The sequence below is a fragment of the Bubalus kerabau genome, chromosome 20, assembly GCF_029407905.1.
Source record: "Bubalus kerabau isolate K-KA32 ecotype Philippines breed swamp buffalo chromosome 20, PCC_UOA_SB_1v2, whole genome shotgun sequence".
NCBI classification, from domain to species: Eukaryota; Metazoa; Chordata; class Mammalia; order Artiodactyla; family Bovidae; genus Bubalus; species Bubalus kerabau.
The window spans coordinates 53,410,494-53,471,441 of record NC_073643.1 but is presented as its reverse complement, the minus strand read 5'-3'; the positions used below and the strand labels follow the sequence as shown (position 1 = coordinate 53,471,441).

The window sequence follows — 60,948 nt, the reverse complement described above, 5'->3', positions numbered from 1 at the left end:
TTCAGCGCTCTGCTGACTGTTTATTTCTTCCTACCCACGCTTTCTGCCAAGATAGAACCTGAGGGGCTGTGTTTATCGCCATCTCCTCTCCCCTCCCCGGGGCTTCCAGGCACTGGACAGGGTGCTCACATTTCCCAGGGTTCACAGAGTGCAGCAAGAGTGTGTCAAGTCCGAAATTGGTTGCTCGATCCCAGCTCCGCCCTCTCATTAACTGGCAAGTCTCTCAGCCTCTCTGAACCTTAGTTTCTTGGTCTGCAAAATGGGGCCAATAATACTGACATCAGACAGATGCTGTGAGGATGTGTCACTCAGGGCCGGGCCAGCGGCTGCACACGGTGGGTGCCCAACATCCACGACCTTCCTGTTCTCGCCCCCTCTCATCAGACCATGGTTCTCACTCCCCTGGAGGGTGGTCCAAGTTCCCATTGCTGGGCCCCACCACCGGAGCAGCAGTTCTGATTCTCCCATTCAGATTTCTGATTCAGCAGTTGTGAGATCTGCATTTCTAACAAGTCCCCAGGGGCTGCTGCTCTGGTGTTCCAGAGGGTAGTTGAGAACCACTGTACACAGCCCTCTTCTCCCCTGTGAGGAGGAGGTGGAAGGTCTCTACTCCAAGCCTGGCATACAGGGGAGCTCCTGGATGGACTTGGCAAAAGTGAAACACTTCAAGTATTTATTATGTATAATTGGCATATCAAAAAATCCACCCATTTCAAGTGTGCACATTGATAAGCTTTCGTGAATTTGCAGAATTGTGCAATCATCTCCACAATCCAGTTTTAAAACATTTCCACCACTCCAAAAAATTCCCCCAGGGCCATCTGTGGTCAATCTGTGTCCACTCCAAGGCCAGGCCACCACTAATCTGCTTTCTGTCTCTAAGTTTTGCTTTTTCTAGAAATCTCATATACACAGACTCAACAATTTGTGGTCTTTTGTGTCCGGCTTCTTCCGCTCAGCATAATGTTTTTGAGGGCCATCTACGCTGTCGCATGTGTCAAGAGTTCATTCCTCTTTATTGCCCAGTACTAGTCCACTGTGTGGGCGCAACACAGTTGGTTTATTATCTTGCTTCCCAGGTGGCACAGTGGTAAAGAATCCGCCTGCAAGGCAGGAGACACAGGTTCGATCTCTGGGTCGGGAAGACCGCCTGGAGTAGGAAATGGCCACCCACTGCAGTATTTTTGCTGAGAAAATTCCATGAACAGAGGAGTCTGGAGGGTTACAGTTCATAGGGTCTCAAAGAGTCAGACGCGACTGAGTGATTGAGTGCCATGATGGACACCTGAAGCGTTTTCAGTTTTTGGTATTATGAATAATCCTGTTATGAACTTTCCCATACAAACCCTTTGTGTGGACATGTGCTTCCAAAGGCTGTCCTTAGAGGTAAACCATAATTTACCAAGTCTCTCCTCCTGAGTCCTCAGGGTATCTGCCACCAATACTGTTAGCGATTAAGGGCAAAAGGGAGGGCCAGGCTCTCCCGCCAGCAGCTAAGACCAAACTTGGACTCTTCCTCAGGCTTTGTCTCCCTGTAGCCTCACCTGACCCACTGGTCATCGCTCTCCCCCGCTATTACCCCAAATGTCATGCCTTGATTTAGAACTGGTGATTAAAGGATTTTGCCTTTCAGTTAAATTAAACTGCTCAAAGCAGCCAGCAGGGAAGAGAATGAAAACAGGATTGACCCAGATTTCTTGATAGTCCTGGAGTGTCTCATCCCTCCTGAGCATCACCGGGCCTAGGTGTCCCCACGGATGCAGCAGAATCTGGTCCAAAAGGAGCATCCTGTGTATGTGCACAGTGGTCAGAGCAAACCAAGGTCCCAAACACTGGCCTTCTAATCCCAACACCCCCTGATTCTTGCTGCTATTATAGCTCCCCTGGTTTGGCTGACTTCATATCTGACACAGCAAGATTCTCCTCTCTCTCAGGGGCATCCCAGCTGCTGTACAGGAAAAGTATTTTTCCTCTCCACTCCCGAATCCTTACATCTGCCACACAAGGAGGACACCAAAGCTGTTATCCTGGACACATACACTGTCCCTTGCAAGGGCCCCAAAGGAATCAGTGGAGCAAAGGCTGAATGGCTAAGGCCCTTTGCCCTGAGCCAGTTCCCCTTCTCCCATTCCAGGAAACCTCTCCTGTGTCCAGGTAGTTTCTGGCTCATATCTTGAGCATTTGGGAGAGGAGGTTCTGGCCTCAGAGTTCAAATATCTGGGCTTACATTCCTGTGTGGACTTGTGGCAGCAGCGACCTTGGGCTCTTTCCTACGATGAAGGTGATGTTTTTCATCCCGCCGACTTCCAGGTGCAGATGAGATAAGAGGAAGAGATTGGTTGGGTGCAGCTGCTCTGGCAACCCGTGGGGGATACGTAGGTCCCAGGTCAGAGAGATTCAGAGAGAGGTAAAGACTTCACTTCTGGCACCAGTATGGGTAGAAACAAGGACCCTTTCAGGGAAACGGCCTCTCAGGAAACTGCCAGCCTTGACTTGCTCTCTGGATTTGTCAAGTCAAATGGTGGCCCTGCCAGGAGTTATAGAGATGCATCAGAATGGTGGATTAATAGTTGTGTTTTTATGTAGTAATTAGAGGCTGGGTGACAGGTTGGAAAGTGCCTGTGCATATAGGGCAGATGCTGAAACTGAAGCTCCAATACTTTGGCCACCTGATGCGAAGAGATGACTCATCGGAAAAGACCCTGATGCTGGGAAAGACTGAAGGCAGAAGGAGAAGGGGACAACAGAGGATGAAATGATTGGACGGCATCACCAATTCAATGGACATGAGTTTGAGTAAACTCTGGGAGATAGTGGAGGACAGAGGAGCCTGGTGTTCTACAGTCCGTGGGGTGAACAACAGTAACAGCAATAGTGCAGAATGGATTATAACAAGTAGCTGAGAATGAAGCCGGGAGTGTGAATCCTAGCCCTGCTACCTACTAGGTATGTGACCTTAGGCAAATTACTTAACATCTCTGGGCCTCAGTTTTCTCATCTATATGTGGAAATAATCATCTCACAAGGTTACAGTGAACATTAAGCGAGAGAATGTGTGTGAAATTCTCAGCTCATTGTGTGCTGTGTGCTTGGTCTCTCAGTCGTGTCTGACTCTTGCAACCCCATAGACTGTAGCCTGCCAGGCTCCTCTATCCGTGGGATTCTCCCGGCAAGAATACTGGAGTGGGTTGCCATTTCCTTCTCCAGGGGATCTTCCCACCCAGGGATCGAACCCAGGCCTACCCCATTGCGGGCGGATTCTTTAACAGCTGAGCCACAAGGGAAGCCCAAGAATACTGGAGTGGGTAGCCTGTCCTCCAGCAGATCTTCCTGACCCAGGGATTGAATCAGGGTCTCCTGCATTGCAGGCAGATTCTTTACCAACTGAGCTATCAGGAAAGCCCATAAGCTGACAGTAAATGTATCGTTAGCTGATAGTAAACATGCCAAAAGTGGCACTTTTCTTGTTTATACTTTATTTTATTTTTTAACTTTACAATATTGTATTGGTTTTGCCATATATTGAAATAAATCTGCCACAGGTATACATGTGTTCCCCATCCTGAACCCTCCTCCCTTCTCCCTCCCCATACCATCCCTCTGGGTCATCCCATTGCACCAGCCCCAAGCATCCAGTATCGTGCATCGAACCTGGACTGGCAACTCGTTTCATATATGATATTATACCTATTTCAATGCCATTCTCTCAAATCATCCCACCCTCTCCCTCTCCCACAGAGTCCAAAAGACTGTTCTATACATCAGTGTCTCTTTTGCTGTCTCGTATACAAGGTTATTGTTACCATCTTTCTAAATTCCATATATATGCGTTAGTATACTGTATTGGTGTTTTTCCTTCTGGCTTACTTCACTCTGTATAATAGGCTCCAGTTTCATCCACCTCATTAGAACTGATTCAAATGTATTCTTTTTAATGGCTGAGTAATACTCCATTGTGTATATGTACCACAGCTTTCTTATCCATTCATCTGCTGATGGACATCTAGGTTGCTTCCATGTCCTGGCTATTATAAACAGTGCTGCAATGAATATTGGGGTACACATGTCTCTTTCAGTTCTGGTTTCCTCAGTGTGTATGCCCAGCAGTGGGATTGCTGGATCATAAGGCAGTTCTATTTCCAGTTTTTTAAGGAATCTCTACACTGTTCTCCATAGTGGCTGTACTAGTTTGCATTCCCACCAACAGTGGAAGAGGGTTCCCTTTTCTCCACACCCTCTCCAGCATTTATTGCTTGTAGACTTTTGGATCGCAGCCATTCTGACTGGTGTGAAATGATACCTCATTGTGGTTTTGATTTGCATTTCTCTGATAATGAGTGATGTTGAGCATCTTTTCACGTGTTTGTTAACCACCTGTATGTCTTCTTTGGAGAAATTTCTGTTTAGTTCTTTGGCCCATTTTTTGATTGGGTCACTTATTTTTCTGGAATTGAGCTGTAGGAGTTGCTTGTTTATTTTTGAGATTAGTTGTTTGTCAGTTGCTTCATTTGCTATTATTTTCTCCCATTCTGAAGGCTGTCTTTTCACCTTGCTTATAGTTTCCTTTGTTGTGCAGAAGCTTTTAAGGTTAATTAGGTCCCATTTGTTTATTTTTGCTTTTATTTCCAATATTCTGGGAGGTGGGTCATAGAGGATCCTGCTGTGATGTATGTGAGAGAGTGTTTTGCCTATGTTCTCCTCTAGGAGTTTTATAGTTTCTGGTCTTACGTTGAGATCTTTAATCCATTTTGAGTTTATGTTTGTGTATGGTGTTACAAAGTGCTCTAGTTTCATTCTTTTACAAGTGGTTGACCAGTTTTCCCAGCACCACTTGTTAAAGAGATTATCTTTAATCCATTGTATATTCTTGCCTCCTTTGTCAAAGATAAGGTGTCCATATGTGTGTGGATTTATCTCTGGGCTTTCTATTTTGTTCCATTGATCTATATTTCTGTCTTTGTGCCAGTACCATACTGTCTTGATGACTGTGGCTTTGTAGTAGAGCCTGAAGTCAGGCAGGTTGATTCCTCCAGTTCCATTCTTCTTTCTCAAGATTGCTTTGGCTATTCGAGGTTTTTTGTATTTCCATACAAACTGTGAAATTTTTTGTTCTAGCTCTGTGAAGAATATACTTTGTTTTTAATAAAGCATTTACTGGGACTTCCCTGGTGCTCCAGTAGCTAAGACTCCATACTCCCAATGCAGGGTACACAGGTTTACTCCCTGGTCAGGGAAACTAGATCCCACATGTCACAACTAAAACCCAGCACAGCCGAATAAATAACAGGAAAAACAAATAAGGGGGGAAATTATTATAAATGAAGTATTTTGAAAAAAAAGAAAAAAGCATTTCCTGAGTGCCTACTATCCATTCGATCATCCACTGGTTTGTTCATTCATTTATTTGCTCATCAATGGCACCCCACTCCAGTACTCTTGCCTGGAAAATCCCATGGATGGAGGAGCCGGGTGGGCTGCAGTCCATGGGGTCGCTGAGAGTCGGATACGACTGAGCAACTTCACTTTCACTTTTCACTTTCATGCATTGGAGAAGGAAATGGCAACCCACTCCAGTGTTCTTGCCTGGAGAATCCCAGGGACAGGGGAGCCTGCTGGGCTGCCGTCTATGGGGTCACACAGAGTCAGACGCGACTGAAGCGACTTAGCAGCTTAGCAGCAGTCAATAGAAACCTTCAAGTGTCAACAGTGTGCCGGAATCTGTGAAATGCACTAGAAATAAAAACAGTACAGTGCTGGGACTTCTCTGGTGGTGCAGTACATAGGAATCTACCTGCAAATGCAGGGGATAGGGGTTCGATCCCTGGGCGAAGATTCCACATGCCAAGGAGCAACTGAGCCCATGGGCCACAACTATTGAAGCCCACACTCCCTAGAGCAGCACACCACAACTACTGAAGCCTGGGCACCTAGAGCCCGTGTTCTGCAACAAGAGAAGCCACCACGATGAGAAGCCTGCACACGGCAAGGAAAGGTAGCACCCGCTTGCCGAAACTAGAGAAAGCCCACGCACGGCAAAGAAGACTCAGTGCAATCAAAAAATAAATAAAACTTTAAAAACTAGTACCGTGCTTGACCGTTTTTAAAGCTCTTTTCCATGCACTGCCTTGTTTTACCTTCCTGCTACTTTCAGTCTGATGATAGGAGAACAGAGGCTCTGAGGACGTGGTGATTTGTCCACGATCCCAACTAAACGGTGGCACAACGGCCTCCAATGACTGTTTTCAGACACACAATCCATTTTACTTTACAGGACACTTCACTGCTGGAAGGACAGGGTCATTAATAAATGAGTAAGCCTGGGCCTCTCCCCACCAGTCTCCACAGTCTGTGCTCCCGGGACGCAGGACGCCTCCCCTCATTGTAGTCTTTTCCCCAGGGCCCTACTGGAGTTGCTGGTTCTGATTCATCTCCGTATGCCAGGACGCGCCTGCCCAGAACACAGTACGGCCTCTGCATGATGCCTGTGTCCAGCTGGGTTCTCAGCTGCCAATGATGGGGCAGGGCCCAGGGCCCAGGCGGTGCCCCAGCTATAAAGAGGCTGAGAAAGCTTAGGTCTGGCTTCTACCTGGAGGAGTGGGACTCAGAGTGGGGAATGTTCAGAGGTTCTGGGAAGCCAAAGAGCATGCCATGGGTGCTGTGTCCTGGCCTGAATTTGATTCTGCCTGACTGGGGAGACCGATAAATATTTATCCTAATTAAAGGGTAACTCTACTTTCTGCAGAGCCTCAGTGCCTCTATGGGGGATCAGGGCCAGGATCCAAGACTTCTGTGTTCAGATGGAGTCCTGGCCAAGGAGGCCTTTGAGCTGGTCTTGGACAGAAGGCCTTACTCTGCACAGTCATGGAGACACATGGGCTCCTGGCCCTGCCCCACCCATGTGCAGGGGCAGGACGCACTGGCATCTGGCCACTCCCAGGTGAGGTGGGAGCCTCAATACCTAGAGGCCCGTGCAGCTCTGGCCTGGACGCCAGCATTGGGAGGAGTCATCGAGTGTGACACTGAGCAATCCACTAACAGTGCCCAGCTAAGCTGCTGGTTCTGGGGGGTGATCCTGTCCCCCACCCTAAAAAGTACACAACTCCTCTACCCAGCTCAGTTTCTCCAACACTGTTGAGAATACAGAGAGCCAGAGAAACACAAAGATAATAAGTAAGAGGAATGGTAGCTAAGATAAACACGATATAGTCACATGGCCAGGGTTTCTCTGATGGCTTAGCAGGTAAAGAATCCGCCTGCAATGCAGGAGTTGCAGGTTTGATCCCTGGTTTGGGAAGATCCCCTGGAGAAGGGAATGGCAACCCACTCCAGTATTCTTGCCTGAAAAATCCCATGGACAGAAGAGCTTGGTGGGCTACAGTCCACGGGGTCGCAAAGAGCTGGACACGGCTGAGCGCACAGTCGCACGGCCAAACCCATGAGAGAACAGAGGAGAGGTGATTAATGCTGCCCCGGGGCCTGAGGAGGCTGGGGAGGAGGACTGGGCCCAGTGGTGAGAAGGACTGGCAGAAGTTTGCTATGCAAGGCAGGGGAAGAAAAGGTGTTTCACAGGAGGGAACAGTGGGCTGTAAACAGGCAAATCATTGAGGCGTGCTGGGGGCCGACAGGAGGCAGGAAGCAGGCAGGAAAGGCCAGTAGGGCAAACCGGAACATGAGACCTTGCCACGACCTTCAGACAGAGACCAAGCTGCCCGGGAAGTTGTGGCGTCTTGCATTTGAAAGGAAAATGAACATCCAGGCTGAGAAATAAAGCTGTGTATGTAATGCCCACTGTGTGCCCAATGGTTTACACGCTTTTCCTCCACACCATGCAACATGCACGCTTTACAGGTGTGGACACAACACAGTGCCATGGTTTTTCTACGGTACTAGCCCTGTCTGAGGGGCAGCAGGGCATAAGGAACCCCTACAGAACCATAGCAGTTCCTTGAGGGTGAGGACTCCCTTACATGGAAAGAAGCAACTTGGAGCTTTTTAAAGAGTTCGGGACTTCCCTCGTGGTCCAGTGGCCAAGACTCAAGAACCCAGGGTGGGGGGCCCAGGTTCGATCCCTGTTCAGGGAACTAGATCCCATGTGCCACAAGAAAGACCTGGTGCAGCCAAATCAATCCATAAATATATAAAGAGTTTGCTCTTCTGAACTGAAGATCTGAAACCTGGGCCCCTGCTCTGGGCCACCATAGTGCCATCCAAGGTCACTGAGCCCAACACCTTGAATGGGCCACCTGTCAAGGATCCCCCAGACTGAGGCTTCTCAGCGGCAGCGCCCATGTGCCTAGTGCGTGGTGCTCAGTGACGACTGTTAGATGAAGCTTTCTGCAAACAATTCTTCCAGTTGTCTCCTGGCTGCAGCCAACGCCTCGGGAAGTAACTCCCAGTCTCTCTGGTTCACCAAAGTCACAGGGAGAGGGTGGGGCCCCCCTCCACTTCCATGGTGCCACCCAGGGGTGAGAGTGCTGCTGGAGCCCCCAGGCAGCTGAGTCAGGGTGGGGGAGGGCTTCCTGGAGTAGGAGAGCCAAGAGCCTAGGTTTCCCCACGAGGTGGGGGTGGGGTGCAGGGTGGGGGTGGGGTGGGGGAGGGGGGATGGGTGGGGCTCGGGAGTGAGGAGGCGTCTGGTGGGGGCCACCTGGAGAGGGCTCTGGGGGAGTGGGGATGGAGGTGGCTCCACCTCTCAGGGCTGGGTTTCCCCCATGCTTCTGCTGCCTCAGCAGGCTTGCCCGAGGTGGTGGGTGTTGAGAGAGGGTGGAAGGGGCAAAGGAACCAGCTCTCCCTGAGCCGGGGTATGGATCAGGCCCTCTGGAGCTACGTGCCAGCCTCAGCTGTTATTTGTGGTAACTTCCAGCCCCTCCAGGCCTGTCTGTCGTTGCTGTTCAGTCACTAAGTCGTGTCCGACTCTTGCAGCCCCATGGACTGTAGCCCACCAGGCTCTTCTGTCCGTTGGATTTCCGAGGCAAGAATACAGAGTGGGTTGCCGTTTCCTCCTTCAGGAGATCGTACCAACCCAGGGGTTGAACCCACCTCTCCTGCATTGGCAGGCGGAGTCTTTACCCCTGAGCCACCTGGGAAGCCCCCAGGCCTATTTACTAATCTGCAAAATAGGCTCAATAATGGGGTTTCCTGAGGACTCCATGGAAGGTGATTTTTGCTGCTCTTTGGATTTTGTCTGTTGTTTCCGAGTTCTGTGGAGGTTGAGCGATGAACCCACTGGACCCTCTGTGTCGGATTCACAATAGTCAGATCTGGCATTTTTGAGCACTTACTGGAACTGTCCTAAGTTCCCTATGTGTATTGTCATTTCGTTCTCACACCACCCTGCTATTAGCTGTGTTTTGCAAATAATGAATGTGAGCTTTCCATCCACCCATTCCCTCACCCAGCACTCCTCATCAGATGCCCGGTGGCCTGGGCTCCAGGTCAGCCCACACTCGTCAGCACACCTGGCTTCCCGAGCCAGCCAGATGTCTGGGCAGGCCTTGCAGCTCCCAGACCTGTCGTCGCACCCTCTTTTGGCCCTGCCTGGCCACTTTCCCTACTCACCTGGCTAGCTTGGCAGCTGCCAAGGCTTGTCAAGCTTCCCCCCTCCACAACCCAGTTGTTTGGGTGCCGGCAAATGCCAGGCTGGTGAGCAGCCCCAGCTTCCACCGGCCCAGCTGCCCTTGCCCTCAAGGTGCAGGGTAGGCGTGGGGCAGGTAGTAGGGGAGAGACAGGGTGTCTCCCAGGCTGGGAATTGCTGAGACGGAACTGTAGCTGAATCACAGCATTAACTCACCCAGAACTGTGTGTGTCAGTCGCTTAGTCGTGTCCAACTCTTTGTGACCCCGTGGACTGTAGCCCACCAGGCTTCTCAGTCCTTGGGATTCTCCAAGCAAGAATACTAGAGTGGCTGCCATTCCCTTCTCCAAGGGATCTTCCCAACCGAGGGATTGAACCCGGGTCTACCGCACTGCAGGCAAATTCTTTACCATCTGAGCCACCAGGGAAGTCCAGGACTGGGGCTCAGGAAAACAAACACCTATGCGTGTCGGGGGAGAGACCCAGCATCCCTGGAACATGAGTGGCCAGGAGGTGTCCTCTGCCAAGGTGCGGGCACAATTTACTTCCCTCTTTGAACTTAAGTGTTCCCAACTTCTCCCCTTATTCTGAAACCAGCATGAGTCCAAGGAAGAGAAGGCAAGGGAGAGTTTCCCCAGATATATTAGGAAGTGAAGTCTCATGGGAATGGAGTGGTGTTTCAGTCACCTAGAAGTGGCTTCTGGGCTCAGGGAGCTGAAGCCCAAATCCAGAACTGACAGTCTTAGGAAGGCAGCTTGGACGTGGGAGGACTAAGTAAGGCAACTGAAGCCCAAACATCAACTCCCACCTCTGCTGGTGGTGGCCAAGTAAGCATAAGTGACTCACCTATTGCTGAGCATAAGTGTCCTCATCCCTGAGATGGGAGCAACCCCACTGCCTGACAATCAAGCGAGGGTGACCACAGAGGAGACACCAGCGTCCGCAAAACCAGTCTTCAGCAACCCAGCTCCACGGGAAAAGGGCTACGGGCAAATAGGTTTGGAAAACACTCTCTCCTCTCTGGAAATGTGTCCCACAGGTGAAGGATTTGGAGAAGCCCTGTAATAAGGAAAGTATGTGGAAGTTAATGCCGGGTTTCCCCAACTTGGCCCAGGAAGAAAGCATTCTGTGGAGGTGGCGCTCTGAATGCCCTGTATGCGAACTTCAGGTGGCCATGGCGTTTGGAAAAGGGCAAGTTGTCCACTTTCGTGGGGGAGAGGAGTCAACTAAGAGAAGGGTGGCAGCAGCCTGGAAACCGGGTGGGCCTTCAACATGCTCCTACACTGGTGGGTGGAAGTGGACATGAACACGGCTGCACTGAAGGCAGGGGGGCCAGGCCGATTAAAACGTCCAAGTCTCCGCCGCTTGATCTCTAGGAACAAATCCACTTCAGGAACTTATCCTGCCTAACTGCTTGCACTGAACTGTATGTACAAGAATCTTCACTGAAGCATCATGTGTAAATACTAAAAGGGAAAAAAAAAAAAGTGAACAATCGAGACATCCAGCCCTAGGGGAGCATTTGAGCGATGACTGTCTATGCATACGGCAGCCATGCATATGGCAGCCTGGACCGTTACCATGGATACAGCGCAGCTGTGCACTCCGATGGGCAAGACTTCCCAGATGTGCACTTCCGCAGAAAAAGAACTTTCTCTCCTGTCTCTTTATATATATATATATATACACACACACACACATATAATATATATGTCTGATTTTTTATATTCAAGTAACACTTCAGTGAACATTCTTGTATATATACCTCATGTAAGTATTTACAGAGGAATAAATTCCTAGAAGTGAAATTGCCATATCAAAAAAAAAAAATTAATTCATGTTGATGCTTGGCAGAAACCAACACAATATTGTAAAGCAATTATCCTTCAATTAATAATAAATAAAATTTAATTATAAAAATTTTGATATTTTTATGTTATATATATAGTATATATATATAGATAAATGTAGACATATAGATATGGGTGCATGTATATATGCATATATTTATTAGTGTAATATGTACATATACATACATGTACTATATAGGTAGACACATATATGCAACCTACTTATACAAAGATATATGTGTGTGTATGAATACAAATAGAAATGACACACACCCATATTCATATGTACCCGATATCAATACTATAAGTACATAGAAAAGTATCCAGAAAGGGATATGACAAACTTAACAGAGGCTCTCTCTTCAGAGGGACATGTGTGATTAGGAATAAGGTGGGAAGGGCAATGACACTTAACAGCATTATCATCCTGTTTTTATTTTTTACAGTGAACCAATTTCAACAGTAATGAAATTGTCTTTTTTTTTTTGGCCAAGTCATGCAGCATGGAGGATCTTAGTTTCCCAACGAAGGATTGAATCTGGGCCCCCTGCACTGGAAGAACGGAGTCTTAAACACTGGACCACCAGGGAAGTCCCAGGATGTCCTAAAAAAAACCCCACTAAAACTAGACTGAGGAGGATGGCTTTGCTTTGGCAGCCAACTCAAAGCCTTTGTTTTTTTGTAACCTGAAGCCACGGGTGTTTGTTATGAATATAAGCATCAAATGACAATTGGATCCCAAGATTCATTGCTTTTGGTTTCAATAGAAAAATCACATTTTTTGGTTTGTATTTGAAAAATACCAAAGATCGCAATAATGGGTAACATACCACTTACAAGAATATATTGAAAGAAAGATGTCAGAGCTACCTTCGTTAACCTGAGCAGTCTTCTCTCTAAAAATAACGCTCCTAACAGTCCCAGGGAACAGGGTGGCGCGGATTCTGAGTGGAAGTCTTGTGAGGCTGTGGGGCACTCTCAGAGCCTGTCTGCCATGCGTCCATGGCCCCTGGTCCCGGGGGCACACAGCCTAGAGGGGGCGTGAGAGCCAGCAGTGCCCACCCGCCGTGTCCCCACACTCACATCTGTGTATGGGCCGCTGTGCTTGGCCCCCAGGCCCTGCTGCATTACTGACCTTCTGGGATTCTTTCCCATGCTTTTGAAGTGTATCCTTTAGAAATTCATGTAGTTGGGTTTTCTTGGTGGGGAACTCACTGTTTTTGTTTATCTGTGATTCTCTTCCTTTTGCTCTCATTCTTGCAAGGTGGTTTTGCCAGTTACACATTCTAACTTGACCATCTACAGTTCGTGGACAGCCTCCTCTAGTCTTAAGTCTCCCATTGTTGCTGGTGAACAGCTGTTAAATTGTCCCTGTGTTAAATGCTCTGGCTTTCAATCCAGAATGAGGCCGGGATCCTCCGTCTTTGGTATTCTGCCCACATTATGTGCCCAGCTGTGGCTTTCTTCTCATTTACTCTGTTTAGGATTCATGGGTTTTCTTGATTTTGTGGATTCAAGTTTTTCATCAGGCACTCTTCCTTTAAAAAGTAACTTTCTTCCATTTTCTCTATTCTTTCCTTTGGGGACTCAAATTTGATGTAACAAGACCTTTTCATTATATTCTGTTTCTTCTCTCTTTCTACCTCTTTCCTACTCTCTTCATCAGTATGATAAACATCTGTCTTACTGTTACATTCTAAAGAATTTTCTGGCATATTTCTCCAGTGCATTATCTCTTCAGTTGGGTCTAATCTGTAATTTAACTCATCAACTGAATTTTAAATTTCAATAATTATATTATTCATTTTTACAAGAATAAATGAATTCTCTGGAAAAGAAGGGCATTCCTCAGGGGTGTCAGCAAAGGTGAGAACAGGGGCACAAGAAAGGGAGAGGAGTCCTGGGTTAGAGGGATGAGGGTGCTGTCCAAGCCCATTTTTTGTTATATAAGACCTCTGCTGCCAATTTCATGGCTGCCTAGTATGTGAGAGTATCCAGGGGTGCCAGGCGGGAGGGGACCAGGAAGACCCAGCCTAGGGTGTGTGGATTTGAACCTCCCCATTTTTAACCCAAGATCTCAAAAGACTTCATGATTCTGGTCCATTGGACTGTCAAGTTAATGCAGGTAATCTTGGAAACAGTGGTAACAAGACCTAACTGGAACAAGTTTCTGGCTCTTATGGGCTTCCCTTGCGGCTCAGCTGATAAAGAATCCGCCTGCAATGTGGAAGACCTGGCTTCAACCCCTGGGTTGGGAAGATTCCCTGGAGAAGGGAAAGAAAGGCTACCCACTCCAGTATTCTGGCCTGGAGAATTCCACAGACTGTACAGTCCATGGGGTCAGAAAGAGTCAGACACAACTGAGTGACTTTCACTTTGGCTATTTATAGACCACTCCAAAGTGTGACCCTCCTGGCTTGGCTTTTGTTGAATTTGAAGATCCTGGAGATGCAGCTGATGCTGTCTGAGAGCTAGACAGAAGAACACCGTGGCTGCTAAGGAAGAGCGGAACTCTCGAATGGTGAAAAGAGAAGCAGAAATCATGGCCCACCTCCTTCTTGGGGTTGTTGCCCTCCAGACAATTACGGGAGGAGTCCTTCATCTCCATGCACATCTCCAAGATGGAGATGCTTCTCCCGCAGCCAGAGCAGGTCCCTTTCTAGAGACAGAAGAGAGAGATTACTGTCCCAGGAGAGAAATCACAAGCTGTCTGGTTCTTTCTAGATCTTTCTAGACCTAGCAGGTCTAGGTCAAATGAAAGGGAATAGACCTCTGAAGTCCAGAAAGGCACACAGCTAGTTAGGGGCAGAGCCAGGATTGAAACATAGATCTTCTTATTTTTTTAGGGTCTAGCAGTTGGTCAGGACCACCCAAGAAGGAAGGGATTAGATACTGAAAAGACTGAGATGGATTCCAGTCCGTGTCATCCAAAATAAACTACGAATGAAGTATAGAGAGACCCAACAAAGATCAGTTGTTCTTCCATGACTACTTTTATTTTAAAAAGTATACACTGATAACCCACCTGAATCCTCCTCTTTTTGTTTCCCCTTTTGGTGCCCCTGCTTTGTGGTACATGAAGCACACTTTCAAACTAGGCTACTAGGAATTGCAGCCTGAAAAGGGAGCCACAGCTTTGCCTGCACTGGAGCAGGCAGGACGGTCTTGAATGCAGCTGGAAGCCAGGGAGCGGTGGGGGGCTCCCGGAGACCCGCAGCTCCTCCCAGTCGCTGATTCCGGGAAGAGCGGCTGGAAGGCAGATGCTTGAGGAGGCTAACGTTGGGGCACCGTCGCCACCTGGTGGCGTAGCCTGGTTATTGCCGCGATCGCGCCTACAAGCCCAGAGAAAGGAGAGAACAAAGGAAATGTGGGCGGAGGCGCCAGGCTGGGCGATTTGACTTTGCCGCAAGAATTGCTGAACCACCTTGTGCATCCCTGGAAGGTGCTAGCCTCCGAAGAGCTGATCTCTTGGTTCTCAGAGTGTGCAAACAGAGAGCCCTGGGCCTCACAGGACTTCCAGGCGTCATTACATGGAAATTAGAAAGACCACAGTCTTGAGATCTTAGAATCATCAAGGTAATCCCCATCCCCCATCCCTGCCGCCAGGTCACTGTCACAGGGGCTGAGAACTGCCCGAGATCACCCAGCTCCAGTCGCTGTTCCCGCCTCCGCCTCCGCCCCCGCCCAATGTGGGCAGCCTTTGTTCACCAAGGTCTCAGCGACATTCCGGCCCCAGGCGGCAGAGTTTACCTTATCTCTGTGGCCCTCCCTGGGGGCACTGGGCCTTCGGACCCACGCCCTCTGCCTCCCTCTCCCCGCTGGAGCTGACCTCCCTCCCGCCTCCTGCTCCCCTTCCCTCGGGTCCCCGCCGCCACCGAGACCCCTGTCCTACACCTGTCCTTTCAACTGCCGTTTGCACATCTGGGACAAGTTGCTGTCACCAGTGTGGATATTTCTCCGGGGCAGTCCCCTCGCGTTCACCCCCTGACCACCCAGAATCTGTACAGTCCACTGTCTTAACCCGCCCTGTCCACGTAGGAGGTGCTCAGCACTTCTGTCCCCTCCTCCTACAATGTTTTCTTTCGAAATAACATCATACTTCGAGAAAAGTCGCAAAAATAGTACAAAGAAGTCCCTTACCCGCTTTGGTGGTGATTTAGTCTCTAAGTCATGTCCGACTCTTGGGACCCCATGGACTGTAGCCCATCAGGCTCCTCTGTCCATGAGATTTTCCAGGCAAGAATGCTGGAATGTGTTGACATTTCCTTCGCCAGGGGATATTCCGGACTCAGGAATCGAACCCCGGTCTCCTGCATTGCAGGCGGATTCCTGCATTGCAGGCAGATTCCTGCATTGCAGGCAGATTCTTTACCGACGGAGCTACCACTGAGCTGCGGGAGAAGTCCTATCCCTACTCCCTTTACTGAGAGTCATTTATTTTTAACATTTGCCCCATTTGCTTTCTTATCCTTTGTTTCCATCACACACACGCACTCTTCGAGTTTATTAAACCATTTGAAAGCAAGTTACGTCATAGTCCTTAACCTTCAGTGTCATTTCCTGAAAATAAGGATATCCTTATATAATTATAAAATTCAGGAAATGTAACATTGAGACAATATTTTAGCCTAATCAATAGTGTGTATTTCAGCTTGGATAATTGTCCCCAAAATGTCCTGTCTAGCACTTTTTGTTTCTGTTTTGTCCCAGACCTAATTCAGGTTCACATATTTCATTTACTTGTCATGTCTCGAGTCTCCTTAATCTGAAAAGTTAGCCTCTTATTGTTTGTGACACTGATATTTATGAGGGATACAGGTCAGTAATTTTATTAAATTCCTCAATGCACATACTTCCTTTCCTCCTGTATTTTTTGCTGTAAGTGCCAAAGGTCTTCCCAGGTGAAAGTGAAAGTCACTCAGTCGGTCTCTTTTTGACCCCATGGAATTCTCCAGGTCAGAATACTGGAGTGGGTAGCTGTTCCCTTCTCCAGGGGATCTTCCTGACCCAGGAATTGAACCAGGGTCTCCTGCATTGCAGGCGGATTCTTTACCAGCTGAGCTACCAGGGAAGCCCAAGGTGATGCTAGTGGTAAAGAACCCACCTGCCAGTGCAGGTAGACCTGAGACACGGGTTCGATCCCTGGGTTGGGAAGGTCCCCTGGAGGAGGGCGTGGCAACCCACTCCAGGATTCTTGCCTGGGAAATCCCGTGGACAGAGGAGCCTGGTGGGCTACAGTGCATAGGGTTGCAGAGTCGGACACATGCCAAGGGTCTACCCAGTTCCTCAGTTTAGAAGCGTGGGCCCCTCCCTCCCAGCCTCACCAGGTCCTCACGCCTACTGCCCTTCTCTCCAGTGCCCTTATCTCTCCTCACCAGCCAGCCAGCCTCTGCTCTGCCCTCAGCGACTGCACTGCTTCTCACAAGCTGGTTGTTTAGTGTCGTCCTGCAGCATCAGGAGAGCTTGTTAGAAATGCAGACTTCCTCATGCATTTCTTTGAGAAGTCCTGCTCTCAGACATCCCGGAAACAGAGCCCCCAGCTCCACACTGAAGGAATGTCCCTCTTCATTGCCCCTGACCCTGACCTCATTCTTGCCTCCCTACCTTCAATTGTGTGCTATCACCTTTGTACTATTTAGTCCTTCCTGGAATGCCCTCCTGAGACTTCAAGATGAGGCTTAAAGGTCACCTCTTGTACGCTTCCTGTCACTCCTCTTGGGTGCCATTTCCTCTGAACCTGTCTTTTATTGTAGCTTCTGTTATACCCAAGTGTTACTCCCAAAGGCTCCTGATCTTTAAGTGACTATTCCATTCATTAGTCAGTGAGCTTTCTGAGGGACAGCCTGCATCTTATTCACTTCCTTATCTCCAGGGCCTGGCACAATTCTACTGTCTGTTGAATGAGCACATAATAGAAACAGCTCTTTGAGGGCTTCCCTGGTGGTCCAGTGGTTTAGAATCCACCTTGACAATGCAGGGGACACGGGTTTGATCCCTGGTCCAGGAAGATCCCACGTCTCTAGGTAACTAAGCCCATGCACCGCAGCTGTTGAGCCTAAGTGCCCTAGAGCCCATGCTCCACAAGAGGCCATTGTGACGAGAAGCCCCTATTTTCCACCCTCAAACAGCAAGTACCCAGTGCAGTAAAAAAAAAAACCACCCAGCTCTTCTTCCACGTAAGTCCTCCTTCCCAGTAGACCTGAAGTGGGTATTGGGGTATCCAAATGTTGGGACAGAGGTGGCCACAGGGCACCTCAATGGCCCTTTGTGATCCCGGAGATCAGGCCCTAGAGAGAAGTGGCTTACTTGCAGGTTCCTTTCTGGAGAGGTTGATCCAGTGAGTCGCCACTGACTCATGACCTTCCTGGACAAGTGCCCTCACATGGTCCAGTGAGAGCGGCAGAGTCGTCAAAACCAGAGTTACAGATGAATACACACAAGATGGAGAGACTTAGGTGAAGTTTTAAACATGAAAAACAATTATGTACCCTCTTGCTTAGGAAATAAGTCATGCCGGTGAAGGATAATGGTTAGCTCAAGAAGGATGGGGGAAGACTAGAGGGTTTATAACCAGGCTGGGATAGGCAGGGGACTTCAGCCATGCTGTTTATTCTTAAGCTGTGTGTGGAATATGAGTGTTGAATTATTTTTTATACATTCTTATGTCCTTTGAAAATTCTTACCTGAACCAAGGCATCATGCCTGGCACACAGGTGGCCTTTTTTTTTTTAATGTGTGGTTTTGCCCAAGGTTTTCAGTTAACCAGCCCTCAAACTTGTGGGTGCCCACTGTTTACTACATGTAAACTTTCTCCATGGAGTGCTTTCAGCTCTAACAAGCAAAGTTCAGAGGGTGAAAACAGAATCCCACCCTGTGATGGAAGCTTAAGATGAATGTAGATAAGCCTGGGGTTATATCTTAGCACATGCGCTACAGTTCAGATTTCATTGTATAGGCAATTAAATTCTCAAGGAAGAATAGTTTGAACTGCTGCTGCTAAGTCACTTCAGTTGTGTCCGACTCTGTGCGACCCCATAGACGGCAGCCCACCAGGCTCCCCCGTCTCTGGGATTCTCCAGGCAAGAACACTGGAGTGGGTTGCCATTTCCTTCTCCAATGCATGAAAGTGAAGAGTGAAAGGCAAGTCACTCAGTCGTGTCCGACTCTTCACGACTCCATGGACTGCAGCCTACCAGGCTCCTCCGTCCATGGGATTTTCCAGGCAAGAGTACTGGAGTGGGGTGCCATCGCCTTCTCCAGTTTGAACTAATTATTCATTTTAGCAAGGTGACTGTGACAACAGGCCAGAGAGAAGACCAGCTGGCTTTTGCAATAATACAGAAGTACTGCCTGCTAATTTATTATTATTTTTTAAATTTATTTTTATTTTTGGTTATGCCACATAGCATGCAGGACCTTAGTTCCTTGACCAGGGATTAAACCTGTGTCCCCTGCAGTAGAAATGTGCAGTCCTAACCACTGGACTGTCAAAGAATTCTCTCAAATTAAATTTAAAAAGCAATGTATGGTATGAGGTGAAGAGAAGAGACTGGCTGAGTAGATACTGAAGCTGTGTGATTGGCAGAAAAGTCTACTTAGTCTACTTTTATATGTCTGAAATTTCTCATTAAAAAAGGTAGGCATCTTATAGAAATCATAAATATACACTGACAAGTAAAAAAACCTTAATTACCAGAATGGATAGTTTGTCTTGGGATAGTTTTTCATAAATGAATAAAGGGCTGTCGCTTCATATAAACTGGGTAAAAGATAGGTCCAAGGAAACTAGCAAATGATACAGAAATATATGTTGAAGAGTTCTAATAACATTTCATTGTGAAAGACTGAGAAAAAGCATATCTAAATTAACATTTAATATGCTTTTTTTTTTTTTTTTTTACCAGTTTTTATTTTTTTGGGTAACTTTCTACTTTGTATTGGGGAATAGCAGATTAACAAGGCTGCAATATTTTGGGGTATTTTATATGCTTTTAAATGTGTACAAATAATATAGTTGTAGATATTGTGGATATTTAACTATTTTCGCCATGCAACTTAGCTTGTGGTCTAACTAATCAGAACGTTCAAATCTTCTCATTAGGAATATGTGGTCTTATCTTTGGGAAGGTACTGCAGTATGGGATGGGTTAAACTGACTACAGCCATGTGATTTTACATGTCGTTGAAAATCACCTGTGTGTATATATATATATATATCTCTCTTTAAATGTATGTGTATATATACATACATACATATGAGGGTATGGCAGCCCACCCCAGTATTCTTGCCTGGAGAATCCCATGGACAGAGGAGCCTGTTGGTTAGTCCACAGGGTCACAGAGTTGGACATGACTGAAGTGACAGCATGCACACATACCTATATATATACTCTATAAGAAACAATAGTGTGGTAAGAGTTGAGTGGACAGTAGGGTGGAAGTGTTTAGACATGAAGTATCTCTCTGCATAAGTGAAAGAAAGTGAAGTCGCTCAGTCGTGTCCGACTGTGACCCCATGGACTGTAGCCTGCCAGGCTCCTCTGTCCATGGGATTCTCCAGGCAAGAATACTGGAGTGGATTGCCATTTCCTTCTCCAGGGGATCTTCCCAACCCAGGGATTGAACCCAGGTCTCCTGCACTGCAGGCAGATGCTTTATCCTGAGCCACCAGGGAAGCCTGGGTTAATAAACCATCCGGGAGAGGAAGTGGGGAGACTAGTGCTCACACTGGGGATGTGTTCTCCCTTCCAAATCTTTGAGCACATTAACACTGGACTTTGGTATCACAAATTTCCTTTCTTAACAAATCGTCTAATAATTTTTTTTTTTTAAAGGCTGGGATCAAGCTTCTACTAAAGAGGCAAACCAGAAGGGAATTGTGTCTGAAGACTGAGGGAATGGTCCATTGTTTAGGACTCCACACTTTCTCTGCTGATAGATCCCAAAAATGGTGTGGCTTGAGGTGGGACCATGGGTGAAATATAAAGGAATACAAATTCACTGCTATCCAGGCTCCACTCTATTTTGTAACAGACTTTTGCTCCAGCTGTTATCCACTCTGGCAGTAGCCCCCAGCATCACACATCCAAGTTCTCCTGGTTGCATGTGGGCCCATGACTCACCATCTGCCTGATTTTCTTCTGCAGTATCCTCTCTGGCTCCTTCAGAACACAACTGAAACTCCTATCTCCTTTATACTGGTCCCTCCTCTGGCCTGTTGCTCAATCCTATGAATTAATACATCTTGTCAGGGAATGTCAGTAAGTCCAGGCAGGCTTTTCCTATCCCCATTTCATCTTGCAAATCAATCTGAATCACAAGTTTGCTTTTGGACTCAGGGGAGTAACTGAAGGTCATCTGGTCAACCTTGATGTCAGGCCACATGACAGCTCTTTGGCATCTTGAGAAAATGTCACTGCCTCTAGCCAGTGCTTTTAGCCAGGTGTGGTCCCAGGTCTTTAGAGACTCACAGTTCCCTTTAAATCCACCATGAAGCAGGCAAAGAGCATGGGTTCAAGATTGTTTTTATTTTCAGAGCCTGCAACAGTTGGTTAGCAATGCTAGCTGAGCTGGTATGATCTGAAGGCCATCCCACCTCCCTTTTCAGGCATTCAACCAACAGAATCCCTACAAACAAGATTGGAAACCAATTCAGATGGGTCTCAGTGTGTGTGGGGGTAGAGGCCTTCTGTTCCCCTCCTCCCCATATACTTTTTCTAACAAGATTGTTTTATAGTCGAAAGCAACTCAAACCCATAACATAGCAACCAGTCATCTCCAGTATCACTGATTTCCTCCCCACCCCCAGAACAGGAAGCTGAGGCAAGAGGGGAGACTGACTTTTGAATATAAGAAAAACTTGGCAACACCCCGGTGGAGCAGAGATGGTGAGGAAGCCAGCGCCTAAGGGTAGGGATGAGCAGGCACCAAACAGCCCTGTCCAGAATCAATCCACTCAGCCCCAGCTCCTTGGGAGGTGTTCCTTTGAGATCCCCACTTCTGTGGGGTGAGATGAGGGACAACTGGTGATGACCCATCTCTCCCTGTCCCTCAAATTAAAACATGATAAACTCCAAGTTGTACCTTCAAAACCCACCACGCTGCTGCCTCCTGAGAAACACACTCTGTAGTCATCTCTGCCAGCACTCACTCCTTTCTAATGCCCGGGACTTCCAGCCCTTCTCCCCACCCTTGGGGGGCCCAGCCAACACTGATTCCATACTCCTTGACTCATAAAAGGGCTATTTAAAAAAAAAAAAAAAACAGAAGCTGTCAAAGAGTATCAGAGTAATGAAGGAATACACTCAAAAGTACACTCCCTTCCCTTATCCCACAGAGCCCCCCCATCCCTGCCCCCTGACACTGGGATACCTATTCTATACGTTCCAACACTGACTTGGGGGTATCCCCACGGAAGCTGCCTCCAGTGCTTTCCTGATCGTGACTCTTGCCCAGTGACATCACAGGGAGCTGGGGTGAGGAAGAGCAGGGTCACTCCCCCCCGGAAAGTCTCAGGGGCCTTCGAGGTAGGTCTGGGAGATTTAGCTTATGTCCTGAAGCCAAGCCTGAGTCCGGTGCCTGCTCCCACCAGTGTCTCAGTCCTTGGCTGTAAATAGCAGCAGCCCCAGTACTGCAGTGCCTCCCGGGGGAGACAGACAGAGCCCCTTGTTCTCTGTCCCACAACTCACATCCCTCTTCTTCCCCCTCCTTTATTCTTTTTTTCTTTAAAAATGAAAGGCAGAGGTACTCCCCGGGATGATAAAATCCTACCTAGGATGGCAGTATTCTAACTGAAAGAAGCAATTAAATAAAAGTCTCCAGGAGTTGATTTTTTTTAAAAAAAAGAAAAGAAAGTGATTGGTGAAGTTGAATAAATTAATGATGTGGGCTAGCCCACAAAGACCTGTGCTTCCCGGGCCGTCTTTGGTGTCTGGCCAGCAGCGTCTGGCAGTCTTTTCTCCATCTCTCCCCTCAGGAGACAAGGCCAGTGCCCAGCGAGGCCGCAGGAGGCCCATCCAACCATGGGGGAGGAGGAGGCAGAACGCCTTGACTGCTGCTCGGAACCCCGCTGCGGCACATGACAGCCTTGGCTGAGCGCCCTGCTGAAGAAGGACGTCTTCCAGGGACGGAGAGGCAGCGGGAGGCTCTGGGCTCCAACCTCGGGAGGGTGGGAGGTAGGTTTAAGACGTGGAGGCCTCCGCCTTTCTCTCCAAGTGTCGCGCTGCTGGCCCCTTTGCTCAAGTTTCTCTGCAGCAAAGAGGGGAGTGGGGAGGGCGGGGAGGCTGCCGCCACCTGGCCATGAGGCCCTCAGAGCTTCTTCAGGCGGCTGTACATCTCCCTCTTGCTTTTCTCCCCAGCCCAGGTCCGGCTCTTGGTGCGGAATTTCTTCAGGTCTTCTTTAAAGTCCTCGTGGTGCATGGGCCGGTAGCTGGGGGGCTCGCAGTGAGACTGGCGGGAAGACAGGACAAGATCTGGGCACAGTGGCCTCCCACGCACACTCCTGCTCCCTCCCTGCCGGGAGCCACAAGGCTCTGCTGGGGTAGGGTGGGGGCCGGTTCTAGGCCCCTTCTGTGCTCAGGGCAAACCCCCAGACCCTGGGTAGGAAACAGCCATGACCACCAACTAGGGGGTAGTGAGGGGTGGCCTGTGCCCTCCAGAGAGTCCATCTCACCTGGCATTTCAGGAAGAACTCCTTGTATCCGCCCTTCAGGACATACAGCTCTGGGTAGTGGAGTTTGGGGTACTCGTTACTGAGCCGATCCCTCTCTCTCACGTATCGGCACCTGTAAAGGAGAAGGAGAGCCAGAGTCTGATTAGCTTTGCATGGTCAAAGCGGTGCTTCTTACACATCTCTCCAGCTTGACCTGCACTCCTGCAAACAGAGCCCAGATGTGATTTCCTCTGCCACCCACGACCCTCAGAACCCTGCTCACAGCCAGTTCCAAGGCCTTGTCTTGAAAGGCGGACAATCTCCTCCCCACTTTCCAAGTTAAACAGTGTCTTGATTCCCACCTAGCGTCCTCTCTGCCACCACCACCACTGATTATTTTAAATCTGAAGTGATGCTTTATTGTAGCTATACTTCCACTTATTTTGGTATAAAATTTATCTCTGTAGTAAACTATAATAGGGCCTTGGTCATAAAAGCTTGTGTATTAGCGGGGGCAGGCGGCGCAGTTCTTTTCACCTCTAGTGTGGCAATAACCTGAAAGTAACATAACCCCCTTCTGTGCGAACATGGATTTGACAAGTGTTTGAAAGCATCATGTTAAGTTTTGCCGAGAAGACATCACGCTTTTCTGGTATTTGCATAAGGAGTCACCACACTGTCCCTGAAGGATGCCACCTGAGAACAGCAGCCCCACAAGCAGAGCTAGGGGCAGTGGGGGAACAGAGAGAGCCAGAGTTCAATTCAATATAAAGGCAGGCTGAACAATGGGCCGAGCCCAGCAGTGTCCAGGACTCACTGAGGAGTGGGGGTGATGAAGCAGATGCCCGATCCCTGGGGCATGCTGCAGAGGGAACACCAGAGTAATAGGCTGGACTGGGGAGGCCACAGAGCCCTTCTAAGCCCTTAACAACGACCGTGGTGCAACCATTGGGTCGAACCTAAAACTACACTCCAGGAAGCAGTTCATGAAATCAACTGACTGCTCAACAGGTAAGGATTTAAGAAACATCTGTTACACATGAACGATACTCAGCCCACTCACATGCGAGGGCCGCGCTCAGAAGAGAACTCGCAGTGGAACACCACGATAACACGCTTGCCATCCGTAGGTACGATAGGCTTCTTCAGTAAGAACTCTTCAACCTCCTCTTCCATGTGCAAGTTCACTGCACCCTGTGAAGACACCAGAGGCTTAGGTCTCACGCTGGCACTAATGATTCTTGGAGACTGGTCTTCACATGGGTGCCTCAAGATTCTGTTATGCCTGTGCGCTGTATGAGTGGCATATGTCAATGTAGGGACTTTCATGGCCTTAAGAGAGTGGCAGACCCAAACACTGTCTTTAAATTACCTCTTAGTGTATTTCAACGGGCTTCCCAGGTGGCACTAGAAGTAAAGAACCCACCTGCCAATGCAGGAGACGTAAAAGACATGGGTTCAATCTCTGGGTTGGGAAGGTCCCCTGGAGGAGGGCATGGCAACCCACTCCAGTCTTCTTGCCTGGAGAATTCCATGGACAGAGAAGCCTGGCGAGCTAGGCTCCCCTCATGCAGAGGTCACAGAGTCGGACACAATGAGGCAACTTAACACACACACACAATGTATTTCAACCCAATGGCTTTCTTCCTGGGCAAGTTACACATGAACTGTTCCAACACCCACTTCACCAGACAGCTTAACTCAACTATAAACGTTAAGAGGCATCACTAGGCCTGGCCCATGTTGCCAAAGACTGGCTTCTCCTCACAGGTTCATGCCCAGGCATAGAAGTCAGTGGGTTCCACCTCGAAATCCCCGACGGTGATGGCGTGGGGGACAAAACAGGGCGCGGTTTGCTGTATGATTAGTGCACACCAGGGAGCATTCTTTCAGTGCACCAGGAATCAAATGCCTTTTACACCCACTGCCTCTTTTTACAATTCTCATAAGCAGCATGTGAGCATTATAACAAGCAGCCAAGAATCACCCCCTCCTTTAAAAATAAAAATAAATCACAGATACTGTCTATAGGGCTCCTGCTATGCCTCCCACAGTAGCAGAGCTTACCCACAAGCCCCAAGAATCTATACCTTGATGTGGCCTCCCTCATACTCATATGGGTATCGGCAGTCGATGATGACAAACTCTTTAATGAGGTTGGCAAACTTGCCATTCAAAACAGATGTAATCTGTGGAGAAAGAGCCAAGGAGAGTCACCTCTGGCTGCCAGGAATGACTAGATCCCAGTATCGCATGGGTGGCAGGTCCCCAAAGGATAACTTACAATTTCTGGAGAGATGTATTTTAAATCCTGATGCTTTCCAGCAACAGTATGAAAGAGGTAACCCTTAATAAGAGAAAGAAATACTTAGCAAATCTGAAAGCTTATAAAGGCAACGCTTATAGTGCTTGCCTTCCTGGTAAAAGTCAGCTTATACAAACAAACAAACATGAATCTAATAGAACGTACTGGTTATTTGTGTAAGCACTTCATTAATATCCTAAGACTGAATATTCGTATGGCCCTATGAGGCACATTATCCCCATTTGTAGATGTCAAAACTAGGCCCCTTGCCCAAAGTCAGCCAGCAAGCAAGCCAGACCTGAATCCAGACATCTCAGGTGAATTCCTTTATCACCTGCTTTTGTCGGGAACCCTCATGTCAGCAGCCAGACTGTGCACACCACTTAAAAAGGACACAGCGAGGAATGACTTCACTGTTTACTGAGCACCTGACTTTTGCAGCACGGCGCTGGAGGAGACACTGGAGGTGGAATAAGTGAGACCCACCCAGCCTTGAGGGGGGAAGATGGGCACACCAGCAATTACAAGAGTGACTGGCAGAGTCTAGTGTTCACCCAACCCTGTGGTCATGTGTGGGGTCATTTCAACAACCAACCAATAGCTTCAATTCAGACGCAAGCTTTTACCAGCGAGGACACACCACACCCAGGTCTTGGCCTGCTCTTCCCTTCAGACTACAACTGTCTTCTATTTTTTTTGGCCATGCTGGCATATGGGACCTTAGCTCTCAGACCAGGGATTGAACCCGCGTCCCTAGTGTTGGAAGTGCAGAGTCTTAACCGCTGGACCCCTAGGGAAGTCCTGTCTTCCCACTTATCTCTCCTACCTGGCTGAAATGTCTAGCCCAGCCCCAGAGCTTCCCCAACCACCTAGCTGACATAACTCTTTTATTTCTTAGTCTAATGCTTACACTGCACTGATGTTTACTTCAATTACCAGGTGGTACATGTCCACATGGCATGTCTTACCACATGTTAAGTGTCTTGAGGGAAGGAACCCTGTCTTGTTTTGGAATCTTTGCCTCACACATAGTAAGTGTTTCAGTAGATGTTAGCTACATTAATATGTAAAAGACTGGTCTGGGGACCTTCAAGTTACACATGGCTAAACAAGTTACTACTGACACAGGAAGGTGTCACATTTGACCACAGCACAAAGGTGGATAATCTGTACCAGGCCATCAGCAGACCTTCCTCTGGACCTCCCTGGCGGCATTTTCCCACAAGGACCATGCTCCTCTGGACAAGCGAGAAATTTAGTCTCCATCTGGGACATTCTAAGATGACTTTCTTTTTTAAAAATTAATTAATTAATTAATTTAGCTGCACAGACTCTTAGTTTTGGCACATAGAATCTTCAATCTTTGGCATGCAGAATTTTTTTATTGTGGTGTGTGAGATCTAGTTCCCTGACCAGGGATTGGACCCAGGCCCCCTGCATTGGGAGCATGGAATCTCAGCTGCTGGACCACCAGGGAAGTCCCCTAAGAGGACCTTTTGACATACAGACTTATATACAGTAAGGCTAGAGTTTCATTTCTGCTTCTTTACACTCTTCTGCAGCACTGTTCCCAGAAAGACTGGTTTTTGGGTTGGTGTCCAGGCTTCCTACGTGAAACCTCTGATCAGTACCAGTAAGGTCTACAGTCCCCAAGAAATGGAGGTATACCAGATTATGAATGTTTCCTTATTTTTTTTTAAATTTCAAACTGTGTCCCTTCAGTGGGGGTTGGAGGGGAGGCTACATAACCCAGGAGCCACTTCAGGGGAGGAAGGCTGGAGGGGGTGTTAGGACCTCCCCCGTCCTGCATCATAATGCAGTTCTGCTTGCAGTTACCTTGGAGAAGTCTCCTATAAGGTCCCTTGGGTCATTATCCAAAATGTTCTCAATGGTCCCTTTTGGGGAAGATGCTAGGGATAAAGACTGATGATGTAGAATCTGTAACAAACCAAAGGTTGAGAATGAGACCAGGCTTTAGAATAAAGGCTTTCTCCTTTTTAAAAATGGAAGATTAAAATTAGTTTTAAGTCTACAAAAAGTATTTCTCAGCTCTACCCACTGAGACGCTCCAGGGGTACAGTACGTACCCCTTTGTCAATGTGTTCCCTAAATACTACAGTTGACCCCTGAACACAGAGGTTAGGGCCACCATTCCGCAGCTCCAATTCAACCAGCTACAGATCATGCAGTACCATAACATGTGTTTACTGAAACCAGAGCTTTCTGACTGAATCCAGGCTGGGACAAGAAATGTACAAGATAAACCTGGAACACCTTGTCATTAGTAACAAGGAAGTGCTCATATTTCAAAGAGCATGTCAAAAGGGCTAATCGTGGGGAAGTCGAGATGTCTTAAACAGTACACAAAAAGCACTAAACATAAAAAGACTGGTAAATTAAAACATGTTTTAAAGAAATCAAGAAATTCTGTTAATCAAAACAACAAGATGAGGTAAGAACAGGCAAGCCAGAGTGGGCAGATAAATAATTCATCTCAATAAAAGATTCATCTCTTAATACATAAAGCATTCTCACAAGAGATAACCCAATAGAAATATGGGCTAGAAAGGTGGTTGGGTAATAGGAAAATCTAGAAAAATGACTATCAGAGAAATGCAAAAAAGTTACTACACAGGGTTCCCTTTGATGGCTCAAGTGGTAAAGAACCTGCCTGCAATGCAGGAGGCACAGGTTCGATCCCTGGGTTAAGAAGATCCCTTGGAGGAGGAAATGGCAACCCACTGCAGTATCCCTGCCTGGAAAATCCAATGGAGCTGGCGGGTTACAGTCAAGAGGGTCAAGAAGAGTTGGATACAACTTTAGCACGCACATGCCCATGCTACACAATCCCCAGAATGGGTAAAAGTAAAGGGATGAACACCACCACATACGAGACTCTCACGCTGTTGTGAGTACAGCTGGCCCTTGGTATCCCTGAAATTGGTTTTAGGAGGCCCGAGGATGCTTATATGGAATGGCACCCAGTACAGCTTGTGCTCAGTAGCCATGGGTTCCCAAGTCAGTTGAAGGGAGACCCCAGATACAGAGGGTTGACTGGACAAACATTTTGGAAAGTTATATGGCAGTGTCTACTAAAGCTAAACACATGCCTAGCCCAGGACACGGAGTCCACAGGAAAAATGAAAGTGCATGTTTAGAAGAGAAACAGCACATATACCATCAGCTAGAATGCTTGATGAAGACAAGATAAGTCTTTTCAATAAATGGTGCCGGGCAAATGGAATAGTCACATGTGAAAGAATGAAAATTAGGCCCCTATCTTACATTGTTCACAATAACTCAAGATGGAGTAAAGACTTGAGACAGGAAACTGTTAAACTCCTAGAAGAAAACACAGGGAAAAAGTTCCTTGATGTGGGTCTTGGCAATTTTTTGGATCTGACACCTAAGGTACAAGCAGCAAATCAAACTAAAAAGCTTCTATCCATTAAAAGAAATGATCAACAAAATGAAAAGACAACCTACATACAGAATTGGAAAAAAAATCTGCAAACCACATTATCTGATAAGGGGTTAATATCCAAAATGTAAGGAATCCATACAACTTAATAACCCCCCCACCAAAAGAAACAAAAAACCTCCCAAATAAACCAGTTTTAAAAACAGAAAAGGATCTGACTAGACATTTTCCCAAAGGTACACACATAGCCAACAGGGACATGAAAGGATGATCAATATCCAGACTACAGTGAGATATCACCTCATGTCTATAAGAAAGACTGTCATCAAAAAGATAAGATGGGGCTTCTCTGGTGCTCAGTGGTAAGAATCCGCCTGTCAATGCAGGAGACATGGGTGCGATCCACAATCCGGGAAGATCTCAGTGTGCCTTGGAGCAACAAAGTCTGCGTGCCACAACTACCGAGCCTGTGCTCTAGAGCCCGGGAGCTGCACCTACTGAAGCCCGAGGGCCCTAGAGCCTGTGCTCTGCAACGAGAAGCCACCACGATGAGAAGTCCACACGCCACAACTGTAGAATAGCTCCTGCTCACTGCAACTAGAAAAGTCTGAGCAGCAACAAAGACCCAGCACAGCCAAACAAGGAAAAAAAATAAAAAATCTAATTATAAAATGAATCACTTAAAAAAAAAAAAAAGACAAGAGCAATTCCCTGGTGGTCCAGTTAGGATTCCACACTTTTACTGCCTAGGGCCTGAGTTCAATCCCTGGCAAGGAAACTAAGATCCCCCAAATCCGTGGAGTGGCCAAAAAAACAAAAGACAAGAAACAAGTGTTGATAAGGATGTGAAGACTAGGGAACACTTGTACAGTATTGGTGGGGCTGTAAAGTGGGATGGCTGCTATGGAAAACAGTATGGACGTACCTTAAAAAGTTGAAAACAAAACATATGATCTAGCAATACCACTTCTGGGAACATATTCGAAGGAAATGAAAACACTAGGTCAAGAGATATCTGCACTCACATTACAGCAGCATTATTTATAATAGCCAGGACATGGGAAAAAGTGTTCGCTGACAGACGAATGGATGAGGAAGCTGGGATACACATTCACACAATGGATTATTATTCAGCCATACAAAAAGAAGGAAATCCTGCTATTTGCAGCAACATGGATGGACCTTGAGGGCATTATACTAAGTGAAATTGAAGTAAGTCAGACAGAGAAAGACAAATAAGTATATGACATCACTTATACAGGGAATGAAAAAACAGAAAACACACAATGCTAACCACTACCACAACCATCAGAACAAAAATCAAACTCATAGAAAAGGAGATCAGATATGTGGGGTTACCAGAGGTAAGCAATGGAGGCGGGGGGCCAGATGAACGTGATCAAAATGTACAACTTCCAGTTACGAGACAAGAACCAGGGATGTAATGTAAGACATGATGACTACAGTTAGGTCAGATGTATGGTGTATATGAAAGTACTTGAGAATAAATCTTGAGTTCTCATCACAGAGAAATGAACTAAAATACTAAGTGACAACGAAAAACACTGTAATCAATGTTGCGAAACAAATCTAAAGTAGTCCTAAATAGGTCAGGACACAAGAAAAAAAAAACCCAACCAAGGGAAAAAAGCTATGGCCCTACTCCAGGACCCAACAGCAAGTGGGGATCTTAGACTTCCACACTTGCCCAGCTGTAATTAAGTGTCCCAATCTCAACCTCACTGGGATGGTGTTGGTGGAGGTCTAGAAGGGAGCTTGAACTTCCCACTCCTGCCCAGCAGCCATGAGGTCTGACCTACCTAAGTGGCACATCAAGGGAGGCTGAACTTCTGTCCCCCTTTCCCTGCAGTATCGGAGTACTACTAAACAGCAGTTACACAGCCTCATAATATCCAAAGTACACAGACACAACTGAAAAAAATCTCTTGTCATATCAAGAACCAGGAAAAATCTCAACCTGAATAGGGAAAGACAATCAACAGGAAGCCACACCAGACACAGATGCTGGAACTACCTGACAAGGATTTAAAGTAGCCATCATAAAAATGCTTCAACAGGCGATTCTGAACAAGACTGAAACAAATGAAAAATAAAAACAGCCAGTCTCAGCAAAGAAAAAGAACCAAACACGCATTTTAGAACTGACAGATATAACATCTTTGAGTGAAAAAGAAGCTGCAGAACTAACCTCCTGGGGCTTCTCTGGACTAGCTGCCTCTTCCGGACTGGCCCCAGCCACGCTTTTCCTCCGCTTCCTGCTTCCACCTGGGGACTCCTCTAGTGATCGGTCTGGTCTTTTCAACATTAACCGGATGGTAGAGCTACACGACGCTGAAGGGGAGTCAAACAGCTTGCAGCGATTGCCCTTTGGGGAAAAAAAGAGACCCGTGTTTCATTAAAATACATTGATTTGAATGGTAAAGAGGACAGACCAAGGACTTCCTGGGATGGTTTAAGATCAAGCCATTCTAAATTGGGCTTCCCAGGTGGTGCTAGCGGTAAAGAACCTGTCTGCCAATGCAGGAGACAAGAAACTGGGGTTCAATCTCTGGGCCAGGAAGATCCTCTGGAGGAGAGCATGGCAACACACTCCATCTAGTATTCTTGCCTAGAGAATCTCATGGACAGTGGAACCTGGTGGCCTACAGTCCACAGGGTCGCAGAGTTGGACATGACCAAAGGGACTTAGCACATATCCTAAATTAGGAAACAGACACTGTCCATTTATCTAGTCCTTGGCACAGAGAAGACACTGAGACCCTGGTGTTCACTGAACATGTTCAAACCTGACACTGGATACAAATGAGGAAGACTACCTATGCCCTGAAAAGCCTACCTTCTGCACAGGGTCCTAAGAGTCAAAGGGTTCCTGATAGTCCCCAGCAAGTGTTACCTTCCAGCCAGGGCCACACTTCTGGCTTCCTCTTCCCCTCTACTTTATTATTTGCACCTTGCTCGAGCAGCTTGAAGAGGTTTTAACAGCCCCCCTAAACCCAGAAAGGTATGAGGCAGCTGGATTATACCATATATTAGAGCCAGTTAAGGGCATAAAACAGAGTTGAGTTTGAGTTTGCAGTGGGCAGGGGTGCCTTCAAAACTGTTTAGAAGTCATTCTCTCTGCTTGGCTGTTTTTCTTTCTGGACTATACCAGAGCATTTTAAATTCAAGACTTACAAAGCCAAAGGAAATACAGGAAGATGTGCTATAGTACTACTTTTGAGGACTACTTTCTCGGGGTTTGAGAGCAGCCAACCTGACTAGTGGTAGAGACAGTCTGACTTCAGCAATCTAAACTCATCTCAGCCCGTTCACAACTCAGTGTTCTCTGGCTGGGCTTTTCCTTCTGAACTCGGTATCCTTTCACACACATCCTGTGCCCCTCTCCCTCCGTGAAGCACTCCCTTTCCAGCTGATACTAACATTTCAGTGTCGCCTCTTCTTTTGAAATGTTCCTGATAGCTTGCAGCAAGCGTGTCCCAGAGACCAAGGGTTTTCCGCTTATTTTTCTGAAGTTCATTTTAATAGGATGTTGTTCAGAAAAGCAAGATTACAGGTTTTATTTTTGTCTGTTTGTTTTTAACCTAGAAGAGCTGGAAGCATTTTTGGAAAGAGGGTCTACTGCTTTCAGTAAGGTCTCAGAGGCCTTGTAAGCTCTTCAAGGGCAGAAACGCCAGCTCTGACTCAGCCCTGGCCCTATGATGACTCCACTATGTCTGTGAAACTGCACTGCTGTGAAGGGCCTACACATACTGCTTCATGGTTTTTACATCCAACTTGTAAAACCGAAAGCCATTTCCTAAGCATTCTCACACTGTATATATTAATAATGTTATCTTTCAAAAGGACTTAGTAAATCTGGTCATACCATTTTACTGGGGTGGTCTAATCTCTCAAAGCTTTGCACATTAATCTACTAAAATATGTAAGTGGCTTCAAGACTGCAATAGTTCATTTGTTCCACATTTATAGTTCAGGGGCATGGATTAAAGATGTATTCAGCGTCTATACATATACCTAAGAGTGTATAACTGTATGTGTACTATGATAAGAGCTCACTTTCCCTGGATATTTACATACATGAGGATGTATGTAAAGGCATAGCCTTTGAAAGTGTCCCTGATGGAAACAGATGTCTGTAGTCTACACAAGTAGGTGGGTATTAAAACAAAACAAAACACCCTTGAAAAATCAGCATACATCAACACCAGGAAACACTAGTGACCAGTCAAATAGGCCCATAGGCTCAAACGCAGAATCTCAAAGGAAACAATTTAGATTCCTGTCACTCCCTCCAGACACACTGGAACTTACTAGGTTACTAGTTCTTCTCATGACAAGGGGAGCTGTCCAGAGGCTGGCCATGCAGGACGGGGTCTCTTCATCATTCTAAACAAAGAAAAACTGTGTCATAAAGGTCCAAAGGTCCATTAGAAACAACATTAGTTAAAATGCGTTAGATTTCTTCTTGCAGAATACCAGAAAGGCGTGAATAGGAAGTCTTCTAAGGGTTAATGCCTCCCCTCTCCACAACATTTTAAGGTCAAGAGAGTAAGAGTGATGCTATCTGAGCATAGCCAAGGGAATGCCCCCTGAGGGGCCATGAGGAGCCACTGGTCTCCTCAGCTTTACATCACATGGCAGCTATTCTTTCAGTCCCTGATTCATGTCCTTCCAGGAAAAAAAAAAAAAAAAAAAGATTGTCAGCTCCTGCAGGGGAGGAAGGATCACATCGGTGTTTTCTTTGGAACACCTCCATAGAATTTAATCAGGCTAGAAGCAGAGTCTCAATAAGTTCCCAACAGATGAATAAAAGCATCAGCCACGGCTTCCCCTGGTGGTCCAATGGTTAAGAATCCTCCTTGCAATGCAAGGGACACAGGTTCAACCCCTGGCCTGGGAAGATTCCACATGCTGTGGAGCAGTTGAGCCTGTGGACCACAACTAAAGAGCTCGTGCTCTGGAGCCCACGAGCTGCAACTACTGAAATCTATGCGCCTAGAGCCTGTGCTCCACAACAGGAGAAGCCACCACAGTGAGAAGCCCGCGCACCGCAACAGAAGAGTAGTCCAGCTCACTGCAACTAGAGAAAGCCCGGTGCCGCAACCGAGAACAAATACAGCCAAAAATGAATTAAATAAGTAAATGAAACCTTAATAAAGTATCAGTCGGTTGGGGGATCACTGTTCTTTTTCAGATGACGGCTCTCCAGGGAAAGTTAGTAAAAATGGATCAGAAAGCACACACTCACACCATACCTTCAAATTGTCTCCATCAAGAAGATCCATGAAGCCATCATCCTCATCAGACAAAGTGGGAGTCACAGGTGACTGGGGCATAAAAGGAATGGAATTCCCTGGTTCATTGCCATCTCTTTCATTTGAGGAAAGCTAGAAGACAGAATTCATGGCTTGTTAATAATCAGCTTTGATTTCTCTGAATGGGTTACTAGTTTTTATGAGGAAAATATACCATATTCATTTTAAGAAGTTTTAGCAGCTACAAATCAAAGGAAAAATAAGACCTAAGATTATAAATGAACTGATATCCACACACAGTTCTGAGTCGAGTCAGGCCAGGTAGCCTTCACAAAGAACTCTCCCCAGGAGCAATTCATCTCATGGTGGGATCTGGGGCTAGCCTCCAATGAAGGGCAAGGCTTGTTTTTTCTGAGGATTATTACTGGTGAACAGGGATCAGCATGAGGGTAGTGACATGATAATCTGCTAAAATAAGGAGGGGTGAGAAGATACCAAGTCCCTGTGAAGACCACAAAACAGACTAGAGAAATGTTTTTTGTAACTCCAGTTCTGACAGAGGGATATAAAGTCTAGAAAGTTCTAGAAAATCCATCCTTGTTCTTTAGACTCGCAATTTAAATGACAGTTGCTCAATCTTAACTGAGGAATTACTTGCGCCAGACACTGGGTGTGCTGCTGTGTGCTTATTTGCTAAGTCGTGTCCAACTCTTGTGACCCCATAGACTGTAGCCTGCCAGGCTGCTCTGCCCATGGGATTCTCCAGGCAAGAATACTGGAGTGGGTTGCCATTTCCTTCTCCAGGGGATCTTCCCAATCCAGGAATCGAACCCAGGTCTCCTGCATTGCAGGCAGACTCTTTACTGACTAAGCTATGAAGGAAACCCTGTTTTCAGACTGGGATATAACCTTTTATGTATAATTCCATTTAAGCCTCACAACACACTAAAGGTAGTTAATCCTCTATTTTCCATTTTTATTTAACAAATCAGGAAACCAATGCTTAAGAGAGGTTACCAAGATTACACCGCTCACTCGTTTGACTGCAAAGTCCAAGCTTTTCTGCCCCTTATACTCTCCCTAGGAGAAACCATTCCTGGAGTCAAAATAGAGTATATCTCATTAGGCAATCCTATCTTGTTTTTTCAGTAAAACTCCCATTATAAAATGATTTTCAGGGCTTCCCTGGTGTTTCAGTGGTAAAGGATTCACCTGCCAGTGCAGGAGACACAGGTTCGATCCCTGATCCAGGAAGATCCCACATTGCCTGGGAGCAACTAAGCCCATATGCCACAACTAGTGAGCCTGTGCTTTAGAGCCTGGGAACTGCGACTACTGAGCCCACATGCCAATTACTGAAGCCTGTGTGACTGACAGACACGATCTTCTCTGTCTACAAGAAAAGAAGCCACCGCAATGACAAGCCCGCACACTGCCGTGAAGAACAGCCCTCACTCTCCGAAACTAGAGAAAAGCCTGACCAGCAGCAAATACGCAGCACAGTCAAAAATAAACACATAAAATTATAAAAATCTTAAAATATATATTTAATATAGAAAATTTATAAAATCCATTCAAAAATCTACCATCTAGAGACAAACACTGTTAATAATGAATTCTTTTCTAGGTACTTTTCACAGATAATAAAAAAGTCCAGAGATAGATTTTTTTCCTCTTCTATAACAGTAAATCTCTTTGGGGTGGGGTGTGAATGCATTAATCCTCAAGTGACTCTCAAGTTTACTGAGTAGCCTCTTTACTGGCTGAACCCGAACCTCAGGCCCTAAGCCAGACTGGAAAGCTGTATTTTCAGATACAAGTTTCTGGGAAAATGTGGAAACCGAACATGGTCATTTTGCTCAAGTTGGGCCTCTCTAGTCCACCACCGTCAGATCACCAGTAGGAAATCGGGACGTAATGACCATCTCTGACAAACAAACAATCCTGGGACAAATACAGTCAAATAGCCCTGTAGGCAATGGGTTCACTGGAATACCTAATAGTTCTTAATAAACCAAGTTTGGTAGAAATCATGCGCTCGCTCCAAACAAAATCACTCTGGGAAGTACCTCTCAGCACTCAGAAAGCAAGTTTTCAGTAGGACAGATAATCCCACCATACACACATTCAGAAGAATGACCCACGATTGACAAGGTCAAATATGCTTTGCTCGAGTCCAGTATTTCAAACACACCACCTCTCACCCTGCTTCTTCCTGTCTGCTCTCCAGACACAGCAGAAACACCGAACATTTGAGTCTCAAAACATGTGAGTTTCAAAAGACAAAGTCAAGGTAAAGACAGCTAGAGCTGTTGCAGGGTCTTTAACTCCAGATTGCGGAGGCTTTTATCTTCCCATCAGGAACTCCCAGGAGTACAAAAGCACATACCATCCGAGCTGGGGCGGAGTTCTGCCTCTGTGTGAAGACATCTTTACCCTCCTCCAGTCCGTGAACATGTAGGCAGCCTCGAGATGCAGGTCTTATTGGCTTCTTAAACTCAAAGACTTGCTGCAAGACAGTATACATGAGACATCATCCACTGTCTGTGAAAACCAGCCCTAGGGTCTCAGCTATAGCTCTGGAAGGCAGGCAAGAAAGCGGGTACTGATCACCTGTCTCCAAACCCATGTCTCATCTAATTCAATGGATCTGTATAATTAAGAATTTCAGGACTTCTTTGGTGTTGCAGTGGATAAGAATCCGGCCTGCCAATGCAGGGGACATGGGCCCTTCAGTCTGGGAAGATTCCACATACCACGGAGCAACAAAGTTGTGCCGTGCCGCCACATCTACTGAGCCTGCGCTCTAGAGCCCACAAGCTGCAACTACTGAAGCCCACAAGCCCAGAGCCCGTGCTGCACCACAGGAGAAGCCCCCACCTGCTGCAGCTAGAAAGCCCGCATGCGGCAATGAAGACCCAGCAGAACGAAAAATAAAGTAAAAAAAAAACACAAAAAGTATTTTAAAGATTCTGTCAAAAGCTAACTTCTCTAATCCAAGTACTAACCAGGTCTGACCTTGCTTAGCTTCTGAGACCAGATGAGATCGAGCACGTACAGGGTAGCATGGCCACAGACAAAAGCTAACTTCTAATAACAGAACTTTTTTCTCTCACCACAAACACTTTATTTTCTAACAAACACATGAGTATTTGCCAGGTACACAAGACAGAGTTAAAAGTAAATCAACAACAACAACAAACTAAATCAACAGCTTTCTGTCAATTATACTTCAACTAAAAATTTTTTTTCTGAAGTCTAAAGCAATTTCATTTCAATATAATTGAACAGGAATTGAAACTTTTCAGTCTAGACTTGTATTTGAGGACTTTATATTTTCCATTTTCTTCCTACCAATAGGAGACAATTAAGTGGAAAACATTTAATGTTGTTTTCCATAATAAAAGCAATGAAGAAAAAAACTAATGGCAACATAACTGTAGCTAACACTGCTGTACGATAAGATAGCAAATCCTAAGAGTTCTCATCACAAGGAGACAATTTCCCCCTTTTCCTTTCTTTTTCTTCTGTTGTATCTATCAATATATGAGAAGATGGATGTTAGCTGAACCTACTGCAATCATTTCACAATATATGTAAATCAAACCATCATGCTGTATGCCTTAAGTTTATAGTGATATATGTCAAGTATTTCTCAATAAAACTGGGGAACAAAAGATCCTTTTAGTTTATTCAACAACATGGATGAATCTCACCTATTGATGAGTGAAAGCCAGAAGTGATAGAACACATACTGTATGATTTCATTTTACTTAAAAGTTTAGAAACACTCATAATTCCCCCTCCCTAAAATATCCACTTAAGAACTTGTCAAGCACAGGTAGTATCAGAGTATTTACTTGCCCACACACACTAAGTACTTTCAGTGCATGAGCTCATTTATCCACCCAGTCATCCCCATTTTACAGATGAGGCGACTAGGCCTGTAGGTTAAGTGATGTGCCTAAGGTCTGGCTTCCCAGACGGGACAACTCCAGAGCAAGAGCTCTTTAACCTACGTACGCTATTTCCCCTTCAGAATGAAGCCATAAGCAGGCAACCCTGGGAGAAGCCAAGCTGGGGGTAAGGGGATGGGGAGTGTGGGAAAGAGACCAGGCAATAGTGTAATAACAGCTTTGGACTCTGGTTAAAAGCACTACACAGAGGCAGACTTAGTGTTCCAAGCACTCGACAGGAACTCAATTGTTCTTTCTTTACCTCCCTCAGGGCACCCTGTTGCCAAAGGAATCATTAGGAAAGTTCATGGAGGCAGTAGGTTCTGTAAGTAATAAGTCCAGAAGATTCTAAGTATGCGTTGTAGCATTGCAGTGGAGGATGAAGAAGGGGAGAAAACAGACATGGAAATACAGTAAGAAAGAAGACAGGGAAAGTTGAGCTGATGCACTGAACTCTGCCCTGTGCACAGCACCCCAGCAGGTTTGAGAGAACCCAGGCCAGGGTGTTCCTGGGCTTTTGGCTGCCTAACTGCAACTCACCCTCTAAGCTACCATTTCAGCTACCCTGAGATTCCCTGGGATTTGTTGGCTTTGTTCTTGAAAACACTGTCAAGAAGCCTTTTCCTAAACTTTTCACTCATCCCACGGTCAGCACAAAGAGGCAAGGAAGGCCTGCCCAGACCCTTCCACATAAAGTGTTCTTGGATGTAATTCCCCCTAAGAGCCACCTTTTGAGCAACTCCTACCTGCCAGGAACCATTTTAAATGCTTTTCTACATTATCTCATTTAATTCCAACAACAGTCCTACAAGGGAGTGCTACTCCTATTTAAACATAGAAGCCTAAAAAAACAGCTAAGGTCACAGCTAGCAAGCAGTAGGATTCCAATCCAGGTTTCTCTGACTCCAAATACCATCATGACTTTGATAAAGGTTGAGTCTCCCAGAAGACAGCCCTGCTACTTCTCCATCAGCCACTTGTGGGTGTGAGCTCTGCCCCTAGGCGAGCAGGTTAATGCTGCACTCACATTTTCCTTGTTCTCATCCTGGTCAATCAGCTGAAAGACATCATGGTCAAGAGAATCAGAATGGCTCCTCTTCAGAGCTGGGCTACACCCCAAGAGCTTCTGCTGTCAAAGTGAAAAAAGGAATTAGGGTACATCAATGAAAATGGAATGGAACCTCAGTTGTAAAAGGGAAAAAAAAATGGTGGTAGGTTAGGGAGGCTTAGCTCCTCACAGTGCAGTGGATAACCAGTCAATGTGACTAGGACTCTATGGCTTTACACCTAACTTCACAAGATCTACACAGCACTCTCTGCAAGGACTCAGGTACCAAATCAACCCCCAAATAACATCATTTGCATAAAAAGAACCCCCTTCCTGGTTGGAAAAGCCCTCAAGAGGCAACCATTATTGAAGCTGCTTTAGGTAGAATGTTTTGAATGTTTATGAGACAAAGTAAGGAAAAGTAGTCTGTCTAAATTAAGGTTTATGATCAAGATTACTGGTAGCTAAGGGGCAGATAACAGTTATTAGCTCCAAAGAAACAAGGGAACTAACTTACAGGTAGGGAATTTATTCTCCTCATGGGATTTTCAAGGCTGCAATGAAATCAGAAAGTAAATCATGAGAATCGAGCAAGGAAAGTGGTATTCATATTAGTAGATGCATAGTGTCTAAACTACCGTTTGATGGGGTGAGGGGAGCATCAAACATATTCCTGTTTGAGGCAAGATGGAAGAATAGATTTCTGAAGCTGTTCTGTTTTCACAAGCAGCCCCATAACTGGGCTTCTAGTGAAAAAAGCCCGGATCATCTCTTAAAATATACACCTTCTAGGGAGTTCCCTGGTTTTCTAGGGGTTAGTATTCCAGGCTTTTACTGCCATGGGTTGGTTGGGTTCAATCCCTGGTTGGGAAACTGAGATCCTACAAGGGAGGCAAAACAAACAAACAAAAAAACCAAAGTTCTCTTAGGACAATGATGTCAGGAGACAGAGCAAGGGTTTGAGTGATATTAGAACAGAACCCCAAAATTACAGCTAAAATAAAGGAAGGGAAGTTCTGAAAAACTGCTGACACAAACTACTCATCTCAAAAGATAGCAGACTTTATAGGATCCAGGAGTCTTAATCAGGACCACTACATCCAGAGCTTCAGTCCAGAGCATGAATAATTTCATTCGAAAAATTATTTTTCTAAGCACAAACATTTAAAAGCAGTGAATACATACTTTTCTTTACTATCCAAGGGCCCAGGAGAATCCAGACAGAAGCCTGTGTAGGGGGGAAAAAAAAACAAACACACCTCAGACTTTATTGTTTTGGGCTTCAAAATCACTGCAGATGGTGACTGCAGCCATGAAATTAAAAGATTCTTGCTCCTTGGAAGAAAAGAGTTACGACCAACCTAGACAGCATATTAAAAAGCAGAGACATTACTTTGCCCACAAAGGTCCATCTAGTCAAAGCTATGCTTTTTCCAGTAGTCATATATGGATGTAAGAGTTGGACTATAAACAAAGCTGAGTGCCGAAGAACTGATGCTTTTGAACTATGGTGTCAGAGAAGACTCTTGAGAGCCCCTTGGACTGCAAGGAGATCCAATCAGTCCATCCTAAAGGAGATCAGTCCTGAATATTCATTGGAAGGACTGATGCTGAAGCTGAAACTCCAATACTTTGGCCACCTGATGCGAATAACTGAGTCATTGGAAAAGACACTGATGCTGGCAAAGACTGAAGGCGGGAGAAGGGGACGACAGAGGATGAGATGGCTGGATGGCATCACCGACTCAATGGACGTGAGTTTGAGTAAACTCCCGGAGCTGGTGATGGACAGGGAGGCCTGGCGTGCTGCAGTCCATGGGGTCATAAAGAGTCGGACATGATTGAGCGACTGAACTGTAACTGTAACACCACTTATTCATTAAAATAAGTACATAAAACTACTAGTACTGTTTCTTTAATGCAGTCAACAAAGGTTCATGGCTTGGACTTTTGCCAGAATTGAAGCTGAATTGCCATGATTGCGAAAACTTCATATTTGCACAAGTCTAAACATTTTCATAGTATATCTACTCATGCTTTCCTCCTTGCAAACACCATCTTGGATAATAGGCTATGAGGAGACAGAATTTAACCAAACCTCATGACTTATTTACAAAACAGAAGCAGATTCACAGACTAGAAAATAAACTTACAGTTACTAAAGGGTAAAGGGGACAGTGCGGGGGATAATACTACTATATACAAAATAGATAAAACAACAAGGTTCTACTACATAGCACTGGTGACTATATTCGATATCTTGGAATAACCTACAATAAAAAAGAACTATATATGTATAACTAAATCACTTTGCTGTACACCAAAATCTAACACAACACTGTAAATCAACTACACTTCAAAAAAAAAAAAAAAGAAAAAAGGTCTTAAATCATGATTATTAATTCAGTTAGAGGTTACCCAGGCTAACTTTCTGTGATTTCCAACTATGGAAAGGACAAGTATTTGTTTCCTGGAATAGTTTTTTGTTCAAATATTTCATATCCTGTCAGATCATGTACATAATTCAGGGGGTTGGAAAATATTATTATGTCCTTTGACAAGCAAGCATTTATTGCCTTCAACAAGATAACACCAAGTGAGGTGCTCAACTCAAAGGCAACAGAATAAAGGAGATGCTGCTCAGCTGGCCCAGAGCCATCAGGGCCTGCCTAGCACACACTTTTCCTCCACGATGTCTAAATAATCATACAAGAAGTTAGGTGTTAGTGCTCCTGGCATGACACTCTTCCTTGCCACACTGCCACAGATGACAATCCTATCCCTGGTTCTTAAGAAGCTTACATCTTAAGACTTTTGCTCTTGCAGTTCTTTACTCTAAAGCATCTGTGCAAATAAACCTTGCCCCAACACGAACTTTGTTGTTGTTTAGTGGTTAAGTCGTGTCTGATTCTTTTGCAACCCCATGAACTACAGCCCACCAGGGTCCTCTGTCCATGGGATTTTCCAGGCAAGAATATTGGAATGGGTTGCCATTTTCTTCTCCAGGGGAATCTTCCCAACCCAGGGATTGAACCCACATCTCCTGCGCTAGCAGGCAAATTCTTTAACACTGAGCCACCAGGGAAACTAACATGAACTTATGGTTAGAATAAAGATGTACTGGCAGTTTCTCCAGAGCAGGCTCACTGAAATAATTTCATTATACTTCCAATAACTTGACGCAGAATTTTAACCAATAAGATTTCCTGAATGCCACTTAAAGAGTGGTATGGTTAATTTCATACTACTACTCATCTTCAAGACCAAGCATAAACCACCTCCTTGCAGCCACTTGACAGTTTCCTCTCTTCATAAACTGCCACCGGGGCTCCTTTGTACTGTCCTAACAGGTGTCTGTCACTCAATGCCAGACTTCTGCTTGCTACCTTCACTCACCAAACTGAGTTTCTAGGTGAAAGCACATGTTCTAGCAAATTTCAAGCACTGCTCCCCACAAGGCAGACAAATGATAAAAGACTAAAAGAATACCTGAATCAGTTGATTCGGAGGAGCCCATTCTCTGCAGACTGCTGTTTTTCACCTCCATGGGTTGTTCATACTCACTGAAACCAAGAAAAGTAACTCACAGGAGATAGCCCATGACAGGGCAAGGTGCCATACTGCCATGAACCATCATTACTTCTAGGCCACACCACAAAACACTTAGGCCACACAGAACACCCAGTTAGCACTTACGTATAAAAGGAGATGAGAAAAGAGTAGGTTGGCATTGGTCACACTGCAGATAGGAGGAGGACAATGACTATTGGACTACTTCCTGAAATGAGAGCATGTGTTCTAGGTACAGAGCTAGGAGCGGGAATGAACAGGACAAGTTCCTGCTTTTCAGAGATTGGAAAAGACATGTGCTTCTTTAGAAAATGGGACGTCCAAGACTGATGAGAAAGCAGCTTTACCAAAAAACAAACAAACAAACAAAAAAAAAAACGGTGGGATGCATTTTTTAATAAGGAAAAAGTGCAGGAAAATTTTAGGAGTGGAAAGCTGAGTTAAAAGACCTGGTCTTAGGAAAGCATGGGGCTGGGTGTGGGGGGGGGGCGGGGGGGGGACACAGCAGGAATATGCACGAGGCGAGGGATTGCGACGATTTTCGCAAACGCAAGGAAAGAAAATGCCACGTCCCTTGCCTGAGAAGGAAACAGAACTCACAGAAAGCTAAGATAACTACGAGGTGGTTCTGCAAAGGATAGAAGTGAGCGACTAGGAGGGCCTGTTTTTCCCCGTGGAGGCAGATTTCAAAGAGCTTCGTGGAGTAAGGACAGAAGAGCACAGGGCAATCTAAAAAGGGGTGGCGAAGGTGGGGAGCCCAGGCGTACCCCACCCCCTACCCGGCCCGTCTCGGGGCTGAGGGCGGCCCCGGAGGGTCCGAACGGCCTCTCCCGCCCAACATTCGGCCTGGGGGGAGGGTGCACATGGCGGGTCCCCGTCGGTGGGGCCGCCCCCGAGCGGCAGAGAGGCAAGCGCTACCCTCGCGGCCGGTTTTCTGGCCTGATCTACCCGAGAGCCGTCTGGCAGGCCAAACGCCTGAGGCACCGCTCCTCGGTCCCTCCTCACCTGCCCAGTCCCTGCAGCTGGTCCATGGTGACCGTCAGGTTGGTGACAGGCGACAGGCCCCCGGCGGCTGGCGTGCCGAACAGCGCCTTCACGACGGGCTGCGGTGCGGGCGGGGGGCTGCAGGCGAAGAGCAGGCGGCGGCGGTGCGGGGGCTCCGGGCCCAGTTCCATGGCGGCGCCGGGCCTCCTAGGGATCCCGCTCCCTCTTCCTCCGCCTCCGCCGCGCCCGCCCCGCCCCGCCGGCACTGGCCTCGGCCGCGCGCTCCGCAGCCGGCGCCCGCGGGTCAAATACAAACACGACCCCGCGGTTCAGGGATGCGGCTGCCGCGGGCAAGAGGCGCGGACAGGCGGGTGTCCAAACTCGGCAGGCGCCAGCCACAGGCGCGGGTGCGTCCCCTCACTCCGCGAGGCTTGCGGGCGGGGGGCGCCGGCAACCTGAAGATTAAATCCAAACAAACGGAGCGCGTCGGGGAAGGGGAGCGGCTAGAGCTACGAGGCAACGACCCGGGCTCACACTCTTCACTTTTCTTTCACTCTCTTGCCCGGGAGTGCAGACAACCAGGCCGACATTCACCTCCTTCCCGGGCCGTCGCTGCCAAGGAGGCCTTTCGCGGTAATAGCTGCTCATTGCGGCCTGCCGCTCCCCCGCCCCCCCCCTTTCCTAGTTGGCGCCAAACGGAATCCACCAATCAGTAACCAACTTCTCCTCCTCGCACAGGAATGGCAGCTAGGTTGGACCAATGAGAGGGGAAGAAGGAAGCAGCTCGCGGGACACTGCGAGGCCGGCCCCCTCTCAGAAAGGGGCGGGGCCTAGAGGGGCCCTCCGAACCCGAGGAGCTCAGAGGTCAATGAAAACTCCCAGCCGACCCTGCGAGATGCCGGGAGAGAGCGGAAGGCCCCTCTTGATGCGTTGCATGGTGGGAAGCGTAGTTCCCACAGCGCGCCGGAGTGTAGTCGGCTCTTACCGCGTTAGGCCAAAGCCCTCTCGGCCTCTATTCTGTGTTCCACACGCTGAGGAAATGTGGAGCGTAGAAAAAGCTGTTCGGTCCCCTCTTCCGCTCCGGGCCTCCAGGCCACAGTTTTATCACGAGAGAGAGAGAACTGGATGACCCAAGGAGTGCGCCCTGCCTCACAAACACAGGGCCCAACTCTGGAGCACTGAGGCTCCTGTCCAGCCGGCTTTCCTGGCCTTGAGCTGCTGATTACAAGACTTAACCCTATGGCCTGCGTTGTGGGCCTCGGCATTGTTTGCTGACCTCTAGTTTAGCTTTGGTATATTTTCTCAGAACCATTTCCTTCTCTCGCACCCTTTCTTGCTTCATTCGGAGTGCCTGGATAAGCAACACCTGGTGGTTCAGTGGTAAAGAATTTGCTTGCCAATGCTGGAGGCTTGGGTTCTACGTCTGGGTCCAGAAGATCCCCTGGAGAAGAAAATGGCAACCCACTCCAGTATTCTTGCCTGGCAGGAGGAGGCAGAGGAGCCTGGCGGGCTACAATCCATGGGGTCGCAAAGAGTCAGATACCACTGAGTGACTAATACTTCACTTCACTTTGTGTCTAAACAGCAACAGATATAATAATAATAAACACTTATCTAGTGCTTATGTCCCACTGTTAGAAGGCCTTTATTCATTCGTTTAATTCTTACAACAATTCTATGAGAGAAATTATCCCCACTTTGTAGGTAACCAGATTTGTTGTAATATCCCTTGCAACAGTGATGATTCCTAGAATGAATGATTTTATGAGAGAGGCAGAGGTACAGCTGTCAGTCCTGAAAAGGACTTGTCTTTACGTAGCATGTTCAGAGCAAATACTGTTTATTTAGCTTGTGTATTTAAATATTTTGGGTGTTTGGTTAAGATTAGGACCATTCTGAAAGAGACGGGCATACCAGACCACCTGACCTGCCTCTTGAGAAACCTGTATGCAGGTCAGGAAGCAACAGTTAGAACTGGACATGGAACCATCAAGGCTGTATATTGTCACCCTGCTTATTTAACTTATATGCAGAGTACATCATGAGAAACGCTGGGCTGGAGGAAGCACAAGCTGGAATCAAGATTGCTGGGAGAAATATCAATAACTTCAGATATGCAGATGACACCACCCTTATGGCAGAAAGTGAAGAGGAACTCAAAAGCCTCATGATGAAAGTGAAAGAGGAGAGTGAAAAAGTTGGCTTAAAGCTCAATATTCAGAAAACAAAGATCACGGCATCTGGTCCCATCACTTCATGGCAAATAGATGGGGAAACAGTGGAAACACTGGCTGACTTTATTTTGGGGGGCTCCAAAATCACTGCAGATGACTGCAGCCATGAAATTAAAAGACGCTTACTCCTTGGGAGGAAAGTTATGACCAACCTAGATAGCATATTCAAAAACAGAGACATTACTTTGCCAACAAAGGTCCATTTAGTCAAGGCTATGGTTTTTCCAGTAGTTATGTATGGATGTGAGAGTTGGACTGTTGATGCTTTTGAACTGTGTTGTTGGAGAAGACTCTTGAGAGTCCCTTGGACTGCAAAGAGATCCAACCAGTCCATCCTAAAGGAGATCAGTCCTGTTCATTGGAAGGACTGATGTTGAGGCTGAAACTCCAATACTTTGGCCACCTAATGAGAAGAGCTGACTCATTTGAAAAGACTCTGATGCTGGAAAGATTGAGGGCAGGAGGAGAAGGGGACAACAGAGGATGAGATGGCTGGATGGCATCACCGATTCGATGGACATGGGTTTGGGTGGACTCTGGGAGTTGGTGATGGACAGAGAGGCCTGGCGTGCTGCAATTCATGGGGTCGCAAAGAGTCGGGCACGACTGAGCAACTGAACTAAACTGAACTGATAACCACTACCTCTGTTTTTGGCCTACCATAAGCTCAAATATTTTTTTAAAAAGCTTTTCCTTGGGGCATGGGATAAATTAGGGCAATAGGATTAACATATACACACACTATATAAAATTGATTACCAACAAGAACCTACTGTATAGCACAAGGAACTATACTCAATGTTTTGTAATAACCTGAAAAAGGATATATATAATACACACACACACATATATATAATAGCTGAATCACTGTGCTATACACCTGAAACTAACATAGCATTGTAAATCTACTACAACTAAAAAAACAAAAAGCTTTGTGTTTCAAAGGTTTGTATTATGCAAATACTATAAAATAATTACAGCCTTAGATAATACAAATAACTATACTTCAAAAAATCATCTGTAATTCTACCAGCTTCAAAGAAACAGTGGTCAACATTTTGAACTTTTTGTATGGGTATGCATTGTTATTCTACAATCAATATTTGTTTCATGGTTAAAGGAATGGAAAGGCCTTAGCTGAGCAGACAGACGTTTCCTGAATGGGATCAAATCCGAATATTGGAATGAAAACAGTGTCAGAAATGTTAAAGAACTATTCATTTTCTTTTTTTTCCTTTTTAAAAGATTGATGAAGTGTTGAGGGTGATTTTATTATGTTTGGGTCCATGGATTGTGAAATGAAAGCAAAAGGAAAAAAATAATTGAACCACCTCCTTTTCCCCATTCTCTCAGGCATGCTCTCCAAAGTCCTGGAGCAGCACTGGGGGAAGGGAAGAACACCTTGCTGTGAATTAAGAGGTCTGATTTTTAATCCAGCTCTGCTTTGAGGCAAGTCGGTGTTTGCTCACTCACTGAATCTCTACTGACAGCCTGCTGATTTTCCAGATCCAAACAGACAGGATTAATTCTTCCTTGGAGATTTCCCTGGAATACCCTTCTTCACCCAGCTAATACTCACCTTTTCAGGAAAGCTCCACCCTCAGATACCCTCACTGATACGTTCCCCCTCCATAACCATCCACATTCCCCACATAACCATCCACCTAGTGTTTACATTTGTTTCTGTGATAATTTAATCAGGGTGCATTCCTCCTTTCCTTAAAGGAGTATAAACTCTAAAGGGTAGGGACCCCTCCCCCATTTCCTTTACTATTGTGCTTGATTCTGGGAACCCTTCAGTACCTGTAGGTTGAATACGGGCTGTGGAGAAAAAGTATGACTGCTTTGAGAGTGTTTAAAGAAGGGAATTTGATCTGGTCTGGTACCATCATGGAGTCCTTGAGAAAGTGTCCAGGAAGATAAGCCTTTAGGAGGGGAAGAGAGTATATTCAAGGCAGAGTGTGTGTGTTAGTCGCTCAGTCATGTCCGACTCTTCATGATCCCGTGGACTCTAGCCCACCAGGCTCCTCTGTCCATGGAATTATCCAGGCAAGAATACTAGAGTGGGTTGCCATTTCCTTCTCCAGGGGACCTTCCCTACCAGGGACCTTCCTGACCAGGGATTGAACCCAGTCTTCTGCATTGCAGGCAGATGCTTTACCATCTGAGCTACTAGGGAAGCCCTCAAGGCAGGGTCAGACCCTAAGCAGAGGCTCTGAAGCTGGAAGAAGTCCCCTCCCTGTGTGTGGCAGAGAAGGAGTGGGAGGGGAGGATGGCGAGGGCCCAGACTCTGCAGGGGCTCACAACATTCTGCAACTTTTATCTCAAGGGCAATGGGAAATCACTGAAAGGTTTACATTTTATTTGAAAAAGATTACCGGAGCTGATTTAATGTTTTACATGTGCCCATTCTCCTTTCACCCAACTGTGGGGTTAGCTAGATTGGATTTATTCTGCATGGTTACCTGAGGCAGCAGTGAGCCTCCCTGGAGGCTACAAGGTTTCAGTTTAACACTCAAAAGGAAAATCAGAACAGTTTTCCGAGATGGAATGAGCAGTCCACAAGAAACTGTATAACCAGTGTCTTAGATGCTGTGTGGAGATGAGTACCTAGAATCAAGGATTCCCAAATCCTAGGTCTACATTACAATTATCCGGGGAGCTTTGACATTTATTTATTTACTTCCTGAGTTGGCAATCCATTTCCATGGTATAAATTCTAATGATACCACAAAAGGCCTAGACTAAACCTCCCTCCCATCCCTGTCCCCGGGACCCTGTTTTCCTCCCTGTTGGTCATCACTGTGGCCAGATTATTGTGTGCGTCTCCTAGAAGCTGTGTCTGTGCTAACACGTACTTGTACATATTCTCCCACATATACTTTTCAGTTTTCACAGATGGCAACAACATGTTATAAACATTGTCCTGAATCTCACTTTTTTCCACTTCCATGTATGTTGGAGTTGGTTCAATATCAACAGATGAAGTTCCTCTTTTTTTTATTAATGGCTACCAGTTGAGGAGCTTGTTTGACAAATACAGATTCTCTGGTCTCCCTTGAATATATTAGTAAAATTTTTATTTGTTTATTTATTTTGACTGCACTAGGTCTTTGTTTCTGTGTGGGCTTTTTGAGTAAGGGATATTCTCTAATTGTGGTGCTTGGGCTTCTCACTGCGGTGGTTTCTCTTGTTGTGGAGTACAGGCTTAGTTGCTCTGAGGAAGATGTAGGATTTTCCCGGGCTAGCGAAAAACAAAGGAGAAAAGGAAAGATATAAGCATCTGAATGCAGAGTTCCAAAGAATAGGAAGAAGAGATAAGAAAGGCTTCCTCAGTGATCAGTGCAAAGAAATAGAGGGAAACAACAGAACAGGAAAGACTAGAGATCTCTTCAAGAAAATTAGAGATACCATGGCACCCCACTCCAGTACTCTTGCCTGGAAAATCCCATGGGCGGAGGAGCCTGGTGGGCTGCAGTCCATGGGGTCTCTGAGAGTCGGACACAACTGAGCGACTTCACTTTCAATTTTCACTTTCATGAATTGGAGAAGGAAATGGCAACCCATTCCAGTGTTCTTGCCTGGAGAATCCCAGGGACGGGGGAGCCTGGTGGGCTGCCGTCTATAGTGTCGCACAGAGTCGGACACTACTGAAGCGACTTAGCAGCAGCAGCAGTCTGCTCTCCTCACTTAACAAAGGTAAAGAGCAGTACGTAGTGACCAGCCAAGACCTCAGCCCCTGGCTCTAACAGCCAGGGGGTTTGTAGTTGAGGATGCAGTTTGTGTCCAGAAGAGGGAGGGCACATGCCCAGTAAATATTTGTTAAATGAATTCCATTCAGAGAGAAAGTGCAAATAAAGATTACCTTTCTGGAAAAAAAAAAAAAGAAAATTAGAGATACCAAGGGAATATTTCATGCAAAGATGGGCTCGATAAAGGACAGAAATGGTATGGACCTAACAGAAGTAGAAGATATTAAGAAGAGGTAGCAAGAATACACAGAAGAACTGTACAAAAAAGATCTTCATGACCAAGATAATCACGATGGTGTGATCACTCACCTAGAGCCAGACATCCTGGAACGTGAAGTCAAGTGGGCCTTAGAAAGCATCACTATGAACAAAGCTAGTGGAGGTGATGGAATTCCAGTTGAGCTATTTCAAATCCTGGAAGATGATGCTGTGAAAGTACCGCACTCAATATGCCAGCAAATTTGGAAAACTCAGCAATGGCCACAGGACTGGAAAAGGTCAGTTTTCATTCCAATCCCAAAGAAAGGCAATGCCAAAGAATATTCAAACTACCGCACAATTGCACTCATCTCACACACTAGCACTAACCCTAATTAAAAGACGCTTACTCCTTGGAAGGAAAGTTATGACCAACCTAGATAGCATATTCAAAAGCAGAGACATTACTTTGCTAACAAAGGTTCATCTAGTCAAGGCTATGATTTTTCCTGTGGTCATGTATGGATGTGAGAGTTGGACTGTGAAGAAGGCTGAGCACCGAAGAATTGATGCTTTTGAACTGTGGTGTTGGAGAAGACTCTTGAGAGTCCCTTGCACTGCAAGGAGATCCAACCAGTCCATTCTGAAGGAGATCAGCCCTGGGATTTCTTTGGAAGGAATGATGCTAAAGCTGAAACTCCAGTACTTTCACCACCTCATGCGAAGAGTTGACTCATTGAAAAAGACTCTGATGCTGGGAGGGATTGGGGGCAGGAGGAGAAAGGGATGACAGAGGATGAGATGGCTGGATGGCATCACCGACTTGATGGACGTGAGTTTGAGTGAACTCTGGGAGTTGGTGATAGACAGGGAGGCCTGGCGTGCTGCAATTCATGGGGTCGCGAAGAGTTGGACACGACTGAGCAACTGAACTGAACTGAACTGAGGGATTGAACCCATGTCTCCTGCATTGTCAGGCGGATTCTTTACCACTGAGCCACCAGGGAAATTCCTCCCTTGGATATTTTGATTTCATAGGCTTGATATCGGAGAAGGCAATGGTAACCTACTCCAGTACTCTTGCCTGGACAATCCCATGGATGGAGGAGCCTGGTAGGCTGCAGTCCATGGGGTCACTAAGAGTCGGACACGACTGAAGCAACTTAGCAGCAGCAGCAGGCTTGGTGTGGGGCCCTTCCTGGAATCTGTATAATCAGGAAGCTCTATGAATTGTTCTGAAATACAAGCTAGTTTGGGAACCACTTAACTAAATGACTTCTAAAAGTGAAAGTTTAGTTGCTCAGTCCTGTCCGACTCTTTGTGACCCCGTAGACTGTAGCCCACCAGGCTCCTCTGTCCACAGGATTTTCCAGGCAAGAGTACTGGAGTGGGTTGCCATTTCCTTCTCCAAAATGACTTCTAAGGCCACTGAATTCCAGAGATCACACACATTGTTCCAATACATAAGTTGTATTTATCCTGCGATGTTCTGAGTAACAAGTCCTGTAGGATGGTTTTGTGAGCACAGGCTGAGTCCTGCCTCTTGGTTAAATGTTTACTCTGGGTTGACCAACTTTTCTAGCTGAAAATATGCCCCGCCCCCATTCGTTCATGGGTGTTTTCTGAACAGTTTCACCCACCTCCAGTACTTCTTCAGCCTCCTGTCTTATCGCAGAGAACTACCAAATTCCTGTTACTGATAGGCATATCCCTCCTGAATTCCTGCCTCTCATCTGAATTAACCTAGAATGGCCCGCCAGCAACTTACACTGGACTTGCCTCAAGTCGTTTACTTCTCTCTTTCCTTCCTAACCGAACTGGTGACCCTCCCTAGTGCCCCTGGCAGGAAACAGCCCTGGCACCTTCACCTGCCTGTCCACCTTCACCTGTCTCCTGCTGCTGACCAGATCTGGCTAGACTCCCAAACCCTCGACCCCAAAATGCTCTGTCTACATGCAACTGTGATCTCATTTCACCATCAGTTTGAAACTGTCCTACCTACCCCATTGCTTAAAACAGGGGCCCCCATACGTTTTGGACCCAGGACCCAAAACACACATATCAAAAAATTTTCAATGTATCATGTACTCAATAGTACCTGTAATACACTGTTTTCTCTTTTATTTTGTGTCACTTAAGAATCTTAGCTATGAAAAAAATTTAAAAATCCTAGCGATAAACCCCTAAAATTAATGTGTTATGATGGCCTGTGACCTGCAGTTTGAAAGGCAGTGGCTGACAGGCTCAGCAAGCTGATAATGGTGCCTTTCATCTCAAAAGCAGTAAGTAAAAAAAAAAGCAGAATTCCCTGGAGGTCCAGTTGTTAGGAGTTTGAGCTTTCACCGCCTTGGCCTGGATTTAACCCCAGGTCAGGGAACTAAGATTCCATGAAACTGCCCACAGCACAGTCAAAAAAAAAAAAAAAAGAGAGGCTACAGCTCCTTTTGCCTTCATAGGCACTCCAGTCATAGAAAGCTACCCTAATCAGTTCACTCAATCTCACGTCCATCAAGTCGGTGATGCCATCCAGCCATCTCACTATTTCAAATATTTTCCATCTTAAATCTCCGAAACATTCCTTGCTTCTCTTGTTTTGTGTCGTTTATTACTTGACTCAACATCCCTATTCTCACATTCATTCATTCAACAAACATTTATTCATTGCTTACTGGAACAAACGTTTTGCTGGAAATAAAATACCGCAAGCCTTACCCTCAGGAGGCTTACCTCTGCCCAATGCAGTCTCACAGAGGATTCCTTGAAATCATTAACATGATAAAGGATCCTGGCTGAGGGGGTGAAGCTAAGAGGAAGGCTGGAGGGGAGAGTGTGGAGGGACTTCCCAAAGGAGATGAAAGCTACTGAAACTTGAGGGTGTAGGTTGTTGGAAAAGGGGGGAGTTGGAGTTGGATGAGGTGGGGTGATTTTAAGGAGAGGAAAGAGGCCTCTTCCTCTGGACAGTAGAGGTTGTGGAGGGTAGATCAGAATTGCTGCAGGGTGGATCAGTGGGGGAGAGGGGAAGCCAGTGAGATCCTAAATTCAGGCAGAAACGGGGTAAGGGGTTCTGCAATAGCAGGAGGGGAGCAAGTGACCTTGGGAGCTGGGGACTGAGATGGAGCTTATTGGGTTTTGATAACAGAATCCTTGAGATGGGGGAGGGAACGGGAGGAGTCTAGAAAGACTTCTAGGTAAGGACTTAAGCACCTGGGTGGGGTGGGAGCATTATTTCAACAATAGGAGGCCCAGTTCTTGGTGGAATTTGATGAGTTCAGTTTGGGGCTTATCTACTGTCTGGGGTTAGTACTGGGGAGAGAGATTTGGGGTTCATTAGCATAAGGATGGTAAAGTCCACAGAGGGTGTGAGAGGAATGTGTTAGGAGACTGGTTCTGTGAAGCGTCAACACTGGGGCTTGGATGCAGAAGGAGAAGCCCAGGAAGGTGGGGCTGGAGAAGCCACTCAAGGCAGGAGTGGCCAGTCCGTGGTTCAGTCCTTGTATCTGAAGGGAGTCACTGAACGGGGCCGCATGGAGAGCTTCATCGTGCTGAGTGAGCGGTGGAGGTGGGAAGTGAGGAAGCAGCCACAGGAGGCTCTGGGAAGGCAAGAGTTGGCACAGAAGGCATGGTACAGTTCACAAATATTCAAAGCTACATTATTCATTTTAGCCCCAGCAGAGAGCCACCTAAGCACCTGTCAGCCATGGAGTGGCTAACTAGAGGTTCTTTCATACAGCAATGAAATCTGACCATTGACGATGAACATAAGCCAGATATGGAAGAGAACATACTCTTTGGCTCTGTGGCATTAAGTTTAAAAGAAAAAGAAATTCCTGCTTTTTAATCCTTAGTGATAGAAGTTAGGGTCCTGGTGATTTTAGGGAGTGGTGGGGACTGGAAAATACCTTGAGGATGACTTTGTACATGAAGGTGCTCACCCTGTGGAAATTTTGCTCCAGATCTGTTCACTTTTCTTTACAAATAGTATATTTGAATGAAATGTTTCTTTTTAGTGATAAAACAACTTTTCCTTGACTCCACTTTTCCCCTCCAGCTACATTCCTCCCTTTCACAGTAAAATGCAAAAAAGCTGTCTCTAATCTCTCTCCTCCCATTTTTTCCTGAACCCACTCCAACCAGACAGTCACCCTCCCAATTTCATGGACATGGGGTCTGGCAAGTTCTCCGGGGACCTTCCTTTGATGAACCAGCACCAACTTGCATGCCTGTCTTACTCTGCCTGGCAGTCACCTGTTAGAGCCCTGGATACAGTTGACTACTCCCTTCAAGAAATATTTGCTGCTCTTGGATTTCAGGACACCCTGCTCCAGATTTTCCACTTCTCCAGTTGCTCCAAAAAACAAAAAATGATGCTTTAACAACTGATAAAAATTTTTTTAAAAATGCTTTAGAGAGGTCATGATGTAGTAAGTCATTTGGCCCATCAGGAGTGGGAGGCAGGCACAGGGAGCCATGAAGCTTTGAAGCCTTGAAGTTCTTCAAAGACATGGCAGCCTCTTGTCCCCAGCAGGAGCAGAAGCTTAGAGCCTTGCCCAAAGAAAGAAGGGGAGATGTTTGTGGAATAAATGAAAACTAAGAATGAGAATGTTATCCTGAAGGCAGTAGGGTTAGAAAGGGCCTCTGAGACACCATTATTCCTCTCCCCTTCTCTCCCCGCAAAGAAAGTAAACTGAACTTATGGCCCAGGGTGACGAGGTCCCTTTTCTCTTCAGAAAAGGTTGACTTTTTCGGAATCAGAACAGAAAAAGAAATAAAAGGAATCCAAATTGGAAAAGAAGAAGTAAAGCTCTCACTGTTTGCAGATGACATGATCCTCTACATAGAAAACCCTAAAGACTCCACCAGAAAATTACTAGAACTAATCAATGACTATAGTAAAGTTGCAGGATATAAAATCAACACACAGAAATCACTTGCATGCCTATACACTAATAATGAGAAAACAGAAAGAGAAATTAAGGAAACAATTCCATTCACCATTGCAATGGAAAGAATAAAATACTTAGGAATATATCTACCTAAAGAAACTAAAGACCTATATATAGAAAACTATAAAACACTGGTGAAAGAAATCAAAGAGGACACTAACAGATGGAGAAATATACCATGTTCATGGATTGGAAGAATCAATATAGTGAAAATGAGTATACTACCCAAAGCAATCTATAGATTCAATGCAATCCCTATCAAGCTACCAACAGTATTCTTCACAGAGCTAGAACAAATAATTTCACAATTTGTATGGAAATACAAAAAGCCTCGAATAGCCAAAGCGATCTTGAGAAAGAAGAATGGAACTGGAGGAATCAACCTAACTGACTTCAGGCTCTACTACAAAGCCACAGTTATCAAGACAGTATGGTACTGGCACAAAGACAGAAATATAAATCAATGGAACAAAATAGAAAGCCCAGAGATAAATCCACACACATATGGACACCTTATCTTTGACAAAGGAGGAAAGAGTATACAATGGATTAAAGACAATCTCTTTAACAAGTGGTGCTGGGAAATCTGGTCAACCACTTGTAAAAGAATGAAACTATGGAGAAGGAAATGGCAACCCACTCCTGTGTTCTTGCCTGGAGAATCCCATGGAGGGCGGAGCCTGGTGGGCTGCTGTCTATGGGGTCGCACAGAGTCGGACACGACTGAAGCGACTTAGCAGCAGCATTATCCTCTGTGTGTAACTCAGGGTATAAAAGCCCCTGTTGGAAATAAAGCTACGGGCCTTGCTCACCAAAAAAAAAAAAAAAAAAAAAAAAAAAAGAATGAAACTAGAACACTTTCTAACACCATACACAAAAATAAACTCAAAATGGATTAAAGATCTCAACGTAAGACCAGAAACTATAAAACTCCTAGAGGAGAACATAGGCAAAACACTCTCCAACATACATCACAGCAGGATCCTCTATGACCCACCTCCCAGAATATTGGAAATAAAAGCAAAAATAAACAAATGGGACCTAATTAACCTTAAAAGCTTCTGCACATCAAAGGAAACTATTAGCAAGGTGAAAAGACAGCCTTCAGAATGGGAGAAGATAATAGCAAATGAAGCAACTGACAAACAACTAATCTCGAGAATATACAAGCAACTCCTACAGCTCAACTCCAGAAAAATAAATGACCCAATCAAAAAATGGGCCAAAGAACTAAATAGACATTTCTCCAAAGAAGACATACAGATGGCTAACAAACACATGAAAAGATGCTCAACATCACTCATCATCAGAGAAATGCAAATCAAAACCACTATGAGGTACCATTTCACACCAGTCAGAATGGCTGCGATCCAAAAGTCTACAAGTAATAAATGCTGGAGAGGGTGTGGAGAAAAGGGAACCCTCTTCCACTGTTGGTGGGAATGCAAACTAGTACAGCCACTATGGAGAACAGTGTGGAGATTCCTTAAAAAACTGGAAATAGAACTGCCTTATGATCCAGCAGTCCCACTGCTGGGCATACACACTGAGGAAACCAGAAGGGAAAGAGACACGTGTACCCCAATGTTCATCGCAGCACTGTTTATAATAGCCAGGACATGGAAGCAACCTAGATGTCCATCAGCAGATGAATGGATAAGAAAGCAGTGGTACATATACACAATGGAGTATTACTCAGCCATTAAAAAGAATACATTTGAATCAGTTCTAATGAGGTGGATGAAACTGGAGCCTATTATACAGAGTGAAGTAAGCCAGAAAGAAAAACACCAATACAGTATACTAATGCATATATATGGAATTTAGAAAGATGGTAACAATAACCCTGTGTACGAGACAGCAAAAGAGACACTGATGTATAGAACAGTCTTATGGACTCTGTGGGAGAGGGAGAGGGTGGGAAGATTAGGGAGAATGGCATTGAAACATGTAAAATATCATGTATGAAACGAGTTGCCAGTCCAGGTTCGATGCACGATACTGGATGCTTGGGGCTGGTGCACTGGGACGACCCAGAGGGATGGTATGGGGAGGGAGGAGGGAGGAGGGTTCAGGATGGGGAACACATGTATACCTGTGGCGGATTCATTTTGATATTTGGCAAAACTAATACAATTATGTAAAGTTTAAAAATAAAATAAAATTTAAAAAAAGAAAAAAAGAAAAAAAAGAAAAGGTTGACTTTTTCGGCCATTGAGCATTGGTGTAGTACTCAAGGAGGCCACCGGAGGGCGCTTGTTTCCCAGAAGACTATTCTTAGGAATAGAATTAATGAGTGTTGGCAGAAAAAGCAGCTAGAGGGACTTGTCACGTGTGAAAAACTGAAGGCACCCCAGTCTCTGGGGATCTGTTTCTAGAGCCCTTTTCATGGTGGGACGTGCTCAGGGGTAGGAGCCCCAAACCTGTGTTGCTAGTCTCAGCTGGCCCTATGTCTTATGAGTCAGCCTCTTGATCACTCTTGGTCTCAGTGGCACCACCTCAAGGAAATTGGAGGAATGACTCCTGAGCAGTGTACAACACAGGTGGCATTAGCAAGAGAGAACAAAGCAAGTAAACCCTTTTCAGAAGCTGGAAATAAACGGGATTGCTGACCCTCATTGTCCCAGCCTGTCCCTGGCTAATGTCGTACTGTTGGCTGTGTGACCTTACACTCACGTGTCCTACTGCATGAGTGAGTGTCCAGCACTGGCTATTTTGAGAGAGGCAAGCCCTGGCAGGTAAAGGTGGGGAGGCCAAAGTTAGGTCCGAGGCTGCTGCTAGGCAATGGAGGACCCCGGGGCAGTTGGGAGCCACAGTATGTTCTGAAGTGAGGGTACATGACTTCATTTCAATTGCCAAGTTTCCTTGTGAGATTTCCTGGGGCCCTCCCTCTGGAAGTTAGAGATCCTGGATAGCAGCTGGGACCTCCTTACAGTCTGCACCTGGGTGCTATGACCAACCACCACCCCCCACAACCTGTTCCCCCCACCCCCATCCCCCTAACAGAATGTTCTGGGAGGAGAGGAAACACTTTGTATTGAGGCTGGAAGAGGCTGGAAACCAGAAACCTCGGCCTGTGGTAACACTGCCTTGTCCCAGTCTTTCTCAATCCCTGGGCCTCTGGAAGGTGAAATTGTCCCTGGGGCTCCCTCTGTCCTGGTTGAGTTAGGGCCTGTTGTGCCATCCTGCTGCTGCCTGGTTGACAAATGCCCCCATTAGGCAAGGTGCCTTATTGGGGAGGGGCGGCAGATGGAGGAAGAGCTCATGGTTGTTTATTATTATTATTATTGATCTTATTTATTTGGCTGTACTAGATCTTAGTTGCAGCACGTGGCATCTAGTTTCCTGACCAGGAATCGGACCCGAGAGCCCTGCATTGGGAGGGTGGAGTCTTAGCCACTGGACCACCAGACCACAGAGCTCAAGGTTTTGATAAAATAAATTTTCACATATTGAGGTATGGGGAAGCCATTCTGGCTTATGCATGAATTAACTTGAATTTTATGGTAACTAAAGCAGCCTGCTTGTGGCCTCTCAAACATACATTGCATATCTGTTTTAATTATTGAAGAAAAAGGTACATTAGCCAGAAGTAATAAATGTCCATGTTAAAAATAAAGCTTAGGGGAGTTCCCTGGTTGCCTAGTGGTTAGGACTCTGAGCTTTCACTGCCGCAGCTGGGGTAACTGAAATCACAAAGCCAAGTGCTAAAAACAAAACAAAACACAAAATCTTAAATGCTTCGCTTCCTGGGACACCAATGCATTTACTCCTGCTTTGATGATAAGGCCCCTTCCACCTGCCAAGGCCACATTGACTTGCTGTGCAAGTGCTGGTCTGTTTTTTGTAAAAAGTTGGTTTTATTTGTTTCTTATTTGGTCTGCTTTTTTTGTTTGTTTGCTTGTTTGTTTTTTGAAACCTTGATGAAATATATTCCTGACTTCTTTAATGGTCTTTTTTTCTGAAAAGATATAAAACTGTGTTGAGAACCAAGCTTCTCAGGGGCAGTTTCTCAGAGTAATCTGGGAAGCTGACTTCCAGGCTGTAGTCCTTGGTTCTCAAATAAAACTCTTTTCTATTCTTATTATAGATTTTTTTCTTTTTTTTATGACTGTTTATTGATTCTTTTCATTGACAGTTTCCAGGACTTAGCCCTTTCCAGCCCTGAGCAAAACCTGCCCTAGTGGGAGATGGGGCTGGACCTGTTCCAATCTTTTGAGACTAAACTCCAGACTCCAAGGTGTGCCCTGAGCCTTGTGGGATGTTTGTGTGTTCTCTGGAAAAAAGGGCTACATTTGAGGAAAAGGAATCAATCAGAGTGAAACAAGTTCCTTTTGTTCAGGATTCCTTAGTGCCTTTAATAAGCTGATGTGTATTGTGAGTCTCCTTCCTGGTGGCTCAGATGGTAAAGAATCTGCCTTCCAATTCCGGAAGACCCCAGTTCAATTCCTGGGTTGGGAAGATCCCCTGGAGGAGGGAATGGCTACCCACACCAGTATTTTGGCCTGGAGAATTCTGTGGACAAAGGAGCCTGGAGGGTTGCAGTCCAAGGAGTTGCAAAGAGTTGGACATGACTGAGTGACCAACACTTTCAAGAAACAACAAAGGAGGTTTCACAAACTTATTTGAATGTAAGATCCTTTTCTTGGGAATCTTGCTTGACCCCTGGTCCATGGAACATACTCTGAGAAGTACCCACTTAATCCAATGCAGGCCCCAAATTGCTTTCACAGAGATAATGGAAATACAGCGGGGTGGGTGTTTGCCCCAGCCCCAGGTTAGTGGTCTGAGGGTGGCCGGGGCCTCCCTTCCCTGGGCACACACAGAGCCTTCCTGAGTGGGCAGGGAGGGGGCTGCTGCAGCGCCACTGCTCTTCCTCGCCTTCACCCCTTTCTTTCATCTTCAGTGACTCAAGGGCCAGCTCATGTGAATTTGGGCTCTGTGGTCATGGAGAGCTGGGGAGAGAGATCAGTGCCCATCCCATTGCCAGCGCTTAGAGATATAAATTATCTATTTATAAAATCTGGAGAAAGGCATGGCAACCCACTCCAGTATGCTTGCCTGGAGAATCCCCATGGACAGAAGAACCTGGTGGGCCACAGTCCATGGGGAAGCAAAGAGTCAGGTATGACTGAATGACTAAGCACAACATTTATAAAATGCACTATTTTATGTGTAATTATTTAGCTTGTAGCAAATATGTACAATCGTGTGTGTTAGTCGCTCAGTCCAACTCTTTGCGACCCCATGGACTGTAGCCTGCCAGGCTCTTCCATCCATGGAATTTTCCAGGCAAGAATACTAGAATGGGTTGCCATATTCTTCTCCAGGGGATCTTCCCAACCCAGGGATCAAACCCTGGTCTCCTGCATTGTAGGCAGACTCTTGACTGTCTGAGCCACCATGTAAATCTGCTGCTGCTGCTGCTGCTAAGTCGCTTCAGTCGTGTCCGACTCTGTGCGACCCCAGAGATGGCAGCCCGCCAGGCTTCCCTGTCCCTGGGATTCTCCAGGCAAGAACACTGGAGTGGGTTGCCATTTCCTTCTCTAATGCATGAAAGTGAAAAGTGAAAGTGAAGTCACTCAGTCGTATCCGACTCTAGCGACCCCATGGACTGTAGCCCACCAGGCTCCTCCGTCCATGGGATTTTCCAGGCAAAAGTACTGGAGTGGGATGCCATTGCCTTCTCCGATGTAAATCTGAGCCACCACCAAATCAAGAGGTAGAACGTTTTCATCACCCCAAGCATTCCCTTTGCCGTCAGTCTGGTTTTGCTAACCCGTGGCCCTGGCAGCCACTGATCTATTTCCTACTTTTTGCACTACCCTTTTGCCTTTTCTGGAGGTTTCATATAAATCTGCTAAGTCACTTCAGTCGTGTCCGACTCTGTGCGACCCCATAGACGGCAGCCCACCAGTCTCCCCCGTCCCTGGGATTCTCCAGGCAAGAACACTGGAGCGGGTTGCCATTTCCTTCTCCAATGCAAGAAAGTGAAAAATGAAAGTGAAGTCACTCAGTCATGTCCGATCCTCAGCGACCCCATGGACTGCATCCTTCCAGGATCCTCCGTCCATGGAATTTTCCAGGCAAGAGTACTGGAATGGGGATAGAATAGTGCAATATGAGGTCTTTTGCATCTGACTTCTTTCATTTATGACAATATCTAGCATAATGTTTATGAGGTTCATTCG

The 60,948-nt window shown here is 46.2% G+C and overlaps 1 protein-coding gene and 1 pseudogene across 3 annotated transcripts; one reads left to right on the top strand and one right to left on the bottom strand.

The window, feature by feature from the left end:
- The first annotated feature begins 12,237 nt into the window (after window positions 1-12,237).
- Window positions 12,238-14,188, top strand: LOC129635067 (serine/arginine-rich splicing factor 3-like; annotated as a pseudogene).
- A 6,740-nt stretch (window positions 14,189-20,928) lies between these two features.
- Window positions 20,929-44,276, bottom strand: CDC25A (cell division cycle 25A). 3 transcript variants are annotated; one of them, XM_055557569.1, is made up of 15 exons: window positions 43,652-44,276; window positions 42,566-42,639; window positions 40,262-40,304; window positions 39,594-39,630; window positions 39,056-39,157; window positions 36,462-36,581; window positions 34,073-34,204; window positions 33,129-33,203; window positions 31,006-31,182; window positions 27,212-27,313; window positions 25,355-25,417; window positions 25,161-25,259; window positions 24,134-24,264; window positions 23,092-23,203; window positions 20,929-22,868 (listed from the first exon to the last, which is right to left on the bottom strand). In XM_055557569.1, exons 1-15 carry the CDS (start codon window positions 43,819-43,821, stop codon window positions 22,728-22,730), a joined length of 1,578 nt encoding a protein of 525 aa, XP_055413544.1. In that variant the 5' UTR covers window positions 43,822-44,276; the 3' UTR covers window positions 20,929-22,727. The 3 variants fall into 3 exon arrangements, with proteins under 3 accessions (XP_055413544.1, XP_055413545.1, XP_055413546.1); XM_055557570.1 differs by having other exon boundaries at window positions 39,056-39,154; XM_055557571.1 differs by lacking the exon at window positions 36,462-36,581 and having other exon boundaries at window positions 34,073-34,144.
- Between the last annotated feature and the right edge of the window lie 16,672 nt (window positions 44,277-60,948).

What these genes read in the sequence shown, in the direction of transcription:
- CDC25A (XM_055557569.1), bottom strand. Translation starts at nt 43,821, where the DNA reads ATGGAACTGGGCCCGGAGCCCCCGCACCGCCGCCGCCTGCTCTTCGCC. An exon ending in CAGCTGCAGGGACTGGGCAG is followed by an intron (nt 42,640 to 43,651) that starts GTGAGGAGGGAC and finishes TCTTGGTTTCAG; the next exon opens with TGAGTATGAACAACCCATGG. An exon ending in TCTGAGCGCGGCCCTCGCAT is followed by an intron (nt 23,204 to 24,133) that starts GTGAGTGGGCTG and finishes TCTCCTTTACAG; the next exon opens with GTGCCGATACGTGAGAGAGA.